This window comes from Varanus komodoensis, unplaced genomic scaffold (genome assembly GCF_004798865.1).
Source record: "Varanus komodoensis strain SLA01 unplaced genomic scaffold, ASM479886v1 scaffold5, whole genome shotgun sequence".
Lineage (NCBI taxonomy): Eukaryota > Metazoa > Chordata > Lepidosauria > Squamata > Varanidae > Varanus > Varanus komodoensis.
The window spans coordinates 29,106,618-29,178,706 of record NW_025336087.1 but is presented as its reverse complement, the minus strand read 5'-3'; the positions used below and the strand labels follow the sequence as shown (position 1 = coordinate 29,178,706).

The window sequence follows — 72,089 nt, the reverse complement described above, 5'->3', positions numbered from 1 at the left end:
CACCAGCCCTTCAGCCCTTCAAACTGGCTACATGTAGGATCCAGGAAAAAGAAAGAAAGAGGGGTTTCTCAAGCTAGCAAGTTGCTCCCTCGATCCGAGAGAGACGGCTCAGCTTGCCATGAGGACTCTGTCCATCTGTGCTTCGATTAGCTACTCTTGAGAAAGCCATAGACCAGCCAGCCTCATTGTTTGAGGTCTGGGGTGGTCAAAAGGCTTGGGATTTGGTGTTTAAAGTCTCAGTTTGTAATCACTGCTGCTATCCACTTTCCTCTTCCTCTTTGTATGAGTGCTCTTCTGCATATGTGCTCTTTTAAGATCCCCCCACTTCTTTCTGTTTTTGTTTTGCTCAATCAACTTTGTTCCCCAAGCACTTGGGTGCCTGTGCACTAAGCATTGTGTACAACTCCTTGAGAATGTTGTGGGGTGAGGTGTACATTTTGGAAACAACTAAGAGAATGCATAATTAAAAAGGAAATGTACAGAAAGACAGTCCACAAGTGGATCTGATGGCAGTGGCAATGAAGGCAGCGCTGCAGCACGAATGAGGAAAGGCAGGGAGTGTTTTTGTTATTTTTTGCCCCCTTTAAATTTAGCCAGATGCTTTCAATGGGGCTACTAAGTTCCTCTTGTATTTTTGTGCAGATATATGTGTCATTTACATATAGTGCAACTCCACCTCCCTTTTTGTCCTTTCTATCTTTCTTGACCAGGTTGTATCCATCAATTGTAGAGTTCCAGTCATGTGAGTCATCCCACCAAGTTTCAGTTATTCCTATAAAATCATAATTGTCCTCATGTACTATGAGCTCAAGTTCATGTTATTTCCCATACTCTAGGCATTGGTGTTCAAAGTTCATTCTTGCTGTGCCCTGGTTTTCTTCCTACATTTTTTGAGATTGGTGTTGGGCCCTGCTTGAGGATTTTTCTTCAAGTCTTTGCCAGGTGATGGTATCCCATGCTGCACATCTCCCTGTCCTATTGCCATGAGTCAGGCATCCCTTCCCAACAAAAGCAAGTACTTCAATTGTTGTTCAAAGAGTCTTTATTCCATACAGCTACAAAGTATTCACAAGTTCTGAAAACACTCAAGGTAGGAAGTTGACCTCTCACTCTTACCCTAGTCACCCCAAACTTTGCTTATGAATCCTTCAGGTTGTTCATAAGGGTTATTCATAAGCAACCCTTGTTTATTGTAATTTTATATTATGTAAGCTCTCCTGAGTGCTTGTGCGGAAGGACAAGATACAAATGTTGTAATAAAAATAAATAAATAAATGTTAAAGCAGAAATGAGCGAAGAACAAAGCCCAGCGCACTTGCCGCTGATTAAGGAGCTTGGCAGTCTCAAAGTGCTCCAGGTTCTTGGGATCAGTTTGAATGAGTACGGGGTGGGCAGCTCCTTCCAGCAAGTGACACCCAAAATTCCAGAGCAGACTTTATAGGCCAAAGTTCCTTCTCCCAAGTGGTGTAATTATGCTCAGAAGGGGTCAATTTCTGGGAAAAGCATTCCCTGCTCCCACTGCTACAGTACCCACAGCACAGTAGTATGAGTCACTTCGAAGCACAAAAGGAGTGTCTGGGTTGGGATGAATCAATTGCGTTTCAAAGGCAAAATACTTCTTTAAAGCCTGGAAAGCCTCATCTGCCTCAGGAGACCAGAAAAAAACATTTCTTTTTTCCCCCTTAAAGTGATCAGTTAAAGGGGTTGTGTGACAGAATAGCTTGGGATGAATTTACAATAGAAATTGGCAAACTCCAGGAATTTTTGTAACTCACACGTTGTGTGGGGGCCTTCCTAGAATGAACTGCTTGCACATTAGCTGGATCCATTTTCAAACCAGCTGGAGAAATCTGGTTGTTCTTAATTGCAAAGTCATGCCCAACCCATCATGACCCCATGGGCAACATTCCTCCAGGCTCTACTGTCCTCCACCATCCCTTGGAGTCCACCCAAGCCCATACCCACTGCCCCAGTGACTCCATCTAGCCACCTCATCCTTTGCTGTCTCCTTCGCCTTTGCCATCCATCGTTCCCAGCATGAAAGTCTTCTCCAGTGAGTTATCTTTCTCATTACATGACCAAAGTATTTGAGTTTCATCTTCAGTATCTGACATTCTAAAGAGCAGTCAGGGTCGATCTCCTTTAAGATTGACTGGTTTGATCACTTTGAAGTCCAAGGGACTCTCAGAAGTCTTCTCAAGTACAGCAATTCAAAGGCCTCCATTCTTTGGTGCTCAGCCTTCCTTATGGTCCGACTTTCACAGCCATACATTGCAACTTGGAAAACCATAGCCTTGACTATACGCACTTTTGTCGGCAGGGTGATGTCTCTGCTTTTTAGTATGCTGTCTAGATTTGCCATAGCTTTCTTCCCAAGGAGCAAGGGTCTTTTAATTTCTTGGCTGCCATCACTGTCACTGGTGATCTTGGAGCCCAAGAAAATAAAACCTGTCACTACCTCTATTTCTTCCCCATGTATTTGCCAGAAAGTGATAGGACCGGATGCCATGATCTTAGTTTTCTTAATGTTGAGTTTCAAGCCAACTTTTGCGCTTCCCTCCTTCACCCGCATCAAAAGGCTCTTTAGTTCCTCTTCACTTTCTGCCATGAGAGTGGTATTGTCTGCATATCTGAGGTTGTTGATACTTCTCCTGGCAAGCTTAATTCTGACTAGTGATTCATCTAGCCCCACCTTTCACATGATGTGCTCTGCATAAGTTAAATAGGCAGGGCGACAGTATGCAGCCTTGCCATACTCCTTTCCCAGTTTTGAACCAATCAGTAGTTCCATGACCAATTCTCAACTGTTGCTTCTTGACCTGCATACAGGTTTCTCAAGAGACAAATAAGATGGTCTGGTACCCCCATCTCTTTGAGAACTTGCCACAATTCGTTGTGATCCACAAAATCAAAGGAAGTAGAAGTCAGTGAAACAGAAGTAGATTTTTTTCTAGAAATCCATGATCCAGTGTATGTTGGCAATTTGATCTCTAGTTCCTCTGCCTCTTCAAAACCCTGCCTGTAATTCTGGTAGTTCTTAGCCCACATACTGCTGGGGTCTAGCTTGAAGGATTTTGAGCATAACTTTGCTAGTGTGTGAAATAGTATGGTAGTTTGAACATTCTTTGGCATTGCCCTTCTTTGGAATTGGAATGTAAACTGAACTTTTCCAATCCTGTGGCCACTGCTGAGTTCTCCAAATTTGCTGACATATTGAGTGTAGCACTTTTACTGCACCATCTTTTAGGATTTTTAATAGCTCAACTGGAATACTGTCTCCTCCACTAGCTTTGTTGTTGCTAAGGCTTCCTAAGGCCCATTTGACTTCACATTCCAGGATGTCTGGCTTGAGGTCAGTGACCACTCTATCATGGCTATCAGGGACATTAAGATCTTTCTTGTATAATTCTTCTGCCATCTTGCCACCTCTTCTTAATCTCTTCTGTCTCTGTTAGGTCCCTGCCATTTTGGTCCTTTATCATGTCCATCTTTGCATGAAACATTCCCTTCATATCTCCAATTTTCTTGAAGATATCTCTAGTCTTTCCCATTCTATTGTTTTCCTCTATTTCTTTATGTTGTTCATTTAAGAAGGCCTTCTAGCTATTCTCTGGAATTCTGCATTCTCTTTCTCCCTTGCCTTTCACTTCCTTCTTTCCTCAGCTATTTGTAAAGCTTCCTCAGACAGCCATTTTGCTTTCTTGCATTTCTTTTTCTTTGGGATGGCTTCAGTGGCTACCTCTTGTACAATGTTGGGAACCTCCGTCCATAGTTCTTCAGGCACTCTGTCTATCAGATCTAATTCCTTAAATCTATTTGTCACCTCTACTGTATATTCATCAGGGATATGATTTAGGTCATACCTGAGTGGCCTAGTGCTTTTCCCTACTTTCTTCAATTTAAGCCTAAATTTTGCAACAAGAAGCTCATGATCTGAGCCACAGTCAGCTCCTGCTCTAGTTTTTACTGACTGTATAGAGCTTCTCCATCTTTGCTGCTGAGCACATAATCAATATGATTTTGTGCTGACTATCTGGTGATGCCCATATATAGAGTTGGCTCTTGGGTTGTTGGAAAAGAGTTTTTGCTATGAACAGCATGTTCTCTCGACAAAATTCTGCCAGCCTTTGCCCTGCTCCATTTTGCACTCCAAGGCCAAACTTTCTTGTTATTCTGGTTATCTTTTGGCTTCCTACTTTAGCATTCCAATCTCCCATGATGATAAGGACATCACTTTTTTGTGTAATTTCTAAAAGGTGTTGTAGGCCTTCATAGAACCAGTCAAGTTCAGCCTCTTCAGCATCAGTGGTTGGGGCATAGACTTGGAATACTGTGATGTTGAATGGTTTGCCTTGGATTCAAACTGAGATCATTCTGTCATTTTGGAGATTGTATCCCAGTACTGCTTTCCCTACTCTTTTATTGACCATGATGGCTACTCCATTTCTTCTGAGAGATTCTTGCCCACAGTAGTATACATGATGGTCACCTGAATTACATTCTCCCATTCCTGTCTGTTTTAGTTTGCTGATTCCCAACATGTCAATGTTCTGTCTTGTCATCTCTTGTTTGACCACATCCAACTTACCTTGATGCATAAATCTTACATTCCATGTTCCTATGCAGTATTGTTATTTACAGCATTGGACTTTCCTTTCACCACTAGATACATTCACAACTGAGTGTCCTTTCAGCTTTGACCCAGTCGCTTCATTTTTTCTGGCGCTACGAGTATTAGCCCTCTGCTCTTCCCCAGTAGCACACTGGACACCTTCCGATCTGAGGGGCTCATCTTCCAGTATCATATTGCTTTGCCTTTTGGTACTGTCCATGGGGTTTCCATGGCAAGGATACTGGAGTGGGTTGCCATCTCCTTCTCCAGTGGATCACCTTTTGTCAGAGCTCTCTGCTGTGACCTGTCTTGGGTGCCCTTACATGGTATAGTTCATAGCTTCATTGTGCTACACAAGCCCCTTCGCCACAGCAAAGCAGTGATCCACGAAGGGAGAGAAATCTGGTATCCCAGGTAATTTAAGGTAGAGAGGTGGAACCCACATTTCTCCAGCTTGGCTGAGAGCCGATTGTCTCTCAACCTTTGAAGGACTGATCTAACATGTTGGACATGCATGACAGGGTCCCAGGAGAAAATCAATAAATCATCTAAATATACAATCAGGAAATCATTGAGAAAATCATGAAAAACGTCATTCATAAAACAGGTGAAGGTGGCAGGAACTCCAGCCAGCCCAAAAGGCATAACTCAGAATTTAAATGTTCCATATCTCATGCAAAAAAGCTGTGAGAAACTCCTCACCAGATTTGATCCTAAGAAGATTGTATGCATCATGCAAATCCAGTTTTGTAAAAATGCATGCCTGGCCAAGGTGTTCCAGCATCTCAGAGATCAAAGTCATTGGATGTTTATTTGGAATGGTGATTGAATTCAATTTTCGATAGTCCATGCATATGAGCATTTTGCAATTTCTCTTAGGTTTAATAAGGAGCGGGAGCAGATGTGGGAGAGGAGAAAGGGCAGATGAAGCACTTCCTCAAATTGATGGAGATGAATTCCTTTAATACTTGCAGTTCAGCAAGAGACATAGGGGATTTCCCTACCGGGGAGGGACCCTAGGGATCAAATTAATTTCCAAATGACAAGATTGATGGGGTGGTAAATGTTCAGCTTCCTTCAGATCAAAGACATCCAAAAAATCCCAGTATGGAAGGGGCAAGGCTTTGGGAGAAGGAGGGAGAGGAACAGTGGCTTCCTTAAGGGAAGCATTTACAGAAGGTGTCGGTTCGGGAATTGATGGGCAATGTTTGGAAGAAATAGCAGAAGGGAACGATACACGACCCTCCCCCCAGGATACTTTTGGATTATGCTTAGCCAGCCAGTCCATGCCCAGCACCAGTGGGTATTGTAAATTCTTCACTAAAAGGAAAGTAATTTGCTTGTGATGCTTACCAATAGAGAGAGTCAACAGTCCCATTTGAAGAGATTGAGGCCCACCTTGCAGGGGCCAGTTTTGGATGGAATCACTTGAATGGGATTGGGCAAAGGAATGGTAGGAAGAGAATGTTGGATTGCAAAGTCCATGTTCATAAAGGAGGCTGTGGCTCCGCTGTCTATCAGGGCTGAGATCGATAGTCCCAAATGCTGAGGTGTTTGTAAAGTCACATCCAATAACAGGTGGTTTGTTGGTGATGAATTCTGCGTAGGAGAGAACCTGGTAGGTGGTTGAGCAGGTCCCAGCATCATGGTGCTTAACGAGACTAAGTTTTCCACTGACTGATTCCAGGGACAGGCTGGAGCCCAATGCCTCTTTTGGCTGCCAGTGAAGCATGGACCGGTGGCTTGGTGGCGATCCATTTCAGGTTTTGGAAGGCGAGGTTTAGCTGCTCCTAACTGCAGATTCTGATTCAGGGAGCTATGTAGCCATAGTGGAAGAGAAGCCGGTTAAAGGCACTGCAGGGGCAGGGAGCAGGAACCCTTGGGAAGACTGGTGCCCTCACCAGCAGGGATGAGGAGGCAGTAGAACTATGCTCCAGTTTGCGCTCTTCCAGTCGGCCATCAATTTGTAGGCAAATTTGCACGAGATCTTCCAAAGTTTGAGGACAAGGGGTTTGAGCCAGGATGTCCAGGATTTTGTCGCATAGCCCCTCCTGATATTGAGCCATGAGGGCTGCTTGGTTCCAGTGTAGTTCATGCATCAGCAATTGAAACTGAGTGGTATAATCTGCCACAGATGGTGTGCCTTATCAGAGATGGCATACTTCATGGGTTGCCATCTCCTGGCACAGGTCTGCTCTGAAAAACTTGCCCATTGCTGTGAAAAAAGCTTGGCAATGATTTACGTAGCAAGGGATCATCTGCTAGCAAGCGTGAGGTTGCCCATTGAACTGCGGGTCAACTGGTTGATCACAATCCCACACGTACTTGCTCATTAGGAAAATCATCCAGTTGCATGAGCATGTACAGTGCACATTGAGCCCAAAAAGAGGCAAAATGGTCTCAACTCCCATTGAACTTAGCCATAGGCTAGATTGGACATCTCCTTAGCTGCAGGGCTTGTACCGGCAGAGGAGGGGCCACAGCTGCCACCACATCCAAAGCTGCATTTTCAGCCTGGAGACACGCTATCTCATCCCATAAACCTTGAACTTCAGCCTCCCTAGCTTGAGCATCCCTGTTCATCACGTCATCGGGCCAAGGGGAAAAAGGGTGCCTAGCAATTGGATGTACAAAGCACAACCAGGGTACAGAGACAGAGAGAGAAAGGTCAAGCTGTTGTGAGCCAGGTGTCCCTTCCCAATGAAAGCAAGCATTTCAATCGTTGTTCAAAAAGTCTTTATTCCATACAGCTACAAAGAATTTACAAGTTCCAAAAACATGCAAGTTAGGAAGTTGACCTCTCACTCTTACCCTAGTCACCCCAAACCTTGCTTATGAACCCTTTGGGGCTGGTCTCTGGAGGGAGGTGTGCTCTAGAGGGGGTTCACTGCTGCTCCTCCCATCAAGTTTCTAATTGACCAAGCCAGTGAGCATCCAAATCTCCCAAGGAACCCTCCCCAGACTATCTTCCATCTGCTTTTTTCCCACAGTCAGGAATGGGAGGGGGCTCAGTGGTTGTCCTTGAAATGCTCTGATCCTGCACTGTCTCAGGCTGGCTCTCCGGGAGTAGTTGGCCACCTGGGGCCTCACTAGTCTCAACAACTCCAATATCAGAGTGAGAACTCTGAGCCGCTACTGGGACAACTATCAACTCCCCCTCCTCTGAGTTTAACCTGTTGTTCTCACCAGAGCCCTCGCTCTCTTGTGCATGCCTGGGAATCTCATCTGAGCGCATGCACAAGACAGCTGTAGGTTTTAGTTTAAAGCTTTCCTGATGAAGTTTTTCATGTAGTGGCCAAACATCTGCTTCCTGTTCTTTGTGAGGTTCAAACCATCATTTGCCAGTAGTCCATCTTCCAGGAAGCTTAGCTTGTGGTCCCAGAATCCAAATCTCTCTTTATGGTACCACCATCATAGCCAGTCATTCACTTGAAGGATTTTTCTTTCCCTAACAGTTCCTCTTCCATGTACTGGTAGGATTGAGGAGAAACTTATCTGGACTTCAGTATTTTTTATTTTCCTCCTTAGAACTTTGAAGTCTGATGTTATTTCAGCAAAACTTCTCATGGCAGTGTCATTAGTTCCCATGTGGAGGAGAAGGAAGGGGTATTTGTCAGTGGGTTGTACAAGTTGTGTGAACTTGGCGCCAGGGAAATAGCATACTTGGTGATTCTCTGGGTCATCACGACATACCTATTTTTCCATTCTGCGCAAGAGGGAATCTCCCACAACTAGCACTCTTCTCCTTTCTTTGCAAACTTTGCTATCCTTCTCCTTGTTTGATTGGCCTTTTGTCCAGGGGTCCTCAAACTTTTAAAACAGGGGGCCAGTTCACTGTCCCTCAGACTGTTGAGGGGTTGGACTATGGTTTGAAAAAAATATGAATTCCCATGCACACTGCATATTAAAAATTAATTAAAATTAAAATGAATTCAAAATTAATTAATATTTTTTTTTAAAAAAATAAATAATTAAAATGTTTGCTCTGCTCTGCTTGCTTGGGCTGCAGCAGAAGCCCAAGATGATGCTGTGCTGCCCGCCAAAAGGGAGAGCATGACATGAGGAGGAGCCACGAGGATGTGCTCACCTCAGTCGAGGCCTAACTGGCTTCTCGCTGCCGCCCCACTTCTGAGCCAGAGGAAGGTCCCCTTGCAGGCGCTCGCCCGGCTCCAGGAGGGGAGCGGGAGTGGGATGCCGGAGAGGCGAGGGTGGGGTGGCCCCCCCGGCCTGGAGAGGGCCGCAAGGAGGGCTGCTTTCTGAGGTGAGGGGAGGTGAGGGATGGGGCCGCAGCTGGCTGAGTGGGGTGCCCCTCCCACCTCTCCCTGCCATGTGTGGTGGGGGGGAGAAGCATGGCAGCTGCTCGACAGTGGTGGTGGCTTTCCCAGAGAAGGCCACAATGGAGGTGTGGGAGCCGCGGCCCTGCTCCCGCTCTACCTCGGCCTGTCTGCCCCTGGGCTTGACAAGGAGGCCGCGACTTAGCCCGCAGCCTGGGCACGTGGCTCACATAATTAAAAATGGATTTAAAAAGTTATTTTTTTCTTACCTTCTATCTTTTTTTAGTGTCTTCGTCTCTCTTCCCACTGCCCTCCTCTCTTCTGTATTCCCGCTCTGTATTTCCACTCTGTATTCAGAGCCAATGCATGCGTGCAATAGGGGGAAGAGCTGGCACATGCACAGTTGAAGGGAGCTGTTACAGTTTGGCATGTGTGCCAGCTCTCTGCTAGTCTCTGAAACTGAAAGAGTTTCAGAGAATGCCTGCGCTGGCTCAGAGCTTTCGGACTCATTCAGAGATCGTTTTCTCCGAGTGAGTCCAAAAGCTCCGAGGCAGGCCAGGTAAGTGACCATGGCGGGCCATATCCGGCCCATGGGCTGTAGTTTGAGGACCCATGCTTTTGTCCCTTTTTCAAAGTTACCTAGTGTGTCATTAAGTTCTTTCACAGTGAGTTCCTCACACATCCTTTTCTCAAGTAACTTGAAGCGGTTCAAGAGTTCCACTGCTTCCATGGGTGCAGAGTGTTTTCTAGGCCTTCTGGGTCTAACTTTTACTCTGTTCCAGCAAATTTTCTCATTTTCCCTTCCCTCAAGGTGCTCTTCTGCCGCTTTGGCTTGCTGTTGCTCTTTTTCCTTCTGGACTACACTTACCTGTTGCAGCACCTCCGCTCTGTCTAGAAACTCTTCGTTTGCTTTTATTGTGTGGAGGGTGGAATCTTGCTGCTCTAGTGCTCTCGCCTTTTCCTGTAATAGGGGTAATAGTGTGCAGCAGTTGCAGTTACAGGTTCAAGAGTTTCTAACTTCTTTATGAGTTGAAGACTGCCTGTTCCGGTATGGGAGAATTCAAGTAGCCCTTTTAAAATGAGTAGGACCCTCACCCTCCAACATGTCTAATAGCAGTAAAGCTACTCCACTCCTTGCAGCAGCATCCTGCCTTTTTCAAGCTTCTGTTTAGTTCAAAATAAAATGCCCTCAATCCCAGCACTATGTGGGCATACTCCTAAGAAAAATATTTGTGCTAAATGATTAGAAAGCATTCACTAGAATTTGAACTTTCAGGCAATAATAACCAGACTATTTCCTGTAGTTAACAGGTGTGAGGAAAATGATATTAAGTGGCACACATTGGCAGGTGGCCATGACAAACATAGTCCTCGCAACACAGAGACAAACACACACACTTCTTTTTTTAATGTGTTGGTGTTGGGAAGAACTTGGTCACTTATTCATTCACATATTTTCCCCTTTGATTTTCCCCTTCCAGATCGATAATATAACAAGGCACGTGGCAATATTTTATTTCCTTAACCTTGTCAGGCATTCCAAGGAAAGTGAGTCACTAACTTTATCTGAGGGTTCAAAAACTTTATTACACTAGCCAAAGGCCATGACGGCTCACTTTGTGGGGAAAAAAAGCCATATCAAACTGCATTGCTTTCCACAAAGGTTACATTCCAAGTTAGGCAGAAACTACCTGTGTTAACAACACAGACCAGGCTTTAAACACACAAGTTTACTCACTTCATTTGTAAATTGTGCCTTTAAAGTAGCTAAAGTGCAGGGGTCAAGAACATTGGACTGGAACTCAGGAGAACTGGCTTCTATAGTCCTCACTCAGCCATGAAGTTCACTGGGTGACTTTGGGCCAGTCATTGATTGTCAGCTTAATCTACTTTTTTTCAGTTACTATTGTAAGGCAAAAATGAAGAGATCAACCTTGTAAGCTGTCTTGAGTTGTTTGTGAAAGGAAGAAAGCCAGGATATAAAAGCAGAGTAATGATCAATGGCTGAAAGAGTGAATGGGTGAGTTGGCAGGTTGGCTTGCTTAACTTTCCCATTTGTCAGTTACAGTGGTGGTGCCAATCAGAGGGTGGAGTATTCCATTAAATTCCCATGACCACTGCTCCTAGCAAAACTTACAGAGAAAATAAAACTTCCCTTATCATGCCAGCTTCTCCTTTAGCACCAGTTGTTGTTGCTAGGTTAGCCAAGAAGAAACTCCTGGCCTACAGAAATAATTACTTCTCAAATTGCAAAAACACACAGTAGAGAGAATACACACTGGAGCTCAGAATGCTTTTAAAGATATTCAGCTCAGGTTGACCAATCAGAGACAACCCCTTCCTTCCCAAGGGAGTGAGTCACGCTGCTGGTGGTGAACGTATCAAAAGTGAGGTCTAAAAGTGCTAGCTAGCTAGAGATGGGACTTCCCTTGCTGCTTTCCCTTTTCTCAAAAGTTTTAAAATATGTTTTTATATGATTTTCCCTGCAGATTCTAAGACTGTAGAAAGAACCATGATGGATCAGATCAGGATACATCTGGCCCAGCATTCTGTTCACACAGTGGCCAACCACAGGAAACCTGTGCAATAGCACTCCTCACCAGGTTCCCCAGCAACTGGTGTAGATGGGCACACTTCCTCTAGAGGTAGCACAGAGCTGGCAGGACTAGTAACCATTGGGAGGTATGCTCAGCACAGGGTATCTGCTAACACAAGGTCCCTGTCAGGCAGTAGTTGAGATGTATAGCATAATTTGGTTGTATTGGCAAGTGTTCAGTACACTTTGGTGTACTAAGATTTTTCTCATGTATTTTCCAGAGGTTTATGTCCATCCTGACATCTGCTGTGCTTCCAGATGTGTGAAAATTCACCATTTTAAGCATTTCAGCTCTTTCTCATCACTGACCTGGTTTGCGTGTACAGCAGGGGCATCAGTAGGTTGTTATATGCAACCCACAAGAATGGGTTGTTGAGGTGCTTGAAAAACTATCCACAGCCCTAAAACAGTCCATGGATTTTGTATGGCATGTCTAGCACTCCAACAACCCACCAATTCTAGGTTATCATGCAACATCAAGCTACAGTACAGCTTCACCATGGCTTGAATATTCAGAATGGTGGCTGTCACCACAATAAGAAGCTTCATAGGGAAACTCTATGGCTTCTCACTGTGTGGATGAAGCCACATGAAGATGCATTCCAAAAGGTAAAGGAGATGCTCACAATAGCCCCCATCTTGAAGTATTACAACCCCGAAACCCTATTAATTCTTCAGTGTGATGTGTCAGAAATAGATCTTTGGCCTGCTATGTTGTAAGGAGGAGAAAGTCTTAACAGAAACAGAAAAGGGCTATGCCCAAGTGGAAAAACAGTGGTGTGTATGAATGCCTGTGAGAGCCTGCACAGCCTTTGTCACTCTAGCAGAAATCCCATTTGGTCCTCAGAGCCAAAAAGGTTGTCCACGCTTAATATAAGGAGACTATTTTGGCATCCACAGAACAGGCTAGTTCTGAAATCCTGCAAATCAGCTTGCCTTCAGTCCTTTCAACCAAAGCTAATTATGACAGACTGTTCTCACTTAGAGGTGTCTCTCTGCTGTCTGCCCCTTTTATATAATTTTCAGCGACATGCGTATACAGAGGCACAAGACAGTCTTTATGCTGCAATTCTGAGGTAATTCAAACAATGCAGTGATGTCAGCAAACCATTCCAGTGGAGTTAGCATCCCATATGCTCAGTCCACAGCTGAATAAAGTCAGAATCATAAATAATGGGATCATGAGATACTCAGCAACTTGTCTTGTGGTAACTGTATTTAAATCTAAGATATTACTTAAGTCACTTCTGCCTTTGTCAAAAAGTTTTGTTTCACTTCCTCATGAACTATACTGCTCACACCCTCCCTTCCAAGGTTCACATGCATGCCCTTTCCTGCTGCGATTAAGCTATGGGCATACAGGGAGACCCAAAAAACCTAGGAATTATCTTCTGGAAGGTGGGCCCCTTGTGGTACAGACTTCCCCTGCTAGGTGAGTGTTCTAGGAACCCCTCTGCATCAGTGTACCAGCTGGGCCATTGTGACAGGCTGCATTTAGCTTCAGTGAGTCTTAGTTTGGAGACTTTCAACACATTTGCCTATTTCATGATGGCTGATTTACAAGAACAGTGTGCAGTGGTGAAATTTTGTTCAGTTGAGTGTTCAGCAGTTTTTGACCAAAAACATCATGACCCTTCTGCCCCACCCTCCCAATTTTACTCTATCTCACCCCATGCAACTTTTTTTTGTTTCCCTGGATGAAAAAGTTCTCAAAGGGAAACATTTTGCCAATGTGGAATTGGTGAACCAAAAAATGGCAGGTGCACTAAAAGACATCAGAATGTTCAAAACCTGTTTTCAGCAGTGGAAAAAATTCTCAATAGGTGTATTGCATCAAACGGAGAGTGAAGGCAACTGAAGTTTGAACATTTAAAAATAAACACACGATTTTATAGAAATAAATTCCTAGTTTTTTGGGTGGGGTCCCCCTTGTACAGCAACCCTGTGAGGAAGGCTGGGGTGAGAGTCTGTGACTGGCCCAAAGTCACCCAGTTGGCTCCATGGCTGAGTGGGGACTAGATCCCAGATTGTCTGAGTCCCAGTCCCATGCTCTTAACCACTACACCACACTGGCTCTCATATTATATGTGAATCCTTTGACAACAACACCCACAATCCTAAACATTCCATGAGTTTTGGGTGGCTTGTCAAGAACCCCAGTATCCCACCTCACAGGGTTCACATGTAATGACAGCACATGGCATGATTCCACCACAGCTCAAATATTTGAAATGGCAGCCACTGCCACCAATAAAAAACTCTGCAGGGAAACTTATCCATAGTGGTTTCTTGTTATATATGAACCCATCTCTGGGTGATTCACAGCAGTTCATAATATTTCAAACTAGAAATGCAGATAATAAAAATACAACATACATTTCAATATACAAAATCTTAAAAAGTTAAAAACAATTTCAGGAAATAGCTAAAACAATTTCAATAAAATTACTGGACATGTTAAATACCCCACCATTTGAATGAATTGCATGCCTGGGAAAAGAAGGTGGTCTTAACTTGGTGCTGAATACGTAGATGACAGCATTGTTGCCAGGCAGGCCTTATTGGGGAGGTCATTCCTTGATAATGGGAAGTACCCCTGAGAAGGCCCTCTTCTTATTCGCCACTCTCTGAACCTGCCTTGGAGATGACAGTTGGAGGAGGGTGTCAGGTATTCATCATAGAATCTGGGTAGATCCAGGTTGGGAGATGCAGTCCGTTAGGTATTGCAATCTCAACACACATTTGTTACATTCACATCATGCACACATGTCAATGGTCCAGATACAGAATATTCTTGCCTTGCTGTTGGTGCTCTGGAAAAAGCCATCTGTGTGGAAGCCACTGGGTAAAGAAGTGGAAGTAATTAGCTCAGTCCCTATTGGTTTCCATTGTGCTTCGAAATGGCTTTAGTCTGTACAGTAAAGCTTGCGCAACCAGAAATTCAAACAGATCTTGTTTTCCGCAGTGTTTGTCTCCTGTGCTTTCCAGGAAATGTGGCTGTAACTATTGAAGACTACTGCCTTTGGATTAAACCAGGGGTACAAAATGGTATTTGTACTGCTCAGTCTTTGGCTGACTGCTACCCATCAAGCCCTCTGTGGACTGGATATGTTGGTGGGCATGATAATCCCTTCTGATGTTATTGCTTCACCTTCTGGGCCTCTCCCCCAAGATTTTTGTGCATTCTCCAGCCCAGAGAAGGGAGCTGACAACAGCATGGCCAAAAATGTGGCTTGTGCGTGAGCCTCCCCACTTTCAACCCCAGAATACACAGCATGGATTATGGGGAAAACAGGCTAAAAGATTTGTTAGAGAGACAAGAGAAAGCAAAGAACATGAAAAAGGTTGGCCAGAATCAGAGCACAAGGCAGTAAGCCTTTTACAGTGGCAATTCAATGGCAAAGGACTGTCAGACGAGAACAATACAGTCTAGTAAGCACTACCTACCTATCTGGTTCTCTGAAAATCCAGCTTCCCATGACGCTTGTGTTAGGTCTCCTTCTATTTTGTATGCTTGGGAATAGCATTCAAGCACCTCTGCCAGAGAAACCCTGGTCAATTTCCCCTTGCGTCTGCCCTGAGTGCCTACTTCCCAGGAGACTTGCTGATGGCAACCATCTGTTGTTGTTGTTGTTGTTTCCGGTGGAGTATTCCTTTGTCCTCCTCCAAAAGTATCTTTTGCTTTTTGTCTGACTGTCTCCTGTTCATTCATCCCTAGCTCTGAGATGGATTCTACAAGATTATTCATTAATCCCCTGTGCAATTTACTATTCAATTGATTTGATAAGTGGCATTGAGCCAGGGCATCTGCAATGAAATGCCAACATCCAGATAATCTGATTTTTTAGTTAAACAGGGAATGACAACTGTTTGCAAAAGGAAAGTTTCTTTCTCTTGGGCCTGGATAAGATGGAGCCAGTATGGGCTAGCTGAATGGGCCACTGTAGGTTGACTATAATGCCACCACATCCTGCCTGTAAACTTCCAAGCACAGCTGGGCATCCAGCTGGGCATCCACAACTGCAAGCAGAGCACCGGACTTCCTTGTTTATAATTTTATTATTCAATTTGTTTATCTATTCATTGTTTTTCATCAGATGTTTCAAGCAATTGGCTCTTAAGCAGCCTGATTTCCCTTGACTCCTTTCAGTACGGAAGGGATGGAGAGGTCAGTTTGTAATCAACTTCAGATCATTAAGCTGCATTTCCTTAAAGGCCAATGTTCTTGTTCTGTTCTGTTTTTTTCCCCTGCAATAGCCTTCTCCTGTATTACAAACTCAGCCTAGCTGGTCAGCTTTAACATAATAAGGACTTTCTGTTAGAAAGCCTTTGCCCTGAACTGCTTGGAAGGAGGGAGAAAAGACAGGCAATATACTAACTCCCAGATCAGAGGCAGTAGTACATAGGTCTCTTGGTCTCATATTTGGCTGGTGGGCTTCTCACCAGCATGGTTGGTCACTCTAGGAAACAAGATGCCAGACAAGATAGGCCTTAGGTTTGATTTTATGTTCCTATGCTCTAGCGTAGGTATGAAGGAACTACGTGGGAAGGGGAAACTGTGTAGCTCCTTCTCATGTCAGAATGCTCTTTCATGGGTGCTGGGCTATATTACCCTGGGCAGCTTGTACAGGGACTCCTTGATCAGCGACTGAGACAATGCATGGAAATGTGTGTGCTAAAGTACTGGGGCCCTCTTCTGGAACAAAAGGAAATGGGGACATATAGCACCAGCCCCTATAATATGAAGGCCTATGCAGCCTTTACTTTATTGCATCCAATATAATTAAAAGAGTTAGGGCTTCTGTCTATGCCTGGTTGACTTCAGATTTCAGCTTTCCACTCATGTATCCATTCCTTTGATTTCTGCTTCTAGCTTCTCCACAAATTATGGTGGTGACCACTAACTTCACCAAGTATGACTGCCCCTGGTTCTGGCCTGTTCCTTTTCATCACTGGAGCAGCTTAATAAGAAGGCCTATAGGAAAGCACTTCCTATGCCCATTGCGATAATGTTTGAATTGCTGTATGTAAACAAATACGAGTAATTCTGGTCACTCCTAATGTGCTCATGTCTAATGTAAGGCTGTTGATGGGCCTATTGACTGTTTTGGAAGCATCCAGTGTAAGAGCATTGCTGAGGCCAAACCAGAATGAAAATGTTTGAAGCCTGCAGGGCTGGCACTGTTGGCTTGGCACTATGCCAAGAAGAAGGGGCATGGCTGTAGGGTAGCAGATAATTTTCACCTTGAAGAAATAATAACCCACCAAAGACTTGATATGGTCTCATAATCTCCGATCACCATCAGAGGCCCTCTTGTGAGGAAAGCAGGGAAAGACAACAAGGAAGAGAACTTTTCGTAGATGGTGTCTTCCTAGTTGTGAAAACTTCTCTCCAGTGCAGTCTTTCTGATGCCAATAGTATCTTTTTGGTGCCAGTAAAGACTTTATACTACCTCAGGCATTTGACGACACTTGATGGGGTGTGTAAGTCCTGGTAGTTTTATTGTTAATTGTCCTTACTTGTTTTTAAACCGTTTCAAATTCTTCAATGTTAATGTCTGTATATCATGTTTTAGCATGCTGTGAGCTGCTGAAAGAGCTTTGGCTATCAAGAGGTATATACATGTAACAAACTTTTCAATATCAGATATTACCATTTATATCCCACATATTTCCTCTTGGAAGGAATCAAAGATTGCTTAGACAGCCTTCCTCTTCCCCCTTGTATCCTCACAACAACCCTGTGGGGTGGGTTAGGCTGAGATTCAGTGGCTGGCCTAAAATCATCCAGTGAGCTTCATGGCAGAGTGAGGTAGAACTTGCATCTCCTGAGTAGCAGTACAACTCTCTAACCCCCACAGAGCAAACCCTGCTCCAGATGCATATGCACTGTAATAATTGAAAATGATATGAACATGTTCCTTTAAAAGTTGGTAAGTTTAAGACAAGCAAGCAGGATGGAAGATCAGAGAGAAATAGATGCTTTTCAGTCTGTCAGAAGTTAGCAGTCAGAGTTGTGGTTGGTCAGCAGTGAGAGTTAGTTGGAATCAGTCAGTGGTCTAATTTGTGTGTGACTCTTTGTGAACCGAAAGAGTGGAATGCCTCACTCAGGAGTTATTATTATACATTGTTTTATTTACTGAGGAAATAAGTTACTGAACATCTTGAAACCAATGCACTTCTTGCACAAATAAAGATTTATTTTGTCTATTGTTAACTCAGCATCATAGACTGATTATCAGTATCTCAACCTCAGGACCACATGGTCCAATGAAGGAGACCTATAGCGTGGCACAATATTGAGGAATAAGTTCATTGATAAGATTTGAATTAAATGGGACATGATATCCCTTTGTAAGTACCTCAAAGGCTGTCACAACGAGGAAGGACAAGATCTCTTCTTGCTGATGCCAGAGTGTAGGACACAGAATCATCAGTTCAAGTTGTGACAACCCAGATTCATGCTGGACATCAGGAAAAGCTTTCTAACTGTCAGAGCAATACAAGAGTGGAACCAGCTGCCTAAAGAGGTGGTGAGCTCTCCCACACCACAGGCATTCAAAAAGAAACTGGACGGCCATCTGAGAGGGATGGTATAACGTGGTGTCCTGCAACAGCAGGGGATTGGAAACGATGGCCTTCATGGCCCCTTCCAACTTTACTATTCTATGATTCTATGAAATTCCTGGTGGCAGTTTTACCTACTAAGAGAAAGAAAGAAAAATATCACTCTATATCCAAACAAAATGTAAGAGTGTACTCATGACACACACCCATGTACATTTATCTATATTTATCTAGTAAAAACAGTCTTGAATTCCATGGATAGACCAATTTGGTGGGGAGGGTATCAGGTTAAAATTGCAGGGCCAGGCCAGAGGAGGTGGCAAGCAAGCAGCCTCACTGCTTCTGTAATGCAAAGGACCCCTTGCAAGGGAACTTAACATAACATGGGAACTCTTAAACTAACATTACACGTGACATGACTGGACACAATGTGTATTTTGGCCCAGGGAAATCTGCCTTGAAGAATGACATAATCAACTGGAAAAACATAAACACCAAACACCAGCCAGAAATAATGAATGATTAAGGAAATGGCTGAGTAATCCATTTCCATGGCCATCCGTTTCAAAAAGTTCATCTGCATCACCTTTCAAACCATATAAATGTTTCTAAAATTCATGGAAAGGGAACTATATCTTATTGTTCCAAAGTATAAAATGGATGAGTGAGATTTCAGTAGAAGAGGTGATTTTTTTTACTACTGCTAGTGACTAAGATGGTAATAAACAAGGTAAAGGGGGAGAGTATGAGGGAGAGCTCCTGGCCCAGTACTCTCCATACCAAGGTGTAGAATAAATGCCAGCTTAGTGTTTCTTTGCATTTACATTCCTTACAGCCCTCTCATGTCTTGGCATTGGCTGGTGAAGTTGCATATGCAGGTAAAGAACTAAAGATTTAGAGGACATCCTGCTGTGTAACAGCCTGCCAGTTTCATAAAAGATGATTCATACTTCCTAATATAGAAGGATTGCCATAATTATGTAGATTCTACACTTTCTTTAGGAGAAAGCAAGAGAAAAAAGGCAGGGTATGAATGTTATAACAGGACTGTTCATTACATTGCTATTTCACTATTGTTTATTTATAAATGAAAAGGTATTTTTGCATAATTTAAAGCAGGCATGTCCAAAGTCTGGCCTGGGGGCCAATTGCGGCCCATTTTCAAATTTCGAGCGGCCCGCAGCCTCTTCTCCCCACCGGCTCAGCCTGTCACTCATTGGCCGGCATTTTTCCCTTCACCACACAGCGGTTCCCGCAGCTGTCCCCTGCTGTCTCCTGCTCCTTCAAGGCTGGTGGTTATATTTCACCAGAAGATGGCAGTAGACCTGAGTCAGCATTCTCACCACGTGACCCTTGTGACACAAGGCTTGTGTGCCCATTTCTAAAATGGCGACTGTAACTAAAAAAAGGAAAGTTGACAGCAAGGGCCGCCGCTTCCAGGACAAGTAGAAATTGGAGTATTTTTTCACTGAAATATGAAACCACTGTGTCTGCCTAATTTGCCAAGAGACTGTGGCTGTTTTCAAGGTATTCAATATCAAGAGGCACTACCAGACGAAACATGCTAACTACAACAAGCTAACTGGGAACGAACGCGGCGAAAAATTGAAGGAACTGGAAGCTGCTTTAACGGCACAGCAGCGCTTTTTCACAAGAGCCTGTGAGTCAAATGAAAATGCCACAAAGGCGAGCTATGAGGTGGCAATGCTGATTGGCAAACACTGCAAACCTTTTACTGAGGGTGAATTTATTAAAGACTGCGTGATGAAAATGGTGGAGAAAATTTGTCCTAAGAAGCAAGAGTTTGCCAATGTTTGCCTGGCTCGTAACACTGTGGTACGGAGAATTGAAGACGTTTCATCTGATATTAAGAGACAGAGGCAAAAGGAGTGGAGTTTGACTTTTTTTTGTTAGCCTGCAACGAAAGTTCGGATGCATCTGACCCCACTCAGTTATTGATTTTTTTGAGAGGAGTGGACAATGACATGAACATGAGTGAAGAGCTACTTGACCTCCAGAGCCTTAAGGACCAAACAAGAGGAACAGATTTATTTGTTTCTGTTTGTTCTGCCGTAGTTGACATGAAACTACCGTGGAATAAAGTCACTGGGATTATTATGAATGGTGCACCTGCCATGGCTGGCGAGCGAAGTGGATTATCAACCCTAGTCTATAACAAAATCAGCGAAGAAGGAGGCAAAGCTATAAAACTCCACTGTATTATTCACCAACAAGTTCTCTGTGCCAAACATCTGAAATATGATCATGTTATGAAACCGGTGATGAAGGCTATTAATTATATTCACTCCAAAGCCCTGTGCCACCACCAGTTTCAACAGTTTCTACTCGACATCCAGGCTGAATACGGAGATGTTGTGTATCACAACGAGGTAAGATGGCTCAGTCGGGGGTCTGCATTGCAGCGCTTCTACTCTGTTAGGGAGGAAATCAGACAATTCTTGGCAAAAAAGGGACAACCGATGCCAGAGCTATCTGATCCTGTTTTGCTGGCTGATTTTGGATTTTTAGTTGACATAACACGACATCTGAACGTGCTGAACACAAGCCTTCAGGGGCAAAATGCAGTGGTAAGCCAACTGTATCCACATATCAAAGCCTTTGGGACCAAGCTGCTATTTTTCCAAAGGCACCTGTCACAAACATAGCCCAATACCACACATTTCCCATCGCTGCAGGAAATAATGACCAGTTTTCCACAGAACAATATGAGTGCACAAATAAGGAGGTATGAAGCAGACATCTCATCTCTGGCTGAGGAGTTTCAACAGCGCTTTCGGGATTTTGCAGCTATTGAAAAGGAGATCACGCTTTTTTCATCTCCTTTCTCTGTGGACCCTGATGACGCTCCAGACCACCTGCAGCTGGAGCTCATTGAGCTGCAGTGTGACGCCGAGTGTCGCAGTCGGCACCAACAGCTCCCTCTTGTCAACTTTTACTGCCAGCTGGATAAAGACAGGTTCCAAGAGATTCGAACATTGTTTGGTTCGACATACTTGTGCGAGAAGACATTCTCGGTTATGAACATTAACAAGAATCGCGTGAGGACGAGACTAAGTGACTTTCACCTGCGTGACATCTTGCACATTAAAACCACTGTTTTTGAGCCAGACCTGGCCTATATAATGCAGTCGAGATTGCAGTATCACCCTTCACATTAGTGCAGTTAAGTTATTTGTTTAGTCTTTCATAAAGTAGTTCATTTGCATTTAATGTTAATGGTTCAAAGAATGTCAGGCTGAATGGTCGGCCCCCACACATTTTCACCTCACCAAATCCGGCCCTCCTTGCAAAAAGTTTGGACACCCCTGATTTAAACTGAGCTACATAATTCTATCTCCCTCTCTCTAGAATATCAGACACAATGCAGGGCTATTTGGCCCAAAAGCAACAGTGAAGCTGAGTCAGAGCGCACACTGGCAGGCGGGGCTCTTGGTTTCAGTAATCTGCCTGATAGTAACTTGCAACTTAGATTATTGCACTGCATTATGTGTGGATCATTCCTTGAAGCTGCAAGTTCAGAATCTGCAGCTTATGCAAAAGAGTTAGTTGACTGACTCATAAATGGGACCAAAAGATCTAACCATATAACACTGATTCTGTCCTGTATGCTTCCCAGGCTGATTCAAGGTGCAGGTTTTAACATACCCACTGAAGCTTCCTTCCAAATGATACGTTTAAGGAAGGCTTAAAGCATGGGTCCTCAAACTACAGCCTGTGAGCCAGATCCGGCCTGCCATGACCATTTATCTGGCCTACCTCAGAGGTTTTGGACTCGCTGTGCCCATGCCCGCCCCGCCGCTGCCCATCTCACCCCGTGCATGCCTGCCACCGCCTTGCTCACGCAGAGATCGTTTTGGACACACTCAGAGAAAACGCTCTCCGAGCAAGCAAGCTGCTGCCTCGCCACATGCACTCCTACCTTGCCATGAGCGTCCCTGCCTCGCCTCGCCTTGCCGCCCGTGTGTGCATGCCCCCCACCCCCACCCCCTTGCCGGCCTGCGCACGCCTCTGGCACCGCCTTGCTGGCCCGTGCCCACCACCAGCACCTTTCAAGTGGCCCCCTGCTGAAAAAGTTTGAGGACCCCTGGCTTAAAGGATGGCAACAAAGGAAAGGGCCCTGTCAATGATGTCCCCCCCAGCTATGGTATTATCTGCTTACTGAAGTCTGCCTGGCACCAAGAGTGCCATCTTTTGGATGCCAAGCTAGGAATGCCCCTCCCACCATATTATATGGTATGGTAATATAACATGCCTGATTGTAATATTTAATATGCCTGATCTTTTTTATTGAAGTGGTTTTCAGCTGTTTCAACTGTTCTAAATGTTACATGTTGAAATTTTATGTCAGATTTTATTTGCTGTATTTATGATTTCTTATAAATTATTGTGAATCTGCCAGATTAAAAGAAATAATAATAAGATTGATTATAAATCCATAAACAAATAAATACAAATGGCACCTGCAAGGTGTTATGAATGTTGAGCTATCTGCATTAAAACCATGCCCCTTAAAAAAAGAAGAAAGGGTAGCAGTAAGGACATGCTAGTGGGTGGAACATATCCACTCTGGAATGTAAGCAGTAGGCATACTCAACGAGAACATCACCAGGGATGATGGAGGCAGGAGAACCAAGGCTTAAGCAGTCAAGGGTCAGACACTAGCAAGGCATAGTAGGACCAGAAGTGAAAGAAAAGTCAGGAGCAGGCAAAGGTCAAATAACAGCAAAAGCAGGGCAGAACCAGGGGCAAAAACCAGTCGGATATGGGCAAAGGTGTGGCAGAACCAGTGATGAAACAGAGCCAGGAGTAGCCAGAGTGAAGAACCAGGTGATGATGTTGCTACACTGGAAACAACCACCAAGACAAAAGCAAAACCAACCACCATTGCTGTAACAAAGCTAGGCAGCAACAGAAAAGGCCCTCCTCTGGCTCCCAGTTGGTCTGTTCTGTAGACTGGTGATAATCCTGCAAGCACCTAGTTGGATGCTAATCCTGTAGGTATCTGCAAAGTGGACCAGGATGCCTTCTCTATCAAGCCACCAGGGGCTGTGCAGTGCTTTCCTGGATGCACAGAACTTGACAGTTCATACTGAAAGGACGTGTACTTGATAAACTGGAGCTATATTCAGGAGTAACATTTAATGGTGGGGCAAAAGATCTTCCTTCCTCTAATTTTAACCTGGGCTTAAAATGTATGCTTGTGTTCATATTACAGCCATCTATCTGCTGACCATGTGTTGCTTAACCCTGGATTACCTGAAGGATTTTTTCCTGCAATATATCATGGTCATTATGGGAAGGGAAAGATATGGCATTAGGGGATTGACAGTTCAGCAAAGGAGAAGAGGGGATAGATGTCTTATTGCTATCCTTTCCTCTGGTCTCTCCCTCAAACAGACAATTACTGGCAACCATCCCAGTCTGCTCTCAGGCCTTGTGGTGCTTCTGCTGAATGCCAGGCCAGCACATAGTAAGAGCTACCTCATCCAGGGAGGGAGGTGGCTGTGGTCTATAGGGATTTGAACCCCCTCACTAGCTTCCCTGTCATACAGTCTTGAGTGTTTGTACCTTGTGCTGGGTGATCAAGATGGATTAAGAACTTTGCTTGTATATTTTTCACCCAGCGGATTCCTGTCTGGGCTGACAGAGGTGGTCTGAGTTTTGGTGTTTTGAAGACCCCCAGGATGTTGGTCCTGAGGGGTTGCAACTTTTATGCCAAGGCTGCCTTGTCCAGGGCAGCTCAGGACTTCATAGCAGCCATGGCAACCATGGGGCTGTCTCAAAACGTCACTGGCCTGATGCACAAAAGAGGACACACTCTGACCTGGTTTTCTCAACTGGCCAGGAAAATGGAGATCTGGTAGTAGGGGGGTTGACTTCAATCCCTTTGTCATGGTCATATTACTTCCTTTTCAGGTTTGGATTTTTGGCCCCTTTTGCACTCTGTAATGGTGGCGGACCCATTAAAATGGTCTTCCCCCAGAGGCTAATGGATCCTGATGGCTTCTCGAGAGCTCTGGAGGACTTTCTGGCTGGCATGGTAGGCATTCTTGTAGAAGCCCAGGTCACTCTGTGGAATACAGAGGTGGCTGAGGCAGCTGGCACTTGCCCCCAGGTGTCCTCTCTCCCACCACAGAGCCCATCCTGCTTCTTAGTATATACCAGAGTTGAGGGTGATAAAGCAGGAGAGAAGATGGCTAGAACTCAGGTGGAGAACTCAGAATGAATCTTACTGAACATGGCTTAGTGCTCATTATTGAGCATACTCCATGGCTGTGAAGAGATGCTATATTGCCACTAGCATTAAGTCCTCACAGTGTCATTCAGCAGAGCTCTTATGAGTGGTTTGGAGGCTTGTACAATCTGCCCCCCCACAAAATATTTTATTGAACCCTTGGAAACATGCTGTGATGAATTCGTGCAACACTTTGAGGATAAAGTTGCTTGGATTTTTTACGCAGTTATCCCAGTTGACAACAATACCCATCACACATGTGAAGCCAAAACAGAGGTACATGGAGGGATGGTGACTGGAGAGACCCAACTGCACCAGGGCCCAAAGATGCCTGAGGGACAGACACCCTGGTATTAGCTCCTCCTATGAAAGTTACAGCTAGTCTGGGTCTTGCAAATATGCCGCTGTCAAGAGGAATTCTTGTCACCTAGAAGCCACTCAGGCTTGCTCAAAACCCATGGGAAGCTGTTAGAAAAGCTAATTATTTATATTCTAATTATTCTGTGACAGCAATCCAGTGGCAAGCTGGGTACTTAGATCAAAGTAGTTCCTCTACAGCATATCTTCAGTATGAAATAGTCCTTTAATAATTTTTAATTCTTGGCAATGCCTATCCCTCTGTGGTTTGTGAATTTAAGGATTGCTGCCACAGAATAATCAGAAAAGCTAATAGCTTTTTGTGGCTCTTGAGCAAGCCTGATCAGCTCCTAGTGACAGGAATTCTTGACAATGCCTATCCCTCTGTGGTTTGTGAATTTACAATTCTTTAAGCTTATGTCAATGATTGCAAATGTTTGTGGAATCTAGTAGGCTGCTGTGATTCAGCACATGGGCACTGGGGTTTCCTACCCAGTGCATCAGCATTCACAGGTATAAATTAATCAGCAATGATCAATGGTGTAACTGGAAACTTTGAACTGTATGCGATAGTATTCATAGCAATATCACTAAGGAAAGTAAACAAAAAATGCATATTGACTAATAAGTTTCAACAGCTTTCCAGAAGGAGCAGGTCTTTTATTAAGTAAATAGTTTAAAATTGTCAATTCAAGGCCAAGCCCCACCTACTTGGCATTACAACCATGAGAGCCTAGCTTTCATAACAGTATATTCCCTTTCCTGCCATCCTCACAATTTACTGTAAGAAATGCAGGTAACCTCAAAGGAGCTGGGAATCTGGGGCAGTGGTGATAGATGACATAATCCCTGCTGATCAAAGAGCCTCAGGGCTTGGACTCTGCATGCCTACCTCCATAACAACATTGTCTATGAGCAATAAGAATTGCACGCTGACAGAAACATAGGTGAAGTCCTCTGACAGATTGACCTGTGGGCTGATGATAGCCCAAGATTAAGCCTTACCACAAGTTCATTATTGCCTCTCACTGACCAAGACCTTGTCTGGCTGCCTGCCTGCCTGCCTGCCACCCGCCTGCCTGTCTTTAGTAAAGAAAAAAGAATGAACAAATGTTCAGTTATTGCAGAGCAAGCCTTCAGAACCAAGGTGATGCCCAGAAGAGCTGATGAAGCAAAGAAGAGTGTGCTGCTCTTCTGATCAGAGTTTTATCAAAGCCATGATGGGCTCACTGCTCCGGCCCTAGCACTAGACTCACAGATACGACATATGGGCACATGCAACTGTGGTGACTGGTGCCACTGAAGCTGGAGGGGCAAAGGGTGGAGGGAGGAGCAGCTAATGGTAGGTGGATCTAGGGATCACTTTAGGTAGAGCCAAAGTTCAAAGTAGTTCATGAATACAAAGCAGAGGACTGGAGGGTCCAACTCACCTAACAATGCAAAGAACAGCCTGCCTCAGAGTCCATGTTTTCTCTCCAGCAGCCAGAAAGCCAGAGTAAGGCCTGCGTATAGTCCAAAATGTTGCACACAGAGTGATGTGTGCATGTTGAAATCTTCACAATGAGCCAAAAGAAAGCATTTGCACAGGAGAGTCTAGTTGTGCCCCATTCCTCTGATTCCTTGCCCAAGCGCTTCAACACACAGGCCTAGGTCACCTTTCCCCAAACTGGTACCCTCTAGAGGTGCTACACTATAATGCCCCTCACCAAAATCAAAGACTTTGGTAACATCTTAAAAACTCATAAATTACACACTGTACATGATAGCATGTCCTGGGAAGTGAAATATGCCTCAAACACACACACACACAGATGTGGATAAAATCCAATATACTTAAAGCAGACCTATTGAAATTAATGAAAGTTAAGTAAGTTATGACTATCCAATACGATTCATTTCAAGAGGTCTGCTCTAAGTAGGACCTATACTGAATTTTATTATACATGCATATATGCAGTCACACTTTTTTGAGGAAAAGGGGAAGCTAAAATGCTCACTCTCTTTTTGTACAAGGACTTAACAACAAATTAGACCAGCTGGATGTGGTTTCTGATTCTCCCCAGAAAAGTGGGGCCACATGGCAGTTGTAGTCAGGGGGAAAGCAAAACCTATTGTGGCATCTTAAGGAGAGCTAGGCAGCAATCCTATGTGCACTTACCTGGAAGTATATTCCACTGAGCTTATTTGGACTTACCTCTGAATAGACATGCACAAAATTGTGCATTTAACAGAATTAATGTAACGTACAGTAATATCAATTGGACCAGGAATTGCAGATATATAATCATAGCCCCATGATTTTGAGGGAGAGTTTTTTAAAGCTCTGTTTTACCTTTTTCTTTTGCATGGCCCCTCATTATAATCCTCAATATAATAATTTGGGTTGGGTTGTGCAGTAAGCCACAGAGGGTTGGTTGCTGTGAACAACCCATAGTGTGCCCAACAGATGATAGGGTTCACCATGGGGTGTTTGCCTCTCCGCTCTTTCCACATTAGTCTTCCCATAGGTACCCAAGAGAACTCCATAGCAGAGCCAACTTGTTTACCCCACCACGACAGCTGTGGACCCTTTTGTGATTCAACATAGTCTTTTTGCAGCCTCTTTTACCCTTTCCCCCTAGAAGCTGTGAAAAGCAGCCTCTTATTTGAAAGCAGTGGCTGATGGTTCCAATGCCAGTGAGAGAGTATCCATTCTGGAGTCCAGACTGAGCTGGGAACAAGCTGCCCATGGTATTGAAACTATTTTGAAGATTGCTGCTTGAGTACAGGCCAAGTGGATACACCACTCCACTGATACTGGAGTCACTAGCCCCTCCATTGCAAGTGGCAGCCCAGAGTGCCCAAGCTGAACATTGCAGGGGCTGTTGCTGGTTTGTCACCCCCACCTTCTGCATCCCTAATATGTGCTATTTATCTATTTATTTTCTTAGATTTAGTTGCACTGGAGCAAGTCTGCACTTGTGCACTTTTGTGGGTCTGAAATGGTGTGTCCTCCTGGGTGAAGTCCAGGGGGTGCCTCCTGCCAAAGTACAATGAGGCTGCATAGAACTTCTACTTTGGTTCCTCTTAAAAGCTGTTGAAAGGCCAACTGCCTAGGGACACCTAAGCCCTTTACTCACTGAAAGGAAGTGGCTAGTCAATCACCACTTCTTTGAACAAAGTTCAATGTTTTTTTCATAACGGGTGCTTGGGCACCTTCATTCATGCTTTGTTCCACTGTACACTGAGACACAGATGCATTTTTCACACACACACACACTTTCATATGATTGCTAGGGACAATCACTTGAAAAACCAGTAAATTACAATTTTGAAATTGTTTTGTTTGCCTAATACTGCATTTGCAATTGGTATTTGTTCATTGTTAGTAATGAATCTATTAAACTGAAATTTTCTACAGCAGCAGTAAGCAAGAATTATTCTGCTCCACCTGACAGAATGGCACCTGACAAGCCATGAAAAGGTAGGCAGTAGTGCTCATCCTTCTCACCACCACTGCTGTCCGGACCACAGCAAAATGCAGCAGAAGCAGTCTTATTACAATGGCAATAAGACCCCTACTGGGAGTGGGCCTTTCACAGGTGTTGCTGGGTTGTTATAAGGATCACACTATGGTAACACATGGAAGACTTGAAAGTGCTGTACCAGTCTTCCCTAACCTGTTGCCACCCAGATGCTTTGGGCTATGCTTTTCTTCATCAGTAGTCAGACAGCCAATGGAAAGTCTGTGCCACAGAGATGTTAAATATTGATATGCTTTTTAAATCACAATCACATTCTTTCATAGATCACTGTTCCCTGATTGTATATATATACACACATATAGGAGCCTGGAAAAGCTCATTGATTTGGTGCCTATAACAGTGGAGGCTCTGAAATGCAACTGTGGCTTCCCTCTGCAATTTGAAAGTCACTGGCCTTGCTGCCACCTGAAGGGAATGTGCCCCACAAGAAATTCTCCCCCTGCTTCCAGGATTGTAACCCTTGATCAAAAAAATTACTTGTACCTATATACACATTCCACAGAGAGGCAGAAAGGGATTTTCAGACAAGGTACAATTGTGAAGATGCCCTGTGAAATACTTAGCCTCTGTATCTTCCCTTTTGGGGGTAATTTTCTTTCTTTAGATCTTTCTGTTTAGTACTCTTAGGTCACAAGGAAGAATTGCTATTACTAGGAAACTCACTAGTTGACACAACACTGTCTTATGACATGTAACTGTATCAAAGAGTGGTTGACAGTAATACCCTCTAAGTTTTGTGCCTTGCCTATTTATTGAGAATATTCATTCCAGTTTACTTAAGAGGTGGCATTATCTGCATTTTCAAGTATATGTTCTTATTTTAAAAAATCTTTGACAATTTGAAACCTTTCTCCAAATGTGCCTCCAGAATGCTAACCATATTTTTGGATATTACTCTGTAAAAAACATTCCTCCTTGTTTCAGTTCTGTGTACTAGTTTCCTAATTAACCAGCAGGTACGGAGTCTAGTACACAGGCAGCACCACATCAGTTTCATAAAATGTGAAGTAACTCTTTGATACCCACACCATCCTGAGCTCAACTAGCCCCCCTTTTTAATATGTCAAACATTATTTACACCATTTTAAAATTTAAATCCTCTCTAAAGTTTTAGTGAAACAAACTCCTTATGTTGTAGGGACCAAAGGGTTCATCATAGCACAATATTTTTAAAAGTTTTATTTAGAGTTGACAGAGTACACCATTCCTCTCAACACATTCTATATCCTTTTAGAAGTATTAAGAAAATGCATCTGCAACATACATCAAGATACTGGAATTTGTCCTGAATTTTCTCTTCTTAGGCAATTTATTTGTACTTTATCCTGCCAAAAGGTATATATAGTTTAGAAACTGAAGTTTTCTTGTATCCTTAGTTCTAACATTTAACTGTTTCAAGGGAACAATCTTATGCAAGTTTAGATTGGAAGATTGGAAGTTTAGATTAGGTTGGATTGGCCATGCCAACTTCAAACATATCTATGTGGGAAATTGATGGACTTTTTTTTGGACTAAACCTGCACTGGATTGAGGCCTAAGACAGTGACAACCAAAATGCGTTTCTTTCACAGATCATTCTGTGTGTCAACAGTTTAAAGTGCTTGTAGCAACTGTATTCCATTAAATATGACTTTTTTACAGCATCTCTGCATTTGAACATTAATTTATTGGATTCATACAGCTAAACCAAGTCTCTTACAACACACCTTAATTTATGAGAAAGGCATAGCCTCTTCAAAAGTTCCTCTTAGCCTACTAGCACTTTGTGAAAACACAGTTTGTAAAACACCTCTGTTAGATCAAGCTTGGACAAAAAAGCAAAAATAAACATTTAATGGTCATTTTTTACATCATCAAATTTTGACATTTTAGGAAAGAATGTTGTATATTAATGTTCAGTGTTAGCTATTTATGCTCTCATCTGTAAATCTTATTCCAGAAGATCAGGCAATAAAGATCTGACTGGGTATATAATAAGTAAGACAATATACAGGCTGCTGTGCTGGAAAGACAGTGGTCACCAGATTCATTCACATTTCCTTACAAGGAATGGAAAAGAGGAGTGACACTAAAAGGTAAGCACTTTTTTATATTTGAAATTTGAAAACAAAGGTCATGATTGGTAAAATTATACACAAATATCAGTAAGACATATCTTGGGATATGACCAATACATTATTTAGCACACATTTACTTAAAATAAAATTTATTATATTTCAATAGAACTTACTTTCAAGTACTCTTAGGGCAACAGTTCATACTAGTTGCCCAACACATCTATAATCCATTATAACATTTTGCTGCAGTCTCACACTGTTTTACTCTTACTGATTTATTGAATAGTAAAGTCTTTAGCCAAAGTCTTCTTTAGGAGATCATTCTTTTAGACACCTGAGACTGCAAATCAGGTATATCTGGTTTTGCTCTCATACAACTTTCTTCAGATAGTCATGACAAAATCAGTGTCATACTTGTAAACCAAGAAAAGTCTGGGGGCGGGGAATAAGAGTAACATAGGTTTTACATTCATGTGCTTTACAAGATATCAGGGTGTTAATCTTTGTTAGGGCAATTACATGGGAAAACCCTTCTGCAGAAATGTCAAAGTTCATTGGTTTCTGAAAGCATTCAAATACAGACAAAATTATGATAATTTCAAGCCACACTGAGGAACTAGGTCCCCCTAAAGAGTGAAGATCTTAAAAACAGGAGCACAGCTTACTCTTGCACAGCTAACATTCATTCCAGATGGAGTTTATGCTGAAGAAATTGCCAGTAAGATTGGGTCTAAGATCTATCAATAACAGTCTGAAAATCATATCCTCCACACAGATTTATAAAATATTTTTCTAATACTTTATTTACATTTCAGTGGTTTTGAAGCCCTCATAGGCTTTCATGTTTCTTTTTTCCTTCGATCAAGTTTTGTGCAAAGGACATGGGGGACATACAGTTCTATTTACAAAGGAACATTCTAGGTGGCACAACGAAAAAACATTACTGCAGATTCTAAACTCTCAGATTTCACTTGCTTACCTATCTTCTGAATATGCACCTTTCAAGTGGCCACATCCATTTATGTTTAAGAAACATTCTGAAGCAGTGTAGAGTAAAGAATTTTAGTGAACTGCAATACAGCTACGTGCAATGTATACTGTACAACTACAGCCCCAAACCCTTTGTAAAACCCCAATACTCCTTCTTCACGCTTTATGGCATTGATACAGTCTCTCATTCCTTCATATTGAGTATTGATAGGGAGAACTTCATACCCAAGGTCTGTATTGTCAATGATGGTGCGGGTCCCCTGAATATGAAGACGGTGCAGAACTGTCTCCAGAGGATAGAGCATGACATCTGCACAAAGGCTGGCAGCAAAGCTAGCAATAAGTTCTGGAAAATAAGCATCCAACATGCTCTGCACAGAGCTGGAGTTCTCTGTTGCCAGGCTGGAGGAATTCTCTTTCTTAAGGAGGAGGAGGACTAACTTCTGTACAGAGGAACTGATTATATAGTGAAGAATTCCATGCAGAGCAGTTGGAAAGGTCAGTGCCAGGAGAGGAAGTAACCGCTTACTATGGGGCACTCCAAAGCCCATTGCTCTGCCTATGCCTTCTTTCAGGCAATCTAGAATTCCAGGATTATCCCGAATTATTTCGCTCTGTAAGAAAACACAGTATTTACAATGAGGAGGTATATCAATTTTGTGATTTTTGCCACAAATGTTAGTCTACTTCTTTAAACTAAACAAAAATAATCAGCTTTATTATGATGGGATGATAATACAGGTGAAAAGAAAACCTTTCGAATCAATAAGTGTACCATTAGGTGGGGAGAGGGAGAGGACTCCCCTTTCCAAAATCAGGGACTACATCTTGGAAAGTTCCTGTCTCTTCCTAAGATTTTCCTCTTACTGAACATAGCATGAAGGTAGTTATGTACGTGAAACATGGATAGCAAAAAGGCTGATGTGGGGAGAACATTCACACAAGGAATGCAGAAATGGACATATAGATCCAATATGTTGCATCTGGCAGCCTGGGGTTTCTGGTGCTTGGGCAGATGGGAAGTATCAGAGACCATCAGGAACTGAACTTTTTTGGAATTCTTCACCACCTTGATAACTTTATACTATTTTTCACACACCACTTATGACTAATGATTAATGCTATTAATGCTATTCTGTTTCATATATTCTATTTATACAGACTAAATTATGGTTGTATCATATATATTGTTTACATTAATAGTCAGTGTGATAATGGTATATGTTGTTCTATGACATGTAACTGGAATAAGCACAGTAGTTAGGATAACATAATTAAAAAACCTTTCATGGCTGACAATGTCCATAACTCAATCATGGAATATTTGTGATGGCCTGTTAAATTGGCTACAACCATCTTAGTTTGGTAGGTGGGTGGTAAGGTCACTTGGTCAGCTCTTTGTGGAACTGGAGAGATTGGGACAGATCCATATGAGGAGCAAGTGGGATCCCCTTAAGGTATTTTGGGAGCAGTGCATTAAGGTCCAGCCTGGCTCAGGAACTGAGACACCTTCCATGTGGCCAGATTTACAGGGGTGGCACATGGTTTTGGGTGGCACTGTAGTGAGCCTAAACTTGTCTACCATCCCTTAGCATTTTCTTTGGCATGACCAGGCTGTCATACCACACTAACTAGTGGTGAGCTGTACAAACCCAGCTGTGTGAACAAACCATTTATTAACCACAAAAAAACCAGAAAGCCACGATTGGGTGGGTGGCTTGTTTAAATGGTTGTCATTTTGTCAGAATGCAGAACTGTGGGTTGTTCATGAATTGCTTTGCTAGGTTACAGAGGTGGCAAGCATGACTAGTAAACTGCCCTCCCCTGCTCCCCATGTCAGTACTTTCGGGCACAGGGACAAAGTGTGTGAAGTAGGGAAACAAACAACTCAGGGACTGAAGACACAAGCCATGGTTTGATCAATCATCTGCCAGACTAAGGGCCAGTTCAAGTAACAGCCCATCATAGATCAATGAACCTTTGGGAGGCCATGGCATGTATCAACTGCCATTATGACTATGTAACTGCAAGCTAGGATTGCTATGGTTTGTAGTGCCATCTGAACCTGGCCAGGGAGGGTTATTCACAGATTAAACAAGCCTCACATAATCCTAAAACAGATTATGGTTTATGTATGGGAAGCTAAACGCTTGAACTCTTGCCCGGATCAGACAACACACAAGCTACAGCAGCTGCCAGCTGGGTTTGCATAGTCATAACAGCAAATAGCTCCTCAAGGGTGAATTAATCTACAGAGGAATGTTGTATCATCTGAACCAAGTCAAATTGCATTGCAAGGCAACAAACCATGAATTAAATAAGCTGTGGGTTAGCATGATATATGAACTAGATATCAGTATAATACAACTAAAAAAAAGTTATATAAACTATTTCCTGTGTTGATGTGATGGTTCTTCTCCCATTCTATCCCAAAATCAGTGAACAAACTGCAGTTGTCATTTCCGGGGAATGATGACTTGAAGAGGCAGCATTTTTTTCACAGCTCCATAGCTTATTTCATTTAGAAATTTATAAGTTGTCTTTCAGAGGGTCTTTACCTCTCAAAATGACAGGTCGGCTTGAAGACTTTCAGTCTATAGCTCTGATTACAGCAAGATGAGCAGGTAAGGTAAACTAGAACAAGTTATAGAGTCAACTCCCAATATATAGATTCTTTCTTTTTTCCTTTCTCTTTCTCTTCTTTTTGTCTTTTTTGTATTGTTTCTTTTTACTTTATTTTACTATTTTTTTTGCCAAGGAATACTCTAAAATCCCTTGGCAACTTTATTCTATTTTGCCTTATTTTACATGTGCTTTTCTTCTTTCTGTACTCGTTTATGTTAAGAAAATAAAAATTAATTTAAAACAATCTGCAGTTGTTATATACAATACACACAAGATGAAATTAAACATCTTTTATCTATATTCTGCGCCCACAAGAAATATATCATATGCACATACACAAATTCTGATTACATGTTGAAGTGGAAAGCCATACATTAACGCCAAGACTATACATAGAACCCAATGCGTCACACTAGATCCCAGTTGCTTTGGATTGCAGGAAAAAATTCTGATTGGATATTTTATGGGAAACCCTAGAATATTTGTCATTAAGTTAAAAATAGTTTTCAATCACATTTCTTTTAAATGACAAAGGAAAACTGTGGATGGAAATTATTCTTCCCCAAGCTGACATTTTGCCTCAAATATCTTCTTAGAAATTGTTTCCACAGTTCCATTTACACAGTGGCATGACAATAAATCCTTGAAAAAGAGTGAGGGTTTCCTGAAATAGTTTTGGAATAGTACTGATAAGAGGATACTGATGACATTTCAGGAATATGTATGAAGCCTAGTGTATTCCAACTTGTATGTATATAATGTATAATAGTTACTGGTAAAACAAGAGACAAGTAAATTGATTGGATTAATTTGGGGCTATGTTTGCCTGAAACTGTTGTTTCTAAGACTGGTTACATTTGGAACTTTTAATTTTACTCATTAGGTAATTTTATATGGATTTAATTGTAAATCTACATACTGTTTGCCACATTCAAAGAACCTATTAGAATAAACTCATTTAAACAGCTGAATTGCATTAAATTTCAGCTTGTACTTTTCAGGATGATTACTGTGGTCCAGAGTGTCAGACAAGAGCTTTTGGAGGCATTTTCCCACCACTCTCAATACTTATTTTTAAATAAACTATACAGCATATTCAAACTGCAACTTTCAGGGAACCATAAGATTTCTAATATCTGGATCCCACTGCATGACAAGGACACCACTATGACACCAATGTAATAAAAATTTTAACACAACTACTGTTCAAACCATCCTAAAAACAAATACAACTAGGACAGCAATTAGGCCCATTCTGACAATATATGATTCAAGGTATTAAATGAGCTGTCCTTTCCTCCCAAGAATAAGACCTTGAGTTTTGTCAGGAGGCGCAAGAAGTGGTTTTATTGGTGCAGCCAAGCAGGTCTGACCCTGTATGCTTCCTAGACTGAAGATCACTTGTGAAACATGTATGTAAGAAAGAAGGGGAACAGTGGAGTTTTAGTTTAAAAAATATAACAGCTATTAATAATGTTTGTATGTGAAAATCTATCAGTTTAAAAACCAATAGGATGTTGGGGACAAGTGAGAGAGAGCAGGTGCACCGCCTGCGGCACTTCTGCCTCTTCTGCTTATTACTAAACAACACATAATCATTTTCTGCAAAACTCAGGCTGCTAGGCAATATAGAGGCTAAAGAATCCAGCACTTAACCCAAAAACAAATGATAGGTAAAAGCAGATGACGTGGGCATGCTGCAGGCTGTGCATTGCTTGATTTCCCATTCATGCATGGCAATCCATTATTATATAATCTGATGGGCTGTCATTATGTGTGAAGCAAGTCACTGACATAACCAGTGTAAGTTAATATAAATTCATAAAGCCCAATACAATGGTTTCAACTGCCAGAAAACAAATGTTTGAATAAAAAACATAGTAAATTGTTCTGTTATGGGCAATTACATACTGGGAAACAAAACTCTCCCTATGCAAGCTGCTCAAATACTTCTCACCCATCATTGTGCCCATCAAACAGTTTGGATAGGAAGAGCCCAGTCCTCAAGGGAAAAAATATGGCAGATGTTTCTCCTAGAGAGAAATGACCATCTAAGAGACTTCTTGGGCTATCTCTTCATTTCTTATTGGAAGGCACACCTGCCAGGTAATAAGCAGATTCTTCCAACATGGAGTGAAGGAACAGAAGGTACTGGCTGCTAGATGACCAACCTTATCACAAAACAAAGATCCAAATCCCATGGTCAAGATCTCAAAAAATGTCCCACTAGCTCCATGCATATAAAGTAGGGTATGTTTTAAACTAACAGGATTTTCAAAGGTAATTTTCCATATGGCATTGGGAATAGCAAGACAGGCAGAGTCCAAAGCTCCATGGAACAAGTTGCACAGTTCTTGAGAACCTGGCCTCTATTTCTAACAATAAACTTTTCTCATAATATTAAGAGTTACATCGCAGCACTGAGAACTATTTTTTCATTTCTATTTTATTTTTTATTCCTCACTAAAGATAAATCCAATTAGAAACCAACAAACATCCATAAAGGGCTGAATTAATTCGGTTCAAAATTCTAAGAATACTTATCTGCAGCACATACAAGCCACTCACTATCCTGGTTCAGATAGTCATTGTGCCCATAGCTTGTTTCAGCAGGCTGCAACTTGTCATGTCCCAAGCAGTACGACTTGTTTCAGGGGAAGCAACTCACATGTAACATAACAAGAGTTACAGGCTCAACACAAGTTAAGCTTTCTGAGGTTTGGATGGCATGACAAGTTTATGTAAATCACAACATAAACCATGACTTGAACAAACTTGTGTAGATTATGTTGAGCTTGTGGACTGGTCCTATATCTAAAAAAAGATATCTAAACAGTGAACAGTAAAAAAACAGTAAAACATAAAGAACATGTTTCAAATTGTTTTATACCAATAACACTATGATTGGTCAGCCAGACACAGCTTCTTTAAATATAAAAATCTTTAGCAGAAGCCAAAAAGGAAAAGGAAAAAAAAACAGTATTAGTCCCCACCTAACATCAACCAGTGGGGAATTCCATGGAAAATGAGCCAGTACTTCTACTCCAAACAGAGCTCAGGCTCATGCAGAACCAACAGGAATATTACATCTGATGACCTCAGTGTCCGGGCAGATTGATAAGTGAGAATGTGCACTCACAAATATCCTGGTCCCAAACAGTAATTCTGACACTGATCTAGGACTTGCACAGCTTCACTTGATTCAGATGTCATAGACAGATAGAGCTGGGTGTCATCACCATATTGATGGCACTTCACTCCAAATCCCCTAATGAATGGAAATAAAGCTTCATATAGTTGGCAACCAATACTGGGGATAGATTAATTTGTACGGCCCCATAGCTCAATTGTCAAGGAATTCAGAAATAGTGTTATTCTTTGAAACTGACTCTGCAGGTAGGACTGGAACCACAGTAACACCATGGCTGGGTTCACATATGATGGCATGCAACCCTGGGTAGTTTCCATGGCTTGTGTTTTTTGCCTTGACCTACTGCTCAGACAGTCACTTAGTTTCTGTGTAAACACAGCTTCCATATTCCCTGTTTTCTCTGCCTGTTCTCACCATGCATCCCAGTAGCTCATCCATGCAAAATCCCCTTATTATATTGTTCCCTATCAACATCAGCTATCTCTTCCTGATTGGGAGGTTATCCCTCTTTTCTCTCCTGATTATACCTCCAGTTGCCTAGCCAATCCAGCCCTCAATTTTTTAAATATTAAAATAAACACTCCTGCAATTCCCTTGTTCTTTCTTCTTGCATTTACCTGCTTTCTCCCTGTTGCAGAAAGTAAACAGGTTGATGGCATAACTCTCAGCCAATAGAAACAAAGTAATGTTGATGTGTGTGTTGTTAGGAAGTTGTAGGTGGTAGAAATTGTATTCTAGAGCAGCCATTTAGTTGCCACTCTTTAGAATACTATACGTTTTTTTCCCCATCACAAATGGAAAATGGAATTTCCGAGTCCAGATATCATGAGAAGCTGCAGTGCAGTGTAGAAATTAAACACTTTTCATGGTTTTCAGAAAGCAAACATACAACACTGAAATTTTGCAGCTGGGTTTGGAGAACACAAAAGATCAACAAGAGTTTAAAAAAACACCATAGCTTCTTGTGATGTGCAAACCCACCTACAGTGACTCCAATGTCCGAGTAGATACTAAGGACAATAATATTAAGAGCTGATGAGAGATGAAGCAGAATGAAGCATTGTCCTTAATACTCTGCCATGTTGCAGTCCTTTGATAGAGGTCATCTATCAGGGTGTCCATGTTTGATACAATCCTGTAACCAGGATAGGACCAAAACTGAAATAATTTAGATAACTGGTATCCACCAAGAATACTTGTAGTTTTTCAAGCATGACCCTCTCATGCACAATTGCTAAGAAAGAGTTATTAACAACCAGGTAGTTATTGGCATCACTGAACCTAGAGTGAGTCTATTCTGGGATGGCGCATCACTCCCCCCTGAAGCATCAGTCATCACCTGTTCAGGTACAGACACATTTATCACACAAATAAAAACATAGAAACAGAGTGAGTCAGAAGGGGCCTCTCGGGCCATCTAGTCCGATCTCCAGCTCCAGCCGGCTCTGCCCACGACATGCCCACCATGTGCATGTCTAGCCTATCTTTGAACATCCTCACCAATGGGGCCTCAACCACCTCCCGTGAAAGCCCATCCCATACCCTTGGGGTCCTAACTGTCAGGAAGTGCTTCCTGGCATCTAAATGGAACCTTGGTTCCCTGAGCTTTCGTTCCATTGGAGCACATCCTGCCTTCTTCTGCAGGGGAGAACAGGTCTCTACCCACCTCCGTGTGACACCCCCTCACATACCTATCTGAGTCTCCTCTTCTCCAGGCTGAAGAGATCCAGTTCCCTCAGTCTTGTCTCATATGGCATCCCCTGCAATCCTGCCACAATCCTTGTGGCCCTACGCTGCACTGACTCTAACCTGGCTATATCCTTCCTGTAATGAGGGGCCCAAAACTGAGCACAATACTGCAGTTGCGGGCACACCAGAGTTTCATAGAGTGGTAGTAATACCTCTCTTGATCTTGAAGCCATACTTCTGGCTATGCAACCAAGGATGGCATTCGCCCTCTTAACCACTGCATCGCATTGCTGACTCATGTTTAGCCTGCAGTCAACCAGCACCCCGAGGTCCCTTTCACAAGTGCTGCTCTCCAGGTACTGGTCCCCTAACCTGTGCATATGACACCCATTCCAATGCCCCAAGTGCAAGATCTTGCACTTATCCACATTGAATGCCATCCTGTTGTCTCCTGCCCACTTCCATAGTCTGTCCAGATCCTTTTGGATCTGGATTACCTGCTCCTCAGTTGTGGCCACTGCCCCAGTTTTAGTATAGTCTGCAAATTTGATCAGCAGACTGTTCACCCCTTCTTCCATGTAATTGATGAAAAGATTAAACAGGATTGGCCCCAGGACAGAGCCCTGGGGGACCCCGTTTGACACTGGCTGCCATCCCGATGATTCCCCACTAATGGTTACCCTCTGCTTTCAGTCAATCAACCATGCCCTAATCCATCGGACAGTGCTTCGGTCTATCCTAAAACTCCTCAAATTCTCAACCAGGATATCATGTGGCACTTTGTCAAAGGCCTTGCTGAAATTCAGGTAAACCACATCCACTGCATCCCCTCCATTTGGCTACCTCAAAACCTTGTTGTAGAATTCCACAAGGTTTGTTTGGCAGGACCTGTTTTTGCAGAAACCGTGTTGTGTGGCTGCCAGCCTCCTTCCCTATCTAGCATCACTAGATCTCTGGCTATTATGAACCTTTCCATTGTTTTTCCTACAATGCACATAAGGCTAACTAGTCTGTAATTCCCCCTGTCCCTTCTACTATCCTTTTTGAAAATTGGGACCCCTGACGCCACCCTCCAGTCCTCTGGAACTTCACCCATTCTCCATGAGGCCTCAAAAATGGAGGCCAGTGGTGTGAGAGAACTCCTGCCAACTCTCTAAGTACTCCTGGGTATAACCTATCAGGGCCTGGTGCCTTTGTAACGTCCAATGCCCTGAGAAGCCCCTTGACTTCTGGGGGGTGGGTGTGACTCTAATCTGTGTCCCTAAGTTCCCGGACTCATCTAATCTCCTATGCAGATCTCCCCCGTCCTGCTTTGGGGAGAACACAGAGACAAAATAGTCATTTAGCATCTGTGCCTGTTCCCTTGTATCAGTCACTAGATCTCCTTCCTCCTTATTTAGTGGTCCCACTACTTGTCTCCCCTTCCTCTTCCTATTTACATGCTGATAGAACTCTGTACTCACCTAGTCATACCACCTTCCACCCTCACCTACTAGCTTTTACTAGTCAAGAGGGACAAGGATCACGAGGACACACGGTTAGCTGCACTGCTAGCACTAGTCCACATCACCAGGCCAAAAGTACAAAACATGCACAGCAGAAGGTTTCATACAATATTTCAGAAGAATGAAGTTAGAATAATTTACTCCAGGAATTCTGCTATAAAATAGCTGCTTAATGGAATATAAATGTGAATCAAGACATTTCTATACTGCTTATTTTTGTCATGCAACTACTATATTTCAAACCAAAGTGAAGCGATGAGTGCACCACCAAGTGGTCTGGAACCATACTAACAGAAAGCCTGTAAAACAGGAATTTACCAATTCATCAACCACACAAGCCCAATAACTCTCAAAGGAAATTAGTCCAGGGTATTAAAGATGCTTTTCTGTAAATTCACATACCACTCACATTTTTTTGGATGAAAGAGAAGTTTTTTTTTTAATAAGTTAATCAAATCTTAAGAGGCAGGAATTATTTGCTATAGGAAATAGTATTTGAAACGGCCTGCAATCAAAAACCTGACCTTGCTATGTAGGTAATAGTTTAAGAAGTGGCATCTCTCTTGCTCCAGGAATAATACAAACAAAGACAAAATATCAACAATCAGATCAGGTGATGCTAGGATACTTGCAGTTCTGATTCTCCAAGTCATAGCATGCCCAATAGCATGAAAAAAACACTTTACACTTACTTGTACAGTTTCAATCAGGCTTGCTGAATAAAAAGGCATAGCTACCACACAAGTCAACCTAAGAGGAATAAGTACAGTTAATATTTTTGCTAATGACATCTGTCATTTGCCAGAGTTATAAAGAGTGATTACTGATCCATTTATGTCAAGACATTTCAATATAAACCAGCTTAGCCCCACTTAGATAAAATTGGCTTAAAGCTCAATTATACGGATTAGGCTTGGAATGGTGCTTTCTTGGTACGTCACTGTTAAGACCCTCCTAATAATAAAATTATCCCTCCACACCCAAGATTAACTGAGTACTTACAGATCCCTATGGTCATATTTCTCAGTACGCATATTAAGCAGATGAAAATACTTTGTATTTTATATTTCTTCATACCCATTGGCTGTGTTTAATGTTTCAGTGACTATCCCTCTAAATCATTTGTTAGCAGAAATCCTTCAGTAATTACAGCTCTACTCCAAAGGCCCTAACCATTTCCATTAATGCGGCAGCACATAACTGCAAACAACCTATTCAAGCGTATCCCCAGAGAAAGATGGAGATACATAATACATTAGAATACACAAAGATAAGGTGATCTGAAAGTCCAACTCAGACTGAAACTGGTATAATGCAGGTTGTTTTCCGTTTAACTTCTATTTTGCTGACTGAACTGCTAGTTGTTATTTTCAAAACATGTAATAATAAACATCCTTCAGAAATAAAAATAGTTTATTACATTGATATGCTGCTTTTCCTCTGAGGAGCCCAAGGCAGTGTAAATGATCCTCTAAGCTTCATGGCAGAAAGGAGTTGGAGCCCAAGTCTCCCCAGTCTAACCACTACACCACACTGGCTCAGTTATTTGCTAACTGTACCTACCCTTTCAGCATTAGATGTCCTCCTATTTGCTTGGGACTCCATTTATATGAAAGCTCTCTGAAAAAAGTAAAGCAATAATTGTCCATCAATGGTCACGAAGAGACAGTCCAAGTATGAGCAGAAGACATTAATTTACACTTACACTTAATGAACTTATGTACAAATAACCTAAAACAGACTTGCAGAGGCACCAGTGCCTAGGAAGCTCTGTAAACAGGGCCACCCCATAAAACCCATGCTGGAAAAGCATTGCAATGGGAATGCCATTCCATGTGCAAACATTTCCCAGTAAAGAAGTGAACGGAAGATCCTGCTTATGCAGCTTTTTAGGTACACCCTGAAATTATACAGAACTTTAGAACTTTTGTTAAATATAAAGTTCATTATATAGTATAATGAAGACTAAGTTCACCCAAACTGACCACTACTTAATTCTTAAAGGTTTTTGAATGCCAAAGGCTTTAGTCCAGATTTTATAGATTAAAACATGATATAGCTTAAATATAGTTTTTTTTTTTTTTTAAATCTTGTTCAGTGGTGCCATTACCTGCTCTGGCCACCTGAAGAGGTAATGTTCTGAAACTTTCCAGGCGATCCCTCACTGTATTTTACCACCAGGAATTTAGTGCAGGTTAGCAAATTTCTAGTAATTATTTTTAAGCATCTATTATACTTTCCCTTTTAATTTTCTATTTCTTTAACAAACATTTTCATTCAGTTTTGACCATAGGCTAGAGGTTAGGTTTCCAACAATCCCCTGGAAGTTACAACAAGCCTTCTCAAATGCCATCTTCTTATAAGAGCAGGTTTATGGCAAACACAGCTCAGAGGTTCTCAGCTATTTTACTCCATTACTAGTCATAATATTCACTCCTTTACTATTTTTAAACCACTATTTTCAATATCATCTTCTGCAATTCTACAAGGAAAATTCTAATTTCTAATTATTCTAGTAGTACTCCTAGGTATAAGCTGTAATCACCTGTAGCCATATAGATCTACCATAACAGGATTAATCCAGGCTAACTCTGAACTGCACATTTTCCTTGGAAAAAAGAAGTCTTCAACCAGAATTACAACCTGAAATAGCTCAACAAAGCATTAAGCAGCTTTTTCCACAGGGCTCATCCTAATGTTGCAGCAATTACTCGGTTGAAACTGTTACGTGTTTTTGCTACCTTATAGCAATCCTATGAATGAAAATCCTGCAGAATGTTCTGCCCTTGACAGCCCTGCTCAGCTTCCCTTATGGAGTCAATACATCTCATATTTGGTCTTTCTTTTCTTTCTCTGCCTTTGACTTTCCCTGGTACGATTGCCTTCCTCAGTGACTCTTGCCTTCACATTATATGCATGAAGGCAAGAATATGATAGTTTCAGTTTTGTCATTTTTTTCCTAGGGAAAGTTCTGGTTTGAGTTGATCTAGGGCCCACTTGTTCATTTCTGCCAGTCCAAGGTATTCACAAAGCTCTCTCTAGCACCATGTTTCAAATGCATCTATTCATTTCCTGTCAGCTTTCTTCACTATCCAGGTTTAATACACATACATGGTGATTGGAAATACATAGTGTCGTTATTACACATGATTATCTTTTCTAATTCCTTTGTTGTCTCCCTTCTAAGTCTGTCTTCTAATTTCTCAGCTGCAGCTTCCATTTGAATTGATGACTAACCAAGTCATGTAAAATCTTTCACAATTTCCATTTATTTAGTGTTGAGAGTGAATTATGTAATTCTTCTTCAGCCATAGTTTATGTTTTCTTAATATTCAACTGCAGTCTTGCTTTCTAACATAGATCAGAACTAAGCTTACTGCTAGGTGGTATTTTTCCCCAGTGTGTTGCAGAATCATCTGGTCTTATTCAACATATTCCTTGTCTGGCATCTTATACCTTGCTCCTCTCTACTTTGTGGCACATTATATTTTGGTTTGATTGTAGATATTATATTGGCATTTTGTATATGATGGGATGTTGGGTGTGACAGATATTGCTTAGTCCTACAATTCTGTATGACTTAAATTTTGACATATCAAGAAGCACATTATTCTGCCATATAGAGAGAATATTTTTTCCAGTTTAAATCTCCATTTGTAAGATTCAAGAATAATATTCATGGCCCTTCCACTTCCCCCACAAAAGTAGTGATGAGCAGGTACAGGACTAAAATCTGGAAGTGATCACCTTCGAAAAATATTTACAGGGGAGGTGAAATTGATCGAGATTAAAGTGCAGCAGCAAGCAATTAGTCCTCTGTTGAGCTGACACACCACTTAAAAGTTACAACTTGGACTACTGGATTTCCTTGCCTGTAACAGGCGGTTGTAAGTATAGGAGAAATGTACACAAAGATTTATGAATCTTGGCCCTCACTGAATACATCATGATACTGACAAGAATACTCATATGAACATGGGGGCATGGGGAAGGGACAGATGAGTTCATACAGAATCTTAATTGACAAATACCTCCATTTTTAGCCCAAGAGAATTTTGTATCCATTTTCATCCTGCTTGGTACATAGTCATTACAAGTTTATTTTAGATAATTGCATGAAACTCACTGCAAACCGTATTTGATTTTGAGAAAATTACAAGTGCATCTTTAGGATAATATGATTAATGCAAGACTAGTAGCAGTTTCAAATGTGCACTTTGAAAGTCATTTATGTAGAGCTCTGGCAACTGACCTGAAATAGTACTTATTCAATAAAGATATGCCTAGTTAACCTTAGGAACACACAATGAATATCTACTTAGCCAGAAGGAATATACGGCTTTGTATAAACAGGACTATCTCACCTTCATAAACTGATGCCATTTCAATAAGAAAACTGTTATCACAGAGAAAACTTGAATGTATGACACATCTGCAACATTTCAGTATGACAGAATGTGACCCAAAGAAAATATTTACACACAAGCAAGAATGAGCACACATGCAAGAGACTGCTCACATATAGTGGATTCTTTTTTAAAACATTCCAAACAACTTCCAAATATGAATTTTTATTTAAGGATAAAAGAAAAAAAAGTCAATACCTTGGCAAGGGCGTGAATTCACTGATGATACCTTCTGCTCCTAGGGTTATGCCCTGAACAATAAAAGTGCTTCCCATTCCTTTCCAAAGAGCTCTGGGCCCCTGAAATTTAAAGTTTGAATGAAATAGTTGTGCAAATCTAGTCCAGTATTTGACAAAGTATTATTCTATATTAGCTTCTGCGCATTGTTGTATTGTCTACCATTATTTTTATATTGGTAAATCACATGAAACACATCATACTTAAACTAATGCATGACCAGTAGACTTTTTCTTCTCTTCTTTAAACACTTCTGAACTATATGCATATGCAACAGAGAAATGTCTGTAGCTTGACACAAAATACTGACCTGTGTCTTGTTGATGCTATACATAATATTGATGATTGTAAATGGAGTGAGATGATAATTCTTGGCATGGTAATTAACCTGTGAAAGTAAATAGACTGTAAACATAGGAAGCTGTACATCCATACAGGATTATTTATTTATGGCCTTATTGTCTTCCACATCAGCCCAATGGCTGAGTGGATTTAATTGACAATTCAGTGGTCAAAATTTTCTTGATTGCTTTATTAAAATCATATTGGATCACTCATGTACAATTTATATTAAAGTGCTATCCAAATATCACATTTGAATAACAACCTGGGCATCAAATAAAGCTCAGCATTTTAGGTGACATTAAATTTAATATAAATAGCACAGTCCTATGTATGTTTATTTAGATATATGTTTCATTATGTTCAATGGTGCTTTCACTCAGGAAGTATGCTTAATACTGTAGCCCCAAGGAGCTAAACAAAACAGGAAGTTACACTTTTTACCTGGCACTGCCGCCGCAGAACAATGCATGGATGAGCCAGCACATTCTCTGTAAACAAACTTTTGAAAAACAATTATTTTAAATACATGCATTTTTTGGCTTTAGTAAGCCTCATAGCTTGGCTAAGTTTTAGATTTTCTATTAGAATGCTGTAACGTAAGGTGGTCATTTTCCAAATGAACTTCTAAAATGTAGAGAACTAAGAAGTAAAATTTCACTGTACTTATCAAAACAACCCAGTTCTCTTCATGTTAACTTGCAACATTTTATTACCAATATTTATGAAATATTTCAGTGCCTGAGCGACTGAAACAATTTACAATAAAATTGATAGAAAAATCAAGTATTATACTAAAATAAGAGACATTAAACAGCACAAAATTTAATTTGAAATAGTTCATTAATGAATACAGGAATGAACAATTTAAGATGTCTAAATAAAATGAGAGGGAAGCTTAAATCATAAGGTAGCAGCATACTCAACAGCAGTAATGTGAACAGGAAAACAGAACAGCATGACTATACCATTCTACTTAACACCAAGCAGAAGCTAAGGGGTGTTCAGGTGGGCTTCCTTTATCTACAAATCCTACAAGTCCTCTCTCCTGATCCTTGCATATTTGGGAAAGATCCAGAAAACAAAGCAGGTAGCTTCAGATCTTAGGGACCAGAGATGATCATTAAGAGATGTTTCTAAGGTTATTTAGGGCTTTAGTCACCAAGATCTTTCATTAGGTCTAGAAACAAATAGCCAATGTAGCTGAGCTAGTCTCAGTGTTATCTGTCCTTGATGACTAATTATCTAAAGATGAACTGCAAAAATCTATATACTAGATTAAGCTTCCAAGGATATCTTCTGGTAAAATGTATTGCAGTAATCTTAGTGGGAGGTTATCAGTGCTTGAATGATGGTCAAATTGCTACCTGAGAGGAAAGATAAGCCATTTCATCAAATGAGGCTAAAAAAGGCATTCCTTACCATTTCTATCACCCAAGCATCAAGAAGGAATACAAGCATCCCTATACACTTGCTCTTTGGGGGGAAATGTGAACTTAGCTAGCATCTTCTTGGACCCTCCTTCCCACAAAATTGCAAAGTGGAAGAGAAATGCTCCAATATGGAGGCCATGTCTGCCTAAGTAAGTACATAGTATACATACAGATCCAGTGCCGTGTGGTGGTTAATGTTGGACAGGGGGTCTGGGTTCTAGTGGGTACTGCCACTGGGTGACTCTGGGGCAGGTCATTTACACTCAGCCTAACCTACCTCACAGGGCTGTTGTTCTGAGGACAAAAGAGAGCTAAGTAAACTGCCTCGTGTTCCTTACAACAAGAAAAAGATGGGATATAAATGCATTGTAGTAGTAAGAATATAATACTAATTCTGATTTGGTGCTCCAACCCAGCTGTAAAGTGGGGCTGTGGAGCCATTTAAAATGGAGAATATTTATCAAGCATTCTTCCGATAGGGTGCCCAGCAGGAAGAAAAATACTTTGTAAGGGAAGGCTCAGGGAGAAAGAAAGAGTTCCTTTCTTTCTTATTCTGTCTGTCTGTCTGTCTTTCTTATTCATTACTCCCCAGACCAGTCCTTCTAATACTAGCTTCTAGTTAGCCAAAGAGCAGAGCAAAGATAAATATAAAAGGCCTAGAGAAGATTTCAATTATGTGACATGTCCATTTTCCACACTAGCTATGCAAATGATTAGATGAAATCCAATGTCACGCAGAGGGACTTCTGCTTATATTTTTAGCGTTTTCCTGGTTCTTCACCTTCCTGCAACCCCTGTGTACCTTCTAATCTGCTGTGGAGGGATCCCCCAATCTTCTGGGGCAGATTTGGGGGACACATGAGCAGTGGTGCAGAGTGGAGGGGGAACTGTACTGTCAGTGGGTTCCACTTTCACTGGCAGACAGTTTAGGTTGGATACAACCCATTATATACAGAAAAATAAATGATGTGGCAGCTAATATCTAAGATTAGCCATCTTACATTATTGTCCGCCACCAGGGCTTCATCAGTCCTCACACCACTGGGAAGAACTCCCAGCTGTGTACTATTCACCTATGCAGGTGAGATGCCCTGCCCATTAGGGATCAAAACATCTTGTGCTATTGGCCTTGGTTGCTAGGTAGCATACTTCTGCTAGGAGGGGTCACCATGGAACCTTTGAAGAGCAGCAGTTAAAACAGCCACAGGAGCAATGGCCAATAGCGAGGCCCACCCTCACAGAAAGGTCTGTATGTAGACACACAGCTTAGATAGTGCAGCTCCTCTCAAGAGTGGCCTAGAGCTGTGATACCTGTTGCCTGTACAACACTGCCTTCTGTGTTTCCTGCCCAACTTAGCCCAAATCTCCACACAAGAAACATTCCAGAGACTGTTCTATTGTATAAATGTGCAAAGATGCCACTAAATACATACACTGTATCATATCTTTCTAACTGCTTCAAATGAAGTACACTTGTTCCTATTTGTACACAGACACTTTCCAAAATTCTGGCACTAACTAAAGCTATATCACCACAAGTGTATGGTTAGTTAATGAGAAAACTGGCAGCAGACGACTTACATGGATTGAGAATGTTAAAGTGCCTGTGTGCAGCAAAAAGGTCATTTTTCTCTTGTCACCAATACCTCAGCACAAGTGTGGGTTTTTCCATGTTGTGAAGGTTCTATTAAAGCCCAAGATGGTTCACCTTCCAGGGATTTCCAAATTGTCAGCTGTGATGCTTTGCTAGTGTCTTTGCTAATAATGTTGCTCATACTCAGTTAATATAATAAAAACAATGAAAGATTAAGTATTGAAATATAACTATCAAGAGCAGTTAAATATAGTAGGCAACTTCCATCAACGTAACAAACCCATAGTATAAAGAGAACAGCTTCCCCTGACAACTGTAAGGCATGGGGAAGGCTTTTATAGGAACAGGTGCTCCTACAGATATTTGGTTCCTAAGCCATATAGGGCTTTAACTATAAGCATCAGCACTTTGAACTGGGACATGAACAGGGAGTCAGGGTGGCTGCTTTAGAATTGGTATAATATGATTCTACTTGGCTGAACCAGTTACAATTCTGGACTGACTGAAGTTTCTGAGCTGTCTTCAAGGAGAGCCTGACATACACTGCATTGCATTTATTCTCAGCATGAACCATTGTGGTCAAAGTTCTGGTGTACTGGGACAAAACTGAACATGCAGAACTTTAAAAAAAAGCTGTGGTTTATGAAATGCTAGTAAAATAAACATGCTAAATTAGATCTGGAGATGGGTGAGCAATTAGTTTTAGCCTCCAACCATCTCTAGCAAACATAGCCAATGGTAACAGATGATGGGAGATGTAGATCATTTCTTTTTACATCAGTTTTTGGTGAATAGTTTTCTATAGCTGATTGCTGGACTTTGTTGATTTTGCTGCCTTTTTATATGATTTACTTATTACTGGTTTGTAAACTATTGTAAACAATTGGAAGGAAAGCAAGCAAACACTTTAATAGAGAAAGAAATGCATGACTATTGTTCTGTGTAAGGCTTTATTATGGCATTGAGCCCTTTAACTGTATATACTTACTCAATGGGCAAACACATTTTGGAAAAAATGCTTTTGCAATTTTAAAATAAAGTTAGCAATGATAGAATAGAGATCTTACCTTGCGAGGCCAATTCCAAAGCCTGCAAACCGATTCAACTGTTCTGAAAGACACAGAGGGATGGATAAACTACCACTATTTCCTTCCAAAGAATGAACAAACAAACAAACAAACAAACAGCAAGTACCAGAACAAAAGAAAACTTATTAACTGGAAGTTAACTTGATAACTAACTTAATAAATTATACGACAAAATATAGATAGCTGTAACCTACTGCTGAATACGCATTAACTGGGTAAATGAACAAATACAAGAGCATAAATTAAACACAAATAATAAACCAGGATCGAATTTACTTATTTATCTTAGGATGCAAACCTCATGTATCTTAGGATGTTATTATCCTTGATGCTTGTAAGCCTTGAACCTGGAGGCTTGTGTGCATGCAAGTGAAGGTGCTAAGGGTGCCAGCCATGTTTACCACCCCATGCTTCACATCCTGTATTTCCTTTAGACAGATGTTTTCAGCCATCAAGATGAAATACCATGGAGGGGTAGGACAGGTGGCTGGGGGACCATCTGGATATGGAATAAGCTGTTTGCCCCAGCCTCTTCTCTCCCCTAGCACTGCCCTTTGGCTCTCTGGAAGTCTGATTTCTGATCTTGGACATGGATACAGTGCAGCTATTTCCACACTGGCTGTGAGCAAAACAGGGCAGGGGCTCCACATTCAGAATTCCAGCTCTGAGGTCAGAAGATTTGAAGCTGAGACTCTGAATAACTATATGGCTCTCTATATTCACCATGGCTGGTGGTGAAAGGTTTTTGTGATCCTGAGGAAATCATTATGCCAGCTTCTGGGTTTTCTTACAGGGAGACACTTTATTGTTGCATCAAATGACACTAACTAGATTCCCAAAGCATTCAGCAGCAAGTCACTTACATAGCAACCCCTGCAAGGTGCCCTCCCATCAGCTGGAATGGACAAGGTCAGCACAGCCTCCACAAAACAATCCAAACAAGAGCACATAGGAAATGGCTAGCATATATAGATTATAACTGTACAGCAAAGCATACAGCAATCGTGCATCAAAGTATGGGGAGCATGGGAGACATAATTGACAGAATGGCCAGCATATACCCTAGGTACCCAGGAGTCAATACGTATTTAGGTGCAGGGAGTAAGAAAGATGCAATAGGTGAGGAGGGTCCCTGTGTGGCCTGTCAAGGGCCCTAAATAGGAGTCTCATCTTTGCTGAGGGTGCCAAGACAATAGGATGTAGCCTGAGTTGGCTAGCCATCAAAACATAAACTCATCAGCTGCCTCCTACACGAGGGCCGACGCGTATTCACAGGAGTCTAGTCAAGGCAGTGGGCACAACTGCATGTGTGTCCTGTATTCACCATCAAGTCAGAAGAGTGACTCCCTATTGTAAAGGTACTCAGGGCTGAGAAAAAGTAACTAAGGTGCTACATTTAAATAAACAGACAAGATAACTGGAGTCCATCCAAGCCAATCAAGGCCTACATTTTGGGGAGTCAGATATGGTCTAGGTCAGGGTTTGGGGTACAGACCTGCCACACATCCGAAACTATGTTGAGAGGCCATAGAACTGTACCCTTAAGCAATCTAAGACTTTTAGTTTGAGTCTATAACTAAAGTGGAGCAAACAGTGCCAATTGGAATTGCCATGGCAGCATAGAAACAATGCTGTCTTACAGGCCCACATCTAAAACAATCATACTATAGTAACACACAGCAAAAAAGTAGTAGGGCAAACAGAAACTAAAGCAGCTTAAAGGAGCATTAAATGTTTTTAATAGTCTGGGGAAATAGAAATGTCTCTGCCTGGTTCTAGAATGGACATGCAATATATACTAGTCAAATCTATCTAGATAAGAAACTTCAGAGATGGGGCCTAGTACTAAAAAGACTCTTCTCTGCCTTTCTCTTTAATTTAAAAGGAAGGGGCACCCAGAGGAGAGCCTCAGGTGGAGATTTCTGTGCACACAAAGGTTTGCAACCTCCAAGAAAAACTCTCCTGTGCTTTACAACTATCACTTGACCATTTGTCTTTGCAATGCTGCTGGAAGATAGGTAGGGGTGTGTCTGCATGTGTGTGTGACACAGAGAAAAAAAGAGAGAGGGAGTGTGTAAAAGCAGTAGAAATAGTTTCTTTGTTCCTTCACTTTCCTAGCTCTGCTTATTTGTATTTATTTGTTGCCTTTATAGTATATTATGCCTGCCCATAAAAATCTAAGGCAGCTAACAGCAATATAATTCACCATTAAAAGAAAATTCACAAATAAAACAATATTGAGGGCAGCCGCTCTATGTTACAGCTATTTCTACTACCTCTCGCCATTCTAGCTAGCATAACATGGAGGAGAGGATGGCTTCCAGTGGGACATGCAGGTGATTCAGAGACACTGAGGCAGCTCCTAACCCTGCTGGGTTGGTCAGACAGAATGCATGCACATTAGCAGTTTTGGTCACTGTTAGCCTTGTCTTTTTCTTACCAGCACAATGGGAGAAGATTGGACCAAGAAGCACGCCCCCATCCCCAGCAGTTCCCCAGTGAACACAGAACCAGTGCTAGGGCACTCACATTCTTAAGTCAATTTTTAAATCTATGGAGGTACAGTATATTAAAATAGCTCTAATGCCACAGACCAAAAAATATTGCTGTAGATAGTCAAGTCTTTCCTAACTTCTTGACCTTCAGTTTAGGCTGCCTAACCACCAACAGAACAAGCATGTGCAAATCAAGAGAGCAGATTATTTTGGAAATAGTAGCCTTCAGAAATTAGCTACTAGACAACATCCCCAAGCCATTAGTTACCTTAGTCACCAATAAGAGAAGAAAATACTTATCCTAAAACTTAATTATTTAAGATGAATGCCTATATGTGAATTTAAAAAAGGGTTAAAAATCCCTTTAACTATCTCAACTGCAGCTAGTGTCATGTTTATTAAGAGTTTTCTGGGATCCAGGCTCCCCATCACGGTCAATGTCACACCCCGCCAAATCAGAGAACCCACTATCGAAGGAGAGGGATTCCAGACCAAATTTCCCGAAAATAACAGTGTGTGCACTCTGATTCTGCAACATGCCAGCAACAATAGGAACAGCCAGAAGAGTACGAACGCGCAAAAGGAGCGTGCATCTTCGCAAGTGCACCATTTAAATTAGGGACCCTTAGCAAGGCATGACAGACAGGTGCTGCGGCATCCTCTGCCTCCCCACACCCCCCAGCAGTTCTCCTACTCCTGGCACTGCCTCCTGCCTTACGGCAGAAGACCGGCCTACTTAGCCTACACTCGCCGCTCCCTCCCCGTTAAACGTACCGGAGCTGCCGCCAGCGCCTCCAGGATACAGGTCCTCGTTAAGCCCAACCGCTGCCCCCAGCGGGGTTCCTGCGGTGAACTGAGGCGTCTTCTCGCCCCAGTGGAGGTTACGGCTGCCGGGGATGTCAGGCGGGGTACTGACCCAGTGGCCAAAGTCTGGCTTAGCCGCGAAGCCCCCCGGTTCCTCTCGGCCGCCCCGGTAGCCCAGGCCGTCGAAGCCTTCGGGGCGCCGCGGATGCATTGGAGACCACAGAACAGCGAGAAACGTTGACAAGTGACAACAGGGAGGACCCCAGCGCAACGTCCCCCACACTTCACTTCCAGCGCCAACCGGAAGCAAAGCCTCACCATCGTGAAGCAGAGCATCCGTGCACGTGACACAGGCCAAGTGCGACAGGGCGGGACAGAGCTCGTTCTGTCAGTCTGCGGTCTCGTAACATAGATATAAGAAAAGGGAAGCGGCATGACTTGTCTCTATGGGCTATTTCTTCGTTCTCATTGGAGAAATTCTGTTGAAATGGGGGGCGGGGCTTGATAGCCCATAGAAATTATGGAGAAATTCAGAATGTTAGCGCGGGTCTAATTAGGCATAGCACCGGTAGGTCTTTCCTGAACAGAGGTTACCAGCAAATGCAGGAGCTCTACTATTTCTGGCTCGTATTTCATTTTGTATGCAGCTTGTATTTTTCTATGAATCTCTAAACGTTCTAAATATAAATATACCTATGCAAATACATTCCATCACCCTGAACTGTAGGGCGTTTTGCACGAATACTCCCTTCCTTCCTAAAAAGCAGGTGCGATGGGGGCGGGAATGAAATCATGAGATTAGGGGGGTTTAGAGGTAATCCTACCCCCGCGCTGAAATTTGTTGCCCTCCCTTGTTGTAGGTTTCGCGAGAAGCTGAATGCAGTTTGCAAGTAATTTGCGGTATTGTACAATATGATTATGCCCTTACTGCGGATTGAGTGTCGCGTGGAGGCTGAGAGAGGAGGCATACAACACCGCGTTTGTTCTTCTGATTTCCTTAGTTTATCCCAGCTAGGGTTTTTGAATTTATTTAACCCGACTTGAAGTAGTTTGAACTTTCAGATGGTCTTCCACTTAACATACGGCCAAGTTTAGATATTTTTAGTTTCCGTGATATATGGCGATCATAAGGCACGTTTAGAGGGTCTTCACGGCGAGCTCAGCGTTCACACATTTCTATTGATACGGGGTTGTCATGCAACCCCATCATTTTAGTGATCCTCTGCGGATCATCACAGTGCGAGGATCATTATTCCAGATTAGATCATATCAACAGGTACCCTGGCAATCTGTCCATCTTTAAGAGAGATGAAGGACAGAGGTATGGCAAAATATGACTTTCTCTCTGTATACAATACTGTACATATTACACGCACACAAATAGGAGAGAGGGTCCTCTCGGTGTGGTGTAGTAATTAGAGCTGTTCTACGATTCCCATTTTTAGTTCACTGGGCGGCTTTGGACCAATCGCCATCTCTTAGCTGAACCTACCGCACAGGGTGGGTTGTGATGACAAAATGCGGAGTTAGTTAAGGTTATAAACCCATGTGCTCTATCTTCGAGGAAAGGCAGGATACATAATTAAAACATTGTAAAGGCCCTTCCCCGTATTCCCCGACCTTATCTGCCGGCACTGTGTCTACCCCAAAATAAATGAACAGGAGCCGACGAGAGGGCGCTGGAGGAAAGCGCTCTCTTCCCCGCTTTCTATTCCGTCCCCCCGCCCCCGCCCCCGCCCCCCGTAATGGATTCCGGGCCTGGTTTGCGTCCATGGCAACCATCCCAGCAGCGCTTAACAACATTAAGGGAAGGTAGCAGAGCCGGCCTGCGTGTCGGACAGCCGGCTGATCTTAGCCCGATCCAGTATCCAGGGTAAGTGTGGGAAGGTGGATGAATCCTTTAGTTCAAGCAGGGGAGGAGCAAGGGCCCGAGCAGGTCTCCAGTCGAGTTAGACGGAAGCCATTCCCGCCGGTGTGCCCGGCTTCCCATTCGTTAGTGGGTGCATCGACTGCGGTCCATGGCGACCTTAGGAATTAATGCCCTCCAAAATGCCCTGTTCTTGGCAGTCCTGCTTAGCTCTTGTAAACTCAAGGCTGCGACTTTCTTTATGGAATCGAGCCATCTCATCGTTGGTCTTCTCTTTCCTACCTTCCCCAGCATTGTTGCCTTCTCCACTGACCCATTCGTTTACTGGTTTTGATAAACGGTGTCTGTAACCCTCCTTAATGGCGGCTTAATGGACTTGAGCTTTACCTAAGTGTTGGAATCTTAGGTATAAGGACCTCTGCTTTGTAAGCAGCAGAACAAACTTGGGCATGAGGGAAGCAACTAATATGGTGGGTGGCAGTAGCTGTCAACTTTGTCAGGTCTGGGAACCACCCGTTTCTTAACTTTCCCCCATACATTTATATGATCCCAATGCTGGTTTTGCGACCCACATTTGATCAGTCTATGATTCGGAAGTGCATCCTTAGCCATCAAATGAAGACCAGTGGTCAGGCTAGTGAGCTACTGCAGACATCCAAAAATGAATGTAGATATAATTACCATAGTGGTACAAGTACAGCAATATGTACACACACTTTTAGGTACTGTGACATCTCCTTCCTTTTAATCACATGCTTTTAGCAGAGCTCCTCCAATCAAATTAACATTTCATACAGAGCTAGATTGAAGTAATTTATCTCACTAAAATCTGGAACTTCATCTTTCAGGTACTTAAAAAATCAAAATATACTTTACTGCCTACTATACTCCCTGGAAAGTGAATCCTTGGAGGTGACACCACAATGCATCACTCCCATGTAAACCAGGGGTGGGCAGAAGGTAGATCTTCTGACATTTTGGATTTTAACTCCCAGAACCCTCTGCCAACATGGCCAGTGGCCAGGAATGCTTGGAGTTGAGTTCCAGAACAGCCAGAGATCAATGTTTTGCTCACTCTTGCTTTGTTGTTTTTTATGGTATTGATATCTTTTGTACATAAGTAGGAATGCAGCATTGGGGACAAACTATAAATGGAATCTCTTAAGTGCTTTCCCCACCCCTGCTACCTGTCCTTACTGATGAACTTCCTGACACTTGCCTTATATGCAAGCAACTAGTTGACAGAAAAGTTGGCAGCAGAGGCTTAACTATAAATGTACAGTAGATGGAGCACTTTGCAAAGCATACAGAGTCTTCTGTAGAGTTACTGAAAATATTGTGATGGATGTACTATACCATTACAGTCCTATAGGGCTATCGGACTTTCATTTAAGTGGCATTTCACTATATAATTTATTTTTTAAAGATATAGTCAGAATGATGTATTAGAGTTACATTAATTATATTTTTTTAAAGGAGTAATGAAAATGACACCCAGCACAAAATTATACGAAATGTGTGCTGAGCTATGATAGTTCCACTTGCCCAATAAGTCACTGCTTATGTCAGATCATTCTGCTTTAAAATGATGGAGGAGTAGTGCTAAGGTCATCTACCTCTGTGACTCAAAGGAAGAGCCCATGCTTTAAATGCAGACAGTCTTGGGTTCGGGGGCTAGAAAATTTCAGCCTGAAAACCTGCTAATTATCAGTGTCAACAACACTGCATTAGGTAGATCAACAATCTCATTTGGTATAAGGCTTCTTATGTTCCTTCATTGACATTGAGCCACTCCTCCTCCCTCCTAAAATCCAGACTTTGTTTGGTAACAGAAAAGAGGGAAGCGGCACTGAGAGAACACAAAGAGATTACAAATGGATGGTGATATTACTTACCATGGTTCACATGTAGTGGTAACCCAGACTGTTGATTTATATTCCTGCTTGACACCTCCTGCCACTGAAAGTGGTCAAGTCTGAATCTGTGTGTGTGTGTCCAGAGCTAGAACCCAGGAGAGTGTTAGGCAGCTTATAGCTGCTGCTGCAAGATAAGCCTGGAGTCTGAGACCAACTGATGTATGGATGGATGTATATATGTAGGAAGTATGAAGGGGATGCAGTTACTCCCCTCCCTACCCTGCACCCAGGATAAACCATAATTTCTAGATTCCATCTTTCATTAAGGAAAGCAAACATTCTCCATCCTATGTTGAAACTGAGATACGAGGCAACTGATGTGCAGTTAGAATTATGCCATTTGTTTTATGAGAAGCTAGGCTGCTCCCTCCTTTCAGTGTTGTTACTAATGTTATAAGCCTTTCTTGCATCTTCCCTGTTAAGAAGTAATTGCAGGCTTATACAAAAACAGTTTAGAAAATCAGGAGTTTCCTATAGCTGAGTTTGGACTGAGTTTTAGTAGACTATGTTTACTAAAAAAGCAAAGCAGCAAATATAGTTCCTATCTTTCTTACTCAGGTCTTGTTAATCATTTTTCCAGAGTTTATAAACACTAAGAAGCTCCCTGACAATGCTTATGTATTAAATTGATCATTATTATATCCATATAGTAGGAGTGAGGGCTAGGGCTGAGACAGTGTGGGTTTCAGAAGTACTGCAAAGTAGCCTGGCATTGTTATTCCTCCCTCTCCCTCTCCCTCTCCCTCTCTCTGTGTGTGTGTGTGTGGGGGGGGGGGGGGCGGTGTTAGAGTAGTGTGAGAGTACTCTGCAGTGTAGTCCAATGATGTTATTCAGTCACCTGGAGGGTTGGTTTTTCAAAGGAATGTTGATGGGGCTGTGAAGTTTGTTGGAGCAGCCATGCAATCTGTTAAGGACTAAAAGGGCTTGTTTTCATTAAGAGAACCTGTCATTTTTAGTGCATGCCTTGGAGCTAAGACAACATACCACCAGCTCCTTAGAGGTAAGTATTTTCTCATGGTCAGTAGTAATGAATGACCTTGTTGTGAAGGTATGAGAATCTATCGTTCATTGCCTATAAAGCAGTCTAGCAGTGGGCTGCTAGCTGAAAAGGTCACACTCCTCAATTTTAAACATGCCAGTACCCCTGCAATGGCCAGCAACCCAAGGGTCATTAAAGTATGAAAGGAATCAGGAAGAATTAAAGGCGCCAGCTTCAGGTGGAAAGACATTGTGCAATTACTAGTTCTACCCAATGGGGGGGGGAAGAGGAGGAGACCCAGGTCCTGTCTACCCAGGAGTAGACCTATGAGAGACATTTATTGTGTGCTCATAATTCCCTACTGCTTATTTAGATGTCATTTTACCCTCCAGTTTCCTTTCTGTGTCTAACCATGACTTTGGCAAGTTTTATTGGAGAAAGGAAAGTGTGGCATATTATTATGAATGTGAAGAAAGCACATATTCCGCTTGTGCATTTGTGTACCACAGTGCCATCTAGAGTTTAAATAGCAGAAAAGCAGAAAAGGAAACAGAGGCTGTGTTCAGTGGTCATAACACATGCAACCCTGCATGGTTTCTATACTTTGCATTTTTTTGCATGAATGTTCCTGGTAGATGACCAGACTCAGCTAGATGACCTGTCATTTCCCTCCCTCAGTCCTCCAGGCAGTACCCCAGGGGGCACCAAGGAAGGCACGAGGTTTCTGTGTTTTACAACTGCAGTCACTGGGTTTGGCTTGCCATGCCTGTCAAGTAGTGTCTGTTGTGCAAACAGTGCTCATGCCCTGAAGCGCAGCAGAGAGGATGAGGAAGCTGATCAGGAATCCTTGCCTTCTGCTCCAGAGGGAACATCTGGAATAGGACAGGAAGTGTCTGATCCATGCTTAGGCAAAGCTGGGGGGGGGGTGGTATCAGCTGGGTAGCACTGTGGAAAGGACCTGTACCCCTCCTTCCTTGCAGGAAGGGCAAGGATTCAATGGGCTGCAGTGGCCAGGTTGGGGACTCCTCTCTGGCAAGCAGAAGTGAGCTGGGAGTGATGGTATAGGAATCCACTGAGATGCACAGCCTCCAACTGGATTGCTCTATCAAGCTGATTCTGGCTCCTCTTGCTTGCTCACAAACTTGCTTCTTGCAAGTACCTTCAGGCACTTGCAGGGTAAACCGTACTGCTCAAGCTAAATCATACAGCTCATCATGTCACTAGGGGGAGCTGCATCAAGGCTTCAGATCCTTACAGTTGGTCACAAACAAGTTGTTCCTTAGCCACACACTTATTGGAAAGTTTTTCTTTCCACCCATTTTCTTGTTCCTCCCATCCTTCCTTTTTTCCTTGTAGGGCCCTCTTTGGCAGAGAAATCTGGGAAAGGACTACAGTTATATGTTTACAAAGAATGTGTAACCTTTTCCATATAGATTTCAACCCTATTGAAATCTCCTGTCCTCCAGTTTCTCTTTCTCTTGGCTGGTTAAAAGCTATTGGTTATACGTAGCTAAGTGGACCTTTGGTTGGGATTGTTAATGGTTCTTTGCAAGCAGGTGAGCTGGGCTGCCTATTTACTTCCAGATCCAATTCAAGGCATTGTTTATAATCTTTGAAGTCTTGCTAGGACCCTCATATTTTAAGCATTCCTCCCTCTCCCTGGGATCCCACTATCCTAATCAGCAGGCTTTGTCATTTTTACAGCAAGCATAAACATCAACAGCCCCAAGTAGAGCTTTTACACTGGTTAAGCTGTGGAACCTTCTAGAAGTACAGGTTACAACAGCTACCTTAAAAAAAACCCCTTTAAAATACTTTCTTCCTCCAGCTGTTTTTTCTCTTGCGGGGGAAAAAAAGATAATAGGCAAGTTTGCATGGTCACAGAGGGAAAGCAAATCATAGTGGCGCATTTGTCTTTCCTTCTTATTGTGAGCTATCTCGTATTAACATAATTACACTTGCTGGGTGTCAGTTCTCATGCCGCCCAAACCCAGGGAGTGTGGATAGCAGGGCTGGTTTAAATGGTTTCCGGGTGCTTTGTGAACCACTGGAGCCACCTATCCTTGCTGGCTTGTGACATAACAACCTTTGCTTGGCAATGATAATTATGTTAATTAGGTGGTTGGCAACCAGCATGGGTAGGGAGGGAAAATAAGCCAGGAGGTTTATATTCTGGTCAATATATCTCATATTTAAAAAGCAACCCAGAGATGATTTTCAGTGGGAAGAGTCAGGAGAGAAAGCCAGTGAAATGGCTCTGACAGTAGTCTTGGAATTACTAATAATTTTCTGAATTAGGATAATAATCAGAAATGGCTTGCTGGCATGAATAAAATATACCTTTATGTTATTCAAATTCTATTGAAGTCCTTATAATCAAGGAGAGAGACACAAGATTTTGGCAGTGGCTAGAAGATAGAATTGAATGAGGTTTTCATAGGAACCAATGCTACAATTGTTCATTCATTATCCTTTGTCAGAAATGCGATGATTTAGTTGACGTGAACCTCAAACCTGATTAAAAATAGTAAATGGCCACTCTGCTGAAGCTTTTCATAAGAAATAAAGAATTTAGATGTAGTTGGAATTAACATAGGCAAAATGGTGTTTCATCATTATGACAATGCAAAAAAAAAAAAAAAAACAGAATGGTTTGTTCAGAAATTCAAGGTAATATGCTTGCTTTTGGATAGTCCTTTTATTTCCATATGCTTATAACTCCAATGAGTGAAGATGGATGGTAGATTAGATTTGGTGAAAAAATTAGTCTTTTCATATCCTAATGCCTAGTTTTGTTAACCAGACTTGCTGGAGCACTTCTGCTGTAGTGCAGTATCACAGGGCACAAAACCATTCCTTGTTTGACTGTTTTATAGAGGATTTTAATATATTGCAGAATAAACTGATAAAAGCTTTTTGTTGTTAATGTGCATTAAGTAATAAAACGTGCTGCTACAAGATGTGAATGTGCTATAATGTGTCAAAGAAATAGATGGGAGAGTATGAGGAATTATGCCACTGTGCAGCTCAAAATTATCTATTTACTAAAATGTTTTGGTCAGTTGACCATACCACAATAGAAGGAAATGCCAGAAATAAGATATACTGAGGGGAAACATATATTAGTAACAAGAAACCATTATTTCCCACTATATGAACTGGCTTGTACAAGCCTCATTTGAGAATCTGTTCTGATCTGAAAACCACAGATTAATCTTGACTTGTTCTCACTAACAAAAGTTTAAATAATCCACAGCTCTTCACATTCCATTTTCATGAGGAAATGTGGCTGCTTTAAAAATGGAGGCTTTTCATCTTTTCCTCTGAAATAGCATGATACGGTGATGAGAGGAAGGAGCCACAGTCTCATCCATGCATTGGGGAGTGCTATCATATCTCCCTTCGGTCTTCTTTTCAAGGCTGAATGTACCCAGTTCTTTCAATCATTTCTCATAGGGCTTTGTTTCCAGTTCTTGGATCATCTTTGTTGCCCTCCTCTGAACCCTTTCCAGTTTGTCTGCATCTTTCTTAAACTGTGATGCCCAGAACCAGACACAATATTCCCGATGAGGCCTAACCAGTGCTGAGTAATAGGAAACTAGTACTTCACATGATTTGGAAGTGATACTTCTGCTAAGGCAGACTATATTAGCATTTTCCCGTTTTGTAGCCATTTCACATTGTTGACTCACATTCAACTTGTAATCTACAACAGTTCCAAGATCCTTCCCATTTGCAATGTTGTTGAGCCAAGTTGAGCCAAGCCATCTTGTATTTGGTTTCTTTTTCCAGGCGCAGAAAATGGCATTTGTCCCTACTGAATTTCATTCTGTTGTTTTCAGTCCAGCGCTCCAACCTACCAAGATCTCCTTGTATCTTCTTTCCATCTTCCAGGGTATTAGCTCTTCCACACAGTTTTATGTCATCTGAAAAATTGATAACCATTCCTTGCATGTCCTCATCAAAATGATTAATACACATGTTGAAGAGCACAGGCCCAGGACTAAAACTTGTTACCTCTCCCCAGTTTGAGAAGGTGTCATTGATGAGCACTCTTTGAATCCGATTTTGTAGTCAATTGTGGATCCACCTAATAGTTGTTCTATGTAGCCCACTTTTTGCTAATTTGATAATCAGGATGTTGTGGGGCACTTTGTCAAAAAGCCAAGATAAATTATGTCCACAGCATACCCAGAGTCCATCAGTGAATGCCTCCATCAGTGAGGTTACCCAATCAAAAAATGAACCAGATTAGTCTGGAAGGATTTGTTCTTGAGAAATCCACATTGGCTTCTAGTAATCACTATATTGCTTTAAGCTGTTTGCAGACTGACTCTTTATCATCTGCTCCAGAATTTTCCCAGGGATTGACACCAGACTTACTGGTCTGTACTTCCTAGGTTCTTTTACACATGACCTACACATGACCTTTTTGTTTTCAGATCTTCTCTCAGCTTTTTGTGAAGTCACATGGGCTTCATCTGTTGTCTTCTGCCCATCTTCTTTCTTGAAATTGTAATGTACCTTTAGAATGACTTGAAAAAATTCCCACCCATATTGAACTTCTTTTCAATAGAAGCCCGTATTAGATTTTTCTCATTAGAATCACTTGCCATGGGACTTTACTTATCATTTTTCTGAGCATATTGAAATGGTATTTTCTAAAATCCAGGGTACATGTTTGGCTACATTTGACTTGTTCTTCTTTTAGAATCAAGAACTGAAGAATGACATGGTCACTTTCCCCTAGGGTTCCATAGCTGCCACTCCATCCACTAGGTCTTCCCTGTCAGTTAGTATCAAGACAAGGATAGCCATTCCTCTTGTTCCTTCCTCCATTTTCTATTGAAGGAAGTTATCAGCAACACATGCTAGGTATCTTGGAAGGCCCATATTTGGCAGAACTTGTCTCCCAACCGGTATCAGGGAAGTTTAAGTTCCCCATAACGACAACGTTGTGCTTCCTTAAAACACTGGCAGTTTGCTTTTCAAAAGTTTCATCCTTGTCTTCTTTTTGACTATGTGGTTGGAAATAGACTCTAGCTTTGCTCCATTTATATTAATCCAGATGATCTTGATGTGGCTGCTAAGCTCATCCTCCTGTATTTCTGTGCAGAGATATGTATGTAATGTATGTGAAGAGACTTGAAAAAACTGAAATGTTTTGTTTCATGGTGTATAATTCTTCATAGCACCTAAGAGAGGCCAGGGAGAGTTGGCATTTCCCTTCACAACTGACAATACTTCCTTAGGGAAGCCTACTATACAGTGTGACAAGCATACGTTTACAACAAGCTGTCATTTCATCAAGTAAAGTCTCAGTGCAAGACATATTTTTTCCTCATTGTTTCCTTTAATAAATAAGTACCTGTCAGTTCTGAAATAAAATGGGATCATCCATAAGGTAGCTGTTCCTAAATACTTGGGGGACTCCTTAGCTATGAAGAATATAAGTTCATAAAATTTGTTTTTTAAAAGCAAAACTGCATGCAAGTATTTGTAAGCTTCCAGGAGGAGTGGAATACTGATGGCAGTTGAACTCAGAAGGACAGAAAAAGGAGTCTAAACAAACTAGAATTGGGCAGATGGTTGAGACATGGAATGTTAGAATCTCTGTGAAGAAGGCGTGTGTGTGGAGGCTAGGAAATAGAAGAGAGGGGGAGAGAATTGACTTGAAGGATTAGAGCAGTGTGGGGGAATATGTAGTGTAAGGCTAAAGAAAACTTCTTGTTCACTATATTGAGACGTTGCAAAAGGACAGGAAAATGAAAAGGACAAATTTCCTTCTTCCACCCTCTGCAACTGAATGGCCACACTTGCTTTTGAATTATACACGCCTCAGTTTTAGGAATGAAAGCCTTCTAGTGCTATATAGTACAGCAGGGGAGGGCCTTGTGGGTTATGTTGAAGAAAAACAATAACTTTCCCTCCAAGTGGATGTCTGAACAAAAATACAAGGCTCCTTTTCCAGGCTGTCTTGGAGTCCTCAATAGGAGTCCTCCTCTTAGGTTTGGAGATACACCACCAGGATTGCCTATACCATCAGTCACCTCCAGTTGTAGATGCAGAGGGATAGCAGACCTCCATCCATTCTATCTGATTCCGCCACCTGTTATTACTGTCAGCACAGTAAAGCTTGCTTGTTGCTGGCCCTGCACTTGCAGGTTAGTCTGTTGCTCTTGTGTACAGGGTGGAGAATGCTTTTCTGTTAATTTTATGTCACTTCCTTAGGGACCCAGCAAGCAACTTCCCAGGTTGAAGAGACAGAGATAAGAAAAAAATGACAGTAAATCTAGAGTGGGGAGAACTTCCAGGTTCACACTGGATAAGGAATGGGTCTTCTTTTTCCCCCACTCTTTTCATTGGGAGTGGGCAGATACCATGCTGTTGCCCAGTCAAGGTGATATGAAAATGTAAGGCTTCCACTTTTAATAGGAATACCTTTTTCTATAGGTAGCTCTCACTTCATAAGAGGAAAAGTCTAAAGAAACCAGATGTTTGGCAGACTGTAGACAGCCTGTGGGTTCTGAGTGGCTTGTTAATCATAGTAACAGGCTGCCCTTGCTGGTTTTGCATCTGCCTAAGGTAAACGTGCTAATGTCCAGCATGCACAGCTGGCTAACAAAGTTGCTGTAGCTCACTAACCATACTAACCATACAATCATGTAAGCTGGGCCAATAAGTTCATCTGGTTTTGTGAAGGAGAGCAAAAAAAGATGATTGTTTACATATCACCATACAACAACACACAGTTTTACATAAATACACACGCTAATTTATTCATAGATGAGCATTCAGAAATAGCTATTATAATTTAAATGAAAATACATTCTGTCTCACCATGCTGGGGAAGACTGTGACCCATGTATTTCTTCTTATTCCTACTCTGACAACTGTTCAAACATCAGGTTCAGATTTATAAAGTAGGACATATGGGCACCCAAAACCTTCCAGTTATATAATTACTGCATAAAATGTTTTTGGGAGAGAAGAATCCAAATGGCAGTTGGTTACAACTGAGCTGATGAAATGATCTATGCTGCCCCCTCCTCTAGCTGCAGACATGCTATTTTATCTTTATCATTTATTATATTTTAATCCCATTTTCCTTGCAAGAAACCCAAGTTGGCTTTTGTAATCTTCCCTTTTTCCCTTCTCTTTTACTCTCATAACCACCCTGTGAGGTAGGTTAGGTTGTGAGTCAGTTCCTGGCCCAAAGTCACCCAATGAGCTTCATGGCTGAGTGGGGACTTGAGCCGGGATCTCCTGAGCCCATTCCAGTATTTCAACTATTGTGCTGCACTGGCATACAATACAATACAATGCTATATCACTGTTTATATATGTTATATAACTTATATAAAATATTATTTAGTATCATTTAACATATATATTATACCACCATTTTCCCATTGTGACATACTTAAAAGTTTCATCAAGATAAAATTTCATCAACCTTATCCATGTGTTTGTTTGGGGGAAAAAAGAAGGATAATGTTCATTTTGACTTTAAAGCTTAAGTTGTTTTCTTTCTTGCAGCTTAAGTTGGTCTTGGCATAATTGGTTTGATTAGCTTCTTCATTTCTGTTTTTAACTAAAGACAGTTGTTGAGCTGAGCAACGTGTGTTCTGATGGCAGCAGAGAAATGTATGGCCTTGTTGTTATTATGTGATGAAAGAAACCTCCCAAATACTGCAGCATCTGGGAGACCATGTTGGAAAACAGAGAAACTGGTGAACTGTCAGTTGCTGGAGATTATGATGGGGTACACCTAAGATGTTATTCTACAGCTCTCATTCTAACCTTCCAGCTGCTGGGACTGTATAGTGTCCCTACCAGGAAATAAAGGCTTCTCTCTAAGTGTGCCCCAACTTCTTTAGGAAGTCCACACTTCAGGCAAAACATATTCCCCAAAATACTATTATTTTTGTAGGAAGCAATTAATAAGATAAGAATGTCTGCTGGGAACCTGGTTGTAAATGCATTACATTACTTGAACAAGACCTCTGTGTGATTATGCAATAAACCTTTATATACAATACATTTATATAGAGTGTATTAAATATTTTGTTTTACTTTTCTGAATAAAACCATTTCTATAATAGAAATAGAAATGTGTGAAATAACTTGTTAAGGCTGTTGATTTAATTATGATTTCTGAGTAGGTGTCATTTGTTAAAATTTAAATGTATTTTTTTAACGCAAGATTGCTTATTGGCAGATATAAAACATTCTTATAATAGCCTTTTTATTTTATGTGTTCTGGTAATGATTGCATACATCATATTTATTTTTAATTCTTTTTCTTTATTTCATTCTGAGGCAATTTAAAAACCATAGGAAGAATGCCTGGGGTAATAATAATACATTTTAAAAAGATCAGATATAGATCACTATAAACCATATGGCCCTGCTCCATCACAATGGTGTTCATTATTTATCAGCTTTAGCACTTGTCATCATAGTAGAAGTATCTTGTCCGCATTGTCATTCACTTGGATGCACTCGTACTACCACCAGCAATGATAGTGCCCTTCATTTTTAGGATGGGTCAGTTGTGAGCTAGTAAGTGCACTCCATTGTTTGCTCCTAGGACCTTCTCTAGCTTGCAGTTTTAAGTATGCTTTCCATGGAGCACACAGCACTGAATGCAGTGGGATTTGTTTCTAAGTAAACATGTGTTTGTGCTGTAAATCTGTAATCCTAAACATACCTACTAGAGAGTAGGTCCTATTGAGATCAATAGAAGGGTTATTTCCAAGCAACATTATTGAGGATAATATTGTAAGTCTTTCGATAACAACACCTTCAGACCAGCAAGTGGAACATTGATCATGCCTTTGTTTCTGTAAGAACTAACTAGAGCTATAATCATACAGCCTTCTGAAGTCTTTGCCTTTTAGTGAATCTTCATAGTCATGTTTTTAAAAAAGTGATTTCTGTTCCAAACTCTTACAGGAATGTTTGTAATTTGCATTTTTATTACAGAATCCAGTGATAAATCTTTATAAAATTAAACATGATTCACTAAAGCATCAATCCTAAACACAATTTCTAGGCAGTATCTTACAAACAAAGTGGGATTTAAGTTCTACATAAACATCCTAATGATTGTAATGCATGGTATTCAGTGTTTAACATGAATACGTAAAACACACACATGTTTACACACAGAGAGAAGAAAAAGAAAAGAATCTTGAAAGCACTAAGTCAGTAGGAATTCATTAATTCTGTTATATCAATGCAAGATAGTTATTTATGGTCATGCAGATTACACCTACAATATTCCTTTTAATGAAAGATGCATTCTGGCTAAAGCCACCTCCAATGTAGCTTTGAAAAAGTTATTCTAAAACTTGCTACATACAGTGCCTTGAAGAAGTATTCACACACACCCCGCCCCGCCCTTTGACTTTGATTTTGTTGCATAACAACCTGGAATAGAAATGGGTTTAATTGGCATTGTTACCACTTCATGAACACAAGATACTCAGCACTGTGAAGTATTCTTTAAGTATTCATGTTCTTTGCTGTGATGTCCCAAAATAAGCAACCCACTGCCTGCACAGCATTTGAATGGAGTCCACCTGTGTGGAATTGTAGTGCTACATAATCTTAGATTAAATACATGTTTCAGAAAGACCCCATATTTTGTTGGAAAGTGGCGCAGTGGTTTAAACCACTGTGCTGCTGAGCTGGTAGATCGAAAGGTCGCTGATTCGAATCTGCACAACGGGGTGAGCTCCCGTTGCTCCATCCCAGCTCCTGCCAACCTTGCAGTTCGAAAGCATGCAAATGCAAGTAGATAAAAAGGTACCACTTCGGTGGGCAGGTAACAGCGTTCCGTGCACTTTGGTGTTTAGTCATGCTGGCCACAGGACCACGGAGACTGTCTGAGGACAAACACTGGCTCCCTCGGCTAGGAAATGGACTGCCCCCTAGAGTCAGGCATGACTGGACTTAATGTCAAGGGGAAACCTTAACCTTTACTTTACCTTTATATTTCGATAAATCACATCATGAAGAGCAAGGAGCTACCAAATAAACTTGGGATAAATTTGGACAAAAGCACCAATCAGGGTTTCATTATTTAAAAATCTCACACATCTGGAGTATTCTTAAATCCATTATTACAAAATGCAAAGAACATGGCTCAGCTGTGACTCTACCTAGAGAAGGCCTTCCACCAAAACTCGGTGACTGGGTAAAGAGGGCATTAGTCAGAGGAACAATCAAGAGGCCAATGTTAACTCTTTTCAGTCTTGAAAACAATTGAAAGTAGAGAAGCCATTCTGTCTTTTTTCCTTCATCATTCAATTTTCTGCCAAGGCTTAATTCCTACTTGTTGGTCATTCATATCTCCATATGTTATAAAACCATTGTTTTCCGTAAATGCTTGTTATGGTATACTTCTATTGGAGACATCAAAGGAGAGACTGGAGGGCTAACTCTTTTTCTTACAAAATGCCAAATTCTTATTAAACTGTTTCTAATTCATGACTTTTATTTTGTGTTGAATTTCTTTGGTTGATATCTTGGCTGACAAATAATTATGTAATCCTCCTTCTAAATCTTCTGTTTTCAATTTTATTAATCTTCCATCAGGATTTTTAATTTTTATGACTGTAAAGGGAAATGCACTTAGGAAGAGGCACCATAAGAGAGCTGATAGGATTTGTAAAGTTGATTTTACAGCAAAAAGATTATTTATTAGGAAAGATTTACAAGTAATTACTGCAACATGACACTGAAACTGGACAAGTTAAAACAAGTATAAGATGGATGCAGAATTTTGGAGAAGAAATACCCTTCCACCAGTGGGAAACCTTATGGATGAAAGAAATAACATTTAGAACTAGTCAAGCACTAATAAGAGAAAATTGGTACAAGATTTTTTTTTTGTTGGTCCATTGCCCCAAAAACAATTGAGAAAATGGGCAAGAATTATAATGGAAAGTGCTGGAAATACAAGGAAGCAGAAATGTCTTTTTACCATATGTGGTGGATGTGTAATACAGTGAAAACATGGAAAGAAATACAGAAAAAAAATTAAAATTAATTTCCTATGAACATGAAGAATATGTTATTGAGTATTCTGCCAGAAACTCTTCCAAGAAATACGGGAAGAATTTAAATATAAGGTAACAGCAGCTAGAGTTACAATTGCAACAAAATGGAAAGTGAAAGTCTGCTCAGCTAATGAAGACTGGAAAAATAAGCTAATAGCAAAATTAACCAGCTATGTAAATAGAAGACTGGCCAAATAATTTAATGATAAATGGAAAACTTATTATGCATATTTTACTTAATAATTGAAAGAAAAAAATAGAACTCATGTAAGGATGATTTAGCTGATACATTTACTAATGAACAATATAAATAGAAAACTGGTTAAAGAATTTGGTGATAAATGGAAAGCCTATTAAGCCTTTATTCAGCAATTCAAAGAAAAAACAGAACCTATAGATATTATGTATCTGTACAATGATCAAATTAGTACAATTCCTCCTTGAATTTAACTTCTTTTTTTATGATATTGTTTTATTTGGTAAAACAAGAGGAAAAATAAACTGTTTCTGAGTTTGTGGAAATGAATTATTTTATTTATTTATTTATTTATTTATTAAAACATTTTTATGCCGCCCCATTCGCTGAAGCCTCTGGGCGGCTTACAACAATAAATTAAAATATAATCTTAAATTAAAAAAATATAAACATTAGATTAAAAATACAAAAATACAATATAAAATAAGCCGCCCTGGCCAGATAAAATCCAATAATATTAACAGTTAAAATGCTGCTTAAATAAAAAGGTCTTCGCCTGGCGCCGAAAAACAAATAACGATGGCGCCAGGCGGACCTCTCTTATTTTTATTATTATTATTTACTTGATACCCATGTCAAAGCAAATTTTTATGTAATAACTATTAGTTGTAATTAAATATTAATTTAACTGCATATTTTAACTAAGTATTAACATGTCAAAGTTTTAGTTACAAATTTGGTAGATGTAATAACTATTATCAAGTTTTATTATTACATGCATCTAGTATTATATGTAATTTTTGTACAAGGTTCCTTGATAACGTTCCCCTTCCCCTTCCTCCCCCCCCCTTTCCTTTCTTTTTATCAATAAATAATAAGCATAATAATGAGGTCAGTGGTAACTCTTCTCACATTCAAGGCCACAGACCATTCCTTTGCAAAAGCTCTTCATTCTCCAAAGTACACACAGTAAGCACAATCACATAGAACGAGTCTCTGAGCATGCCCAGAGCAGTTTTTTTTTTTAAACCCAATCTAGGAACTACTTTTGAGAATCCTCTTTTTGGGGGAGGATTCTTGGAGGGCCCTGTGGAGGACCAATTGGGAGGCAGGAAAGCCTCTTCTCTGTACACTGCCCTGCTAGTTGGCTAGTTCTTCTCTCCCAACTCCAGGTCATGGGGGTCAAGAGTTGTACCAGGCTTGGCTGGCTCCTGGAGCATCTGTCCCATGCTCCCTCTCGACAGCTGTAGATTCTGACTGTTCTCAGAGTCTGCCTGAACACCTGGAGAAGGCAGCCTTGGTATAATCCCTCCACTTCTCCCATCTCAATGTCTGGGAGTATCAGTTCCCAGAGCCCCTCTTGTGGATGAGTTATAAGAAGAAAGCCATTGCTGAAACAAATTGTTATCAAATCTGTTTGGAGTTTGTCAAAAAGCTTGTGGGAGACACACCAAACATGTGAAAAGGTCTTTAGTCTGATGAGGCCGAAGTAGGACTTTTTGACCTTCTTGCAAAATGCTACATGTATGCAATGCGCAGTCAACAGTGCTCATTGACCTGAGAACACTATCACTATGATAAATCAAGAGGGTAGTAACATCATTTTGTGGGGAATGTGTTTCTTCAGCAGGGACTGATACACTGTTGCTGATTAAGGGCAAGATGGATAGAGCCAAATACAGAGCAATTCTAAAGGAAAACTTCTTTCAGTTTGCAAATGATCTGGGACTGGAGAAGAGGTTCATGTAAATGATCCTGAATACACAGCCAAAATAATACTTTGTATAATCTACAAACAAAAATGACACAGAAGGGCTCAATCAAAGCTGAGACCTTACTTCAATGGAGAAACTGTGGCAAGACTTCAAAGTTGCTATTCACCAATGGTCCCCATCAAACAGAGTTGCAGCAGTTTTGCCAGAAACAATGGGAAACCATTGCATGATCCAGATTTGCAAAGCTGGTAGACTCCCCCATGAAGACTTGCCATTTTTACCCAGTATTGACTTGGAGTGGAAGTCGTGGGGAATATTTATGCAACCAAGAAGTGCCAATTTGTTTTTGTTCACTTAACTTTTGTGCCACAATAAAATATTTTGCACCTTCACAGTGTTGAATATCTTGTATATATCAAGTGGTAACAAAGCCAATTAGATTCATTTCAATTCTGGCTTTTAACATGACAAGTAAAAAGTTAAATGTGTGCATGCTTTTGCAAGGCACTGTATGAGTGAGGGGCAATTATATCCATACAGCAGCTGAATGTCATCTGCTGGCTAAGCAAATTCCCCCTCCCTCTCAAGCCTACCCTATCCTGCTGCAGAGGATTGGAAGACACTATGAAGGAGATTTTGGAGTTGTGTGGGAAGTTGCAGAGGGAGGAGACAGTGCTAAATTCCACTGCCCAAGCAGGCTTTGTGAGGTTCTGAGGCAGCACCTGGGCTCCCTCTTCTGGCCAGAGACCAGAATAGCAGCCCTGGAGGTTGTAGCCCTGGGTCCACGGTCAATCGCAGCCACCTGGGATGTTACAGGCACCACCTGGGAGCCCTGAGGGAAGAGCTATATAAGAACCGGCTCTTCCCTTCAGATGCAGCCTTAGCAATGAAGGGTCTTGATGTTGCCTGAGTGCCCTGTGCCTTCTGGGGCCAATCTCTGATGGCTCCATTACCTTGCTCCTGCCTCTGCTTCTGGGCTGTGCCCAGCTTTACCTGCTCTGCCTTCCGCTATGGTCCCAGATGTCCACTTCCCCTTGGCTTGTCTCTCTCTGGCTTTTGACTGCTGACTGGCATTGACTGCTCTGTTCTATTTGGATTGGCCTTCCTTGCACTTCTGTCACCCACCTTGATCTCTGGACTGCCTAAGATATGGGATGGGTTGATTAATTTTTACAGAACTACTCTGAAGTATGAGATTGAAGAGTGCTTATATAACTGTTTGATCAATAAGTTGTTAAACTGAAGTAGTATGGCTAAAATCAATGGAATATTTGGTTTGAATCCAAGTACTTTGACTTAACTTTGTGGATTGGGGTGTAAATTGAAAAGATTTACTATTGTAATTATTCTTGAATTATCCTGTTATGGTTTAATTTATAGCTTATTAGTGTTATTAATTATTCTGATCTAACAGTAATATAGTTTCCCAGTAGAACTATTGATACCACATGCTCTACAGTAATTTCCTTCATAGATGACTGTATTGTTTTAGCTTTTCTCTGTAATGAGTAACCAAAAAGAGCATTCACTTGGCTGAACATTTATACACTTACTGTAAGGTAGTGAGACTTAAAATTGTGTTTTGATATGGTTCCCACATTCTTATTTTTTTAGATTGGTTTTAGAACAACATGCCTATCATCAAAGTGCCAGTGGTATACAAATTTGGTATTGTATCCAATGATGAACATCAAAAACTTCTGCAGAGACTGCTGGCTAAACACCTGAAAACATCTTCAATTAAG

The 72,089-nt window shown here is 41.5% G+C and overlaps 2 protein-coding genes across 2 annotated transcripts in view; one reads left to right on the top strand and one right to left on the bottom strand.

Moving 5' to 3' along the window:
• Window positions 1–29,350: 29,350 nt before the first annotated feature.
• SLC25A46 (solute carrier family 25 member 46) lies at window positions 29,351–52,915 on the bottom strand. The gene is made up of 8 exons (XM_044446447.1): window positions 52,573–52,915; window positions 49,283–49,325; window positions 45,633–45,690; window positions 45,157–45,234; window positions 44,808–44,908; window positions 41,767–41,823; window positions 40,896–40,953; window positions 29,351–31,847 (listed from the first exon to the last, which is right to left on the bottom strand). The coding sequence occupies exons 1-8, from the start codon at window positions 52,811–52,813 to the stop codon at window positions 31,269–31,271; spliced, it is 1,215 nt and encodes a 404-aa protein (XP_044302382.1). The 5' UTR covers window positions 52,814–52,915; the 3' UTR covers window positions 29,351–31,268.
• Window positions 52,916–71,895: 18,980 nt separating this feature from the next.
• The window catches only part of TMEM232 (transmembrane protein 232), a 152,482-nt gene continuing 152,288 nt past the window's right edge, over window positions 71,896–72,089 (top strand). The window contains exon 1 of the mRNA XM_044446156.1: window positions 71,896–72,089. This exon is cut by the window's right edge and continues 17 nt beyond it. Coding sequence (XP_044302091.1) covers window positions 71,976–72,089 — 114 coding nt within the window. The 5' untranslated portion in view covers window positions 71,896–71,975.

Coding starts and splice junctions, on each gene's coding strand:
- SLC25A46 (XM_044446447.1), bottom strand. CDS start 52,813: ATGCATCCGCGGCGCCCCGAAGGCTTCGACGGCCTGGGCTACCGGGGC. Junction 44,909..45,156: donor ATAGCATCAACAAGACACAG/GTCAGTATTTTG, acceptor TTTAAATTTCAG/GGGCCCAGAGCTCTTTGGAA. Junction 41,824..44,807: donor GAATTCACGCCCTTGCCAAG/GTATTGACTTTT, acceptor TACTTTTTTCAG/AGAGCTTTCATATAAATGGA.